The 72,089-nt window shown below is 39.4% G+C and overlaps 1 protein-coding gene across 1 annotated transcript; it reads right to left on the bottom strand.

Moving 5' to 3' along the window:
- Positions 1-25,658: 25,658 nt before the first annotated feature.
- On the bottom strand, positions 25,659-50,541 carry triqk (triple QxxK/R motif containing). The gene is made up of 4 exons (XM_065469471.1): positions 50,387-50,541; positions 45,007-45,081; positions 35,088-35,173; positions 25,659-27,486 (listed from the first exon to the last, which is right to left on the bottom strand). Exons 2-4 carry the CDS (start codon positions 45,065-45,067, stop codon positions 27,379-27,381), a joined length of 255 nt encoding a protein of 84 aa, XP_065325543.1. The 5' UTR covers positions 45,068-45,081; positions 50,387-50,541; the 3' UTR covers positions 25,659-27,378.
- Positions 50,542-72,089: the final 21,548 nt, after the last annotated feature.

The following is a 72,089-nucleotide window of genomic DNA, read 5'->3' as shown; positions in this document are numbered from 1 at the left end:
GGATTGCATGTGTGTGTGTGTGTGTGTGTGTGTGTGTGTGTGTGTGTGTGTGTGTGTGTGTGTGTGTGTGTGTGTGTGTGTGTGTGTGTGGACGGGTATTAACATCTTCATGGGGACCAAAAATTGGTAGTTTACTATACTTGTGGGGACAAACAGCCCTTGTGGGGACCAAAATCCCGGTCCCCACGAGTTTGAAGGCATTTTTGAGCCTCAAAATGTGGTTTTAGTGTCAGGGTTACAATTAGGTTATGGTTAGGTTTAGGGTAAGGGTCAGGGTTAGGCATTCATTTTTGATGGTTAAGGTTAGGGTAAGGGGCTAGGGAAAGCATTGTGTCAATGAGATGTCCCCACAAGGATATAAATACACACATGTGTGTGTGTGTGTGTGTGTGTGTGTGTATTTGCACGAAGAAAAATAGCCCTTCTGAGAAAGAAATTCAGGCATTTGCTTTAAACTGGCCACAGACTGAGGACTGATGCTGCAAATAACAAAATGACAACAGTAAAATGTGTGCCTTTAAATAAAGAACACTATATGGACAAAGGTATTAGGACACACCATTTAATCTTTGAATTCAGGTGTTTTCAGTCTCATTGCCACAGAAGTATAAAATCATACAACTAGGCATGCAGTCCACCCTTCAGAGACATTATCTCTGAAGGGTGGATTGTTCTAATAATTCTAATAATAGATTGTTCTAATAAGCTCACTGTATTCAAGCATCTTACTGTAACAGGATGGCACAGTTGTAAGAAGTCAGCTTGTGAAATTTCTTCCCTCTACGATAGTCCACAATCAGCTGTTTATGGGATTATTGCAAAGTGGAAGCATTTAGGAACCACAGCAACTCAACCATGAATTTTCAGGCCACGTAAAGTTACAGTCTCCAAGTGCTGAAGAGATGTCATTGCTCTGCTGGCTCAATAACTGCAGAGCTCCAAAGCTCCTCTGGCATTAACATCAACACAAAAACTGTGTGGCGGGAGCTTCACAGCCTGGGTTTCAATGGTCCTGTAGGCAGAATGTGTTTTGTCCATATAGCCTATATTGTTGAATTTTCCCACATCTTTTTGTTCTCCTTTATGTTGTCACTCTACTTGAATTCTGCAGTAGTGATGAACAAACCTCAAAAAGCCACTGACAGCATAATACACTCAAAACACTTTCCAAAACCCAGCTTCTCTTTAAAATCAATCATCTGCCTCAAATCACCCTCCAATGTTTTTCCCATCAACTTCGTGGCCAACTATTTGTCATTCTCTCATGGAAAACCCTACACCTTATAACACGACAGACAGAACTGAGTAGAAGACGGGGGGACATACACAGGAGAGTTGTGTGAGTATTTAAACAGAGCTGATGGAACAATAGCGTGGCGTGGCGCACCGCTCTCTACCCTCTACACCTTTACTTGGCAAACGCAAAATAGAGAAGGAGACAGTAAGTGGTTTAAGATGTGCCTGGTAAATTGTAAAAAGAGTACCGGTATATATCTTTGTGTGTGTGTGTGTGTGTGTGTGTGTGTGTGTGTGTGTGTGTGTGTGTGTGTGTGTGTGGGTGGGAGAGAAAGCTAGTGGATTTTGGGTTGAGAAAAATTCATGTTTAAATGTTGTTTCTTTCAATCTGTGAGTGCATTTTTGTGTGTTTGAAAGTGTGTTTGTGTCTATCTGAATATACCAACATATGTGTTTGTTTCTGCCCACGCGCATGCTTGTGTGTATGTGGGAAAGCAAGGGAGCAGCCTACATTGTGTAGGCTCTGCACCAGCTGTGTGGGCCATGTGGAGGAGGATGTATCAGGGGGTCAGGAGCTGGCAGCTGGCAGGGAGGAAGGGAGTCCGGTGCTGTGCCTAGAGGCCCAGACATTAGGAGCTGCACTACGCACTGCTCAGAGTTGTGTGTGTGTGTGTACATGTGTGTCAGAAAAAAGTTTTAGCATGAAAATGAGCGGGGCTGTGGCAGTGCAAGTGTTTATTAAATCAGATAAGCGCGTTAACACATTAACACCGAGGAAAACACACACACACACACACTGCCACCTCATAAGAAACGCTCTCTGTTGAGGGTTGTCCTCCAGAGTCAGTGCAGACACCCAGCATGCACACACTGTGCTGAGTTTGTGGCTAAGGGAGTCATTAACACCTTTGCTGGGTGTCTGGTTTTCCTCTGACACCACTGATGGTTTTGACCTCTGGAGTGGAGAGGTCACACAAAAGTCACGTGCGTTGCTTCCAGGGACCAAAAAACATCACCGCAACTCACAGAGGAATATCAGACTAAGCGATTCTGATGTGATGCTCACCGATTTAGATTATTTAAGGGATAATATAGGTTTATTGTGTGCTGTGATTACATTCATGTAGCTTTTGGCTATGGTAAAATGAACAGTCACAGAAGCACCAAAAATAAAGAATTTATTGTTATAACTGAAAGAACATGCACCAAAATAGAGTCATATCTGACATTTCTGAAAATCTTTGCCATGTTCAGCAAATCAGTGATGCAGTGATGATCAACCAGTCATAAGCTTCCATGTTAGCAGACGTGCACACACAAGACGAGTGTCTGAGCAATTCAATTCAACTGCGTAGCCAGAAATGCTAGGCCCTGTTTTGCAACTTTTTTGCTTCTAGTGAAAAGGCACGCAGGAACCAGGAAAACTGTTAAAAGTATTTCCAAGTTTGGTTAGAAATGTGGGTAAACTTTGGTAGTTTCTTTTTCTTATCTGCCTTTAAAAAAAAAAAAGGTTTCAAATACAGACTCATTTTCTCACCGCTTGTGTTTTTCTTGTTCAAGTCTGTTCGTACAGATGTTTCCAGGTCTCTGCAAAGATTTTGATTAGTAAAATATTATCATTACAGATAAGAGTAATGGCTAACACTGTGAATACAAGTTGTGAATACAAGCTGGAACAACTTGGAATTTAACTATCCCATTAAGGACCCGACGCTTAGTAAGAAACAGTTTGTCAAAGCTGTGAAAGCAAACCACAGCTCCAACCGGTCGTGGCAAACAGCCACCCTCTCAGAGCCTGATTTGGCTTGAGGTTTCTTCCTGTTAAAAGGGAGACTGTGTTTTTTCTCTCCTTACTATTGCCAAGTGCTTAGTCTCAGGGGATTGTTGGATCACAGAGTTTCTAGCTATAATATCATGGTTTCTTTACCATACAGTATAGGGTGGCTCTGTCGCTGAAATGAGTATTGTTGTAAATACTTTAAAAAAGGGATAAAACTGTATTGCACAACTATTTTCATTGTAAACCAATTTGCAGAGAACAGCTGGTCCAATTAACACTGACTTTATTAAAAAAGAAAAAAGAAAAACTAAGGAGAATGTTCTGTAACCTCAAAAATTAAAGCCTATTCCAATCAAACTACCTCTAATCATCATTGTCAGAGACTCCCTGAGGTGAATGTAATGTGTCTCACTGGCTGATAAAGCTTCTGTACGCTGGCACGTCTAGAAATACGCCGCAACATCTGTGAAGCTACTCGAGGTCCTAGTGTTTCACTCCGCTCCCAGCTAAAGCAAACAAGGGGAAACATATTGGGAAGGAATTAGGGACAGATTTGAGACAGGCTGTATTGTTAAGCCTTCAACAGTGACATGTCTGTTTCGGTCAACGTCTACAGACTGCCTGACCTGGCAACGGCTTTATGAACTTATGTCTCAGCCAAAATTTGTGAAGCATGGATTTGCAAGGTTATGCACATTTAAAATGGAAACTTTTGTCCAGAAAACTAATACAGGAAGTTTTTTTTAAAAAAATGAGAAATTATTGAAATTTTCAATAAAACTACATAGCGACATTTTGAGTCTTAACTTTTACTTTGCCTACAGCAAGTGTGGCTCACACCAACCACCACATTCAGTGATATAAATACAAGGCATCACCACTACCCAGTCCTCTCGCTTCGAAATAGCACACAAATGCACACGGGCAAAGCCGCGCAGTCCACCAGACAGACGAACACCCGCTCATTTGTTTCATTTGAGAGCAGAAAAACTGAACAGACGCCGGCTTCTCCTTTCGGCACGGTGCCGGCCGTGGTGGCAGTAGCAGGGGTTGGCGGCAGCACGCTCATCATTCCACAAAACCCCAGCCAGATGTCCCAGAGCCTGGAAGGCAGGTGGGCTGGGGCCCCCCCTCTGCCGCACCGCGATGATGCTGGCAGCTCTTCAGACCTGCTGGGTATAACCTTTAATTCACATGCTTTTCCTGGCACGGTGGGCTGAGGGGCTGCCATCTGCCTGGCCTGTTGTGGTGTGGAGAGAGAGAGAGAGAGCGCGAAAGAGAGAGAGTGAGAGGAAATGAGAGGAGGAGGGAGATGGAAGTGTATCTGTTTGTATGAGAGTTGCGGTGGCACACTGGATGACTGAGCTGCCCAGGAGCCACCTCACAGGATACTGTTCTGGTGGTCCATCAGCAGACCCACACACACATATATACACATATATATAAAATCACAGAGTTAGAGTGCGTTCATAAAATCCTCCTTACTCAGTGCTTACTAATGCTTATGTTTAATCAAGATCGCACATGCTGACACACAAAGCAGTTTCCTGACTAAATGTGAACAGTTTAAACTACGTCCTAATAAAGACTTAGCGGGGTGTTCTATCAAACGTCAACACCTTGCACAGATGCTCACCAGATGCAGCAATTTCTACTTGATCCAAAGGCAACTCTGATTATTTACAGTATCCTCTTTCATCTGTTTGCTAACAGACATATTGCTTTTCAGTGCTTTCTGTCATGAAGGAAGGGCAGAGCTGTGTGACTTAGAACAGATGTCATTGATAATCCTGAGCATAATGAAACCCAGCTGACCCGTAAGCCATGATACAGTCAACAAACATGGTGAAAGTCACTGAGGAGGTGAGCAGAAGAACCACGTCCCTCGGATCATACATGCCAGGAACAGTCATATTACAATGTTGGGAATTATTGCCAGACTGAGTGAACTGATAAGATCTTTGAAAGTTTGGAGAAGCAGTTTGAACGTGTCTTTATCTTAAGTTGTGGGGTAAGTCTCACTTGCTGTTTTATGTTTTCACATGACATGATAGGGGGTTGCTTTTCCTGTGGTTGAAAGAGAATGTGTATTAAGGGCAGCACACTGGTTAGTGCCATTGCCTCACAGCAAGAAGGTCCTGAGTTCCCTCCCGGTACTCCAGCTTCCTCCCACAGTCCAAAGACATGCAGTTAGTGGGGTTAGTTTAATTGGTGATTCTAAATCACCCATAGATGTGGATGTGATTGTGAGTTTTCTGTCATCCCACGCCCTGAAACTCTGAACTGGATTCTCAGAAAAAAATGGATGGATGGAGCAAGTATTTATAAAACCAACAGTAATCACTACAAAAATACACAACTGATAATTAGTGCATACCTAATGTGCATAAGTCATTATACTACATACAAATGTGTATCTATATATTTTAGAGACAATTTACCTAGTTGAACCATTAGCAGCTCCTAAATAATGATGTAATACTTTATTCAGAAATGGTTAAAGTCTCATTTATTAAGTATGAAAACTTATTAATTGAGAACAAAGCATTTACAACTCTGTTTATAAGTCAAATACTAATGTATACTAATGTAGGCACAGTGCTTTATAAATGATGTATGACGTATTCCCTAATACCTCAGTAATGCCTGAAAGCATATAGTTATTATAAAGTATAACCAAAATGAATATCTAAAATATTACTGGGTAAAATAAAATGACATAAAATGTAACTTAGAGATTAGATTTTACAAATTCTCGACATTAACATTACTTACACATGCCTCTTCATAATACTACTCTCTTTATTATGTGCAGCACATATTGTTAGGCAATATTATATGGTGACTGATGCTTGTTTTAATCTGAAACCATTTGAATTCAGTTGTGTGCCATTCCCACTTTTCACAACTAAAGAGGGAACGGGAGATAAAAAAAATTTTAAAAAGTGATTGTGCCAGAGTAGCAGAGAGTGGAAAAGAGAGAAAAACAGAGTGAATGTCTTCATTTAATTCCTTTGAGTTAAATGAAGTGAAAGAATGATAAAGGCAAAGTGAGAGAGGGGGAGTCAGAGTCGGACGGAGGGAGCAGAAGATGGATGATAAGCAGCGTGCGGCGCATGTGAAAGATAATGAATAGAAAGAAAATTTCCAGAAATAGAAGAAGAGGAAGAAGTAGAGAAAATGGAACGAAGAGTGAGAAAGAGAGAGAGGGGTGCTGCAGAGAGGCAGCCACAGGCCTGCTGTGTGGTGCATGGCGGAGACTCATCATTCAGCTAATTATGATCAGGCTTTTCCCTGCAGGCACAGCAGTGCTGGAAATGGAAAGTCTTTGTTCTCGCACACCCCAATGGAAGCGATGGGGCATGGCGCCATGCAGATGAGATGTGTGTACACACACGTATACACGTATACAGACACACACATACAAACACAAGCAAGCATGCAGCCTCATTAACACTACATGCACGCACTGTGCTTACTCCCACACACACATTCTTGTGTACACACACACACACACACACACACACAATCACTATTCACACCACGCTTCTCTCTTAATGCATGTTGCCAGCCATTTATACATTCCCCCCTCACACAAACACACACCTCATGATCATGCAGTGCCCCACAAAAAAGCACACACACAAACACACACAGCGTACACGTAAACAAACAGTATCCGAATCACAGAGAACGCATTGGAACATTATGATGATACCATCAATTAAGTTTGCACCTACTGAGCCAAGTTATCCATCTCTATTATAGAATACGAGCCTCCTTTAGAAAGACCAGTGGGGTATTCAATTAGAAAAGTGAAGAAAACAATGGAGTTACATCCAACAAGGATTAAAGAGACCCTAAAAAAGTAAATTTGAGCTTTTCATTAATTACTGGGGCTTTTGTGCCAAGTTAGAGCAATTAGGACAAACGCAAGCACACAATATTGCCGAGCAGATTTGTGGGGTCAGATATCAAACCAAATTATCCATGATGACAACAACTACCTGTCAGAACCACGCTGTGATGTTCATGGCTACTGAGCAGCACTTTTTAATTAAAATTTATGGGTATTTCAAACACTTCATTACAAGAAGGGAAATGATTGCTTTATTAATAAAGAAAGCAAAATTGAAACCCTGCCAAGAAATTGGCATTGGACCTAATGCATAAGCACCCTGCTTAATCCAAATATTTTATGATGATTTCAAAGGCCCAATCAAATCTGCAGCAACTTCCATTCATAGAATTTTCTTCAGAGCATGGATATTATTTTAAATGTGATGCAAATCTAAACACAGGTATGAAATGTGATCAAATATTTGTCATTTGAGGAAGGTATATATCTCACACTGGCAGTTAAACGCATGCTCAGGTGTTCATAGTGAACACGACTGCACACCCTCTTAGAACAAGCAGATGAAAACCGTGCTGACTGTTGCACAAAACAATTATCTGACTTGACACATGTAGAAAATATAAAGACTGTGCACAGAAGATTTAAGTTTCAGTCTAGACAGAGAAACAGGTGTGTGTGTGTGTGTGTGTGTGTGTGTGTGTGTGTGTGTGTGTGTGTGTGTGTGTGTGTGTGTGTGTGTGTGTGTGTGTGTGTGTGCGTGCATGTGTGTGTGTGTGTCTGTACCACGTTTACATATCTTTGTGGGGACCAAAAATTGGAAGTTTACTAAACTTGTGGGGACCAACAGCCCTTGTGGAGACAAAATCCCCTTCCCCACGAGTTTGAGACTCAAAATTTGCTATTAGTGTCAGGGGTACAAGGGTTAGACTAAGGGTTCGAGTTAGGCATTCATTTTTGATGGTTAGGGTTAGGGAAAGCATTAGGTCCCCACAAAGATATGAAAACACGACTGTGTGTGTGTAGGTGTGTGTGTATAAATACACACATATACATATACACATACATATATATTCTAAAAAGGTTTTGGCACTCATGTATTTCAAATTAAATCCCTTGGTTTTGTCATGACAACAACCAGATAATTTACTATAGATACACTTGAGCTTCTTTGATTGTTTTAGCTTCATGATTGGTATTTAAAAGTACTATTTGAGGTTCACTTTTAATCTGACAATTACAGTAAAACTACAACATCTGACTCCTTCCTTCCTACTTCGCTAAATTGACTTCCAAACTTAAGTTCACTTGGAAATTCTTTGGTTCTGGTAAATTTTTTTTCTAAGAATGAGCCTGAAGATCTCATGAAGCACAGCTGCTTTCTTGCTCCTGAATAATTGGTCCATTGAGTCCACTCCTTATCTGAAATATTTCGGAGACTGACTTTTCTCTCTATGAGTGTGTCAAACAAAGAGCAGGCAATAATTATGGTTCATGTTCCTTGTGGAGTTACTCTCAGGTGATTCGCCCACTTTGTAAGCAGCACTTTGTCTCCTCTTTGCAGCCATCAGGTGCTTCAGCGCTGTCCAGCAAAAACACTACAGAGCCTACGCTCATACTGAAATCCTTTCAAATAGCAACTACAGAAGTAACTGCGGGGATATTCTGCATTAAAGAAAATTATTGGGTAGTGTAGCTGATACTCATTTCTAAAGAAAAAGATGTCAGGAAAAAAAAAAGGGATAGACTCACTCACCAGATGCATGCTGAAGAAGCAAAGTGCTTAACGAATTATCCAAAAGGAAAATGATGGATCTGGAAATACTTGGAATAATATAGGCCAAGCCAGAGGGAAATAGCTACAGAAGCATAGCGATTAACTACATTTTGAAGTGTGGAAAGCAATAACTAGGTCTACACTATTTAGAGAGTCTGATAAACAGCATATCACCAAAATAACCATACAATGAGAAAGAGGACAAAGGTCATATGTCAGAAATATCTCTGCAGTGATCTCACAGGAACATGGATCCTTTAAAATGATTTATGATTAAAATAATTTGTTTTGTGTGCAAGGGTGTGAAAACTTTGCGTGGATGTTGAGTTCCTTCAGAAAACTGAATGACATTTATCCAACATTAAATAAATAAAAAATAAATAAAAACATCTGTTTGCCTCTTTCAAATCATTTGTGACTAGAAAAAGTATAGAACATACTCAGGTAATGATTTCATGCTTTTTCCAAGAGGAAACGTGCTGATGTCTTACAGTTTCAGTGTCTCTAACTGCAAACTCCCCTGCGCTGCTGGAAAATACTGGCCAAAACCCCCCAAAAATGCATGTATTGTTGTGATTTCATGCCGGGTATTGTTACTGGACATATTTTTTCATGAAGTCTAGCATTACAGCCCCCTGGCAGCCAGGGAAGATCTCTTGGCATGGCTCTTCAGCACTCTCCGACTCCACTCTCTTGTTTACAGCACAAACACATCTGCCTTTCACGCATAAGTGGCTCCTCAGAGCTGTGCAGCGGTAAATGATATCCCCCTGCTCCCAGATAGAGGTGTGTATCTCAGAATAATGTCCCCAAAGCTGAGAAGACTTGGAAAAAAAAACAATAAAACGAAATAAAAAACCCAGGTTGTTTTAATGAGCTGCTTATTATTGTTTGGGTGCCTTGTGTGTGCGTGTTTGTGCCTAATAAAGTAAACAGGCACATGCATGTACAGTATATAGCTCTTTTTTTAAGTATATTTGAGGAATTAGTACTTTTCATTAATTGGTTGTTTTTGGTAGTGCTGGTGAGTGTCAGCAGTGAATAGAAATGGATAAATGGATTGAGTTCATTCCAAACAAGCCCGGTACTTGCTCTTTGTGTAGATTTTAGATTGGGAAAAAATGGTCTCACCTTCTGTTGTATGGAATGTAAATTAAAAAAAATATCTCCAAACTAACAAATCAAAACAAAACAACACAAAACAAAACAAACAAGAACTAAAATAATGTTAAGATGAATATTATCGAGAATGGTTAATAGGACTGTAAGCAACCAGGTTTATCTTCTCTTTGACAAACTAGGAGAGCTTCACATTTTCATTTTAGTAATTGTGCTAATGTGTTTTATTTTCTGTGTATGAGATTTTATAAGCACTTTTTGATGTTTGATGTGGGCTGATGTTGTAGGGTTTATGTTTTTCTTTTACTGCTTAAGTGCTATTGTTTCTTGCCTAAGTGTAGATGTCTCTGCATCTTTGGTTTCCCATTATTGTCTATAAATGCCATCAACCTGTGAGGGACCACAGATGAAAAGTGCTCATGTTGATTAATGTGCTTTGGCCCTTTTAAAGGAAATAAACATTCAGTTTGGTCTCCATCTAACTTTTGCTGTTGACAGCAGCTGGACTCTGTAAAACTGTCACTGGATAAGGTTTCTTTTACAAAATCATTATTAAATCAAAATATGGAAATATGCCAATTCTTATGTCTTCACAGTCAAAGCCTTATTTTTAAAAAGGTTTTTGCAAAATACAGTAAATGCAGCAGTATGTACTTGGCCAAAATGGCCATTACCAGAGACAAGAACTTAAATTAAATTATGTAATTTCTTTTTTCTTCTTCTTCTTTTTTTTAATCTTATGGAAAATAATTGATACGTCTTGCAGCTATCCTTTTCCTTTGACTGAGTATCTCATTCAGCTCTCCTTTCATATTTGTAATCATCATATATGCCCATGGTAAAGTCTTAGTACCAAGCTTTTACACACTTTGCACTTCCTATTTGACAGACTTGCTGAGTTTCCACTCAGATGAGTGGAAAAAAAAAAAAAAGATGAGTCTCCTTGATTGATGACTTACTTGCTTACAGTATGCATTAACATATCTTCCATGTCTAAGTGTCAAATACAGTTTCATAAGTACTTCTTTAGCTCATTGTTTCTTTAACAATGTCTTACACTCATCAACAAACAATAACAACTCCTTAAGGACTAATCACAGGAGTAAACTTGTGTATACTGCATAAACTATTCAAACAAATGCTGCAAACAGTGTTGTGCAGCAACTTTATAAGTCTGTGAAGAACAAAAACAACTAGAAATGAGCCTCGCTCTGAGATTATCAGTCACTTCAGTATGTCAGAGCACTGGCATGCTGGGAAAAGCTGTCACTGCGGTGAACTGGTGGGTTTGAGGTTACGATGGCCTGATCAGACTGCACTCTTATTCCTGGTGGAGACAGCCAGAAACAAGCAGAGAGTTGTGGAGTGCCAAAATGTAAGTCAACAACCTTACTAACCAGATAGTCAGTTAAGTAACCGACCTCAGCCAGTCAGCCAGCCAGTGCAGCCGAGCGTCTCCTTCATGCTGCCAGCTGTCTGTTTTTTTCCCAGTAGCTACAATGTGGGATTGTTTACAGCTCTTTTTATAGTCCAGTGAATAAGCCCTTATTTTCTCCCAATCTACCCCTGCTGGGAGAGCCAGCCCAGACAGTGGGAAGTAGCCCTGGGAAGTCATAATTATATTTGGCAATGTGTGCAGAACCACACGCGCTCACACACATACACACACACTAAGAAGACAGAAAAGTGTTTAAACGTCATCGCCCACGCTTATATAAAGATCCCTGTAAAAAAACACACAAAAAAAACAAGGTGGTGTGTGCTTGTCTACAGATACACATCAACACATATGGGACACAGCAAACGCAGCGCCATTCCTGCCCTCACAGAAAAGCCAGCATGCGCATCCATAAAAGACCTGAGACACCTCCACAGAGTTAGAGCGGCGCTTGAACTCACCTCCCTCTCTGCCTGAAACATATGTTTAACAAGTACTCTGGCTCATTTGGCTGACTCTCTCAGACATGAGGGGACAGTGAACGATCATTTAGTGTATGATGACTGCATATGTATTGCCTGATTTGGCTTGTTTCCTTTGTATAAACCAATATGCTTCACATAGCATAGCAGAGTTAGTTTGTCAATGTTAAATTTAAGTGAAATACATATTTGATTACATTTGTTACATGTGAAACAGTGATTATGAATTACATACCAAAGTACAATGAATTTGGCTTTCGTTCAGTTAAAGTCATCTTACCCACGGAACAACCCTAAGTTTTTTGTCCCAGCTGCTATTGAAACCCACACTCACCAGCCACTTTTAGTCATTTGCTGAAGTTCAACCTGAGCATCAGAATGGATGAAGATTGGTGATTTAAGTGATTCTGAACATGCAGTAGGTTTCTGAGTATTTCAGAAAATGCTGACCTATTGGGATTTTCCTAGACAATCATCCCTGGGGTTTACAGAGAATGGTCCAAAAACAGAGAAAATATCCAGTGAGAGACAGTTTGCTGGGTGAAAATGCCTTGCTGATGCCAAGGGTCAAAGGTGGCCCTACCACAAGCTGATAGGATGGCAACAGAAACCATTCATTGCAATCAAGGTATGCAGAAGGGCATTTCTGTGCATGCAACATATCAATCTTTAAAGCAAATGGGCTACAGCAGCAGAAGACCACACGCACTGTCACTTCTATCAGCTAAGAATAAGAAACTGTGGCTACAGTTCTCATTAGTCTTAATTTCTGCTGAGACATTTGGATGGCAGGGTCAGGATTTGGTGTAAACAACATGAAAGAATGGACCCATCTTGCCTTGTATCAATGGTTCAAGCTCCTGGTGGAGCTTGACATTATGATGTCAGCTGACTCCGGAGCATCCTCAGTCATGGTTTTGTTGGACTTGACATCTGCCTTTGACACCATTGACCATACCATCCTGATTAACAGGCTCCGGGACATAGTCGGTGTGTCCGGTCTGGCTCTGGAGTGGTTTCGGTTGTACCTCTCCAACAGATCTTTTAGTGTTTTTGCGAATCGGTTTATGTCACATTCTAAGGATCTGACATGTGGGGTACCGCAGGGTTCAGTTCTGGGTCCTATTCTTTTTCTTTTGTACATGTTACCTCTAGGACTTATAATTAGGCAGTTCCCTGAGGTGTCTTATCACTTCTATGCTGATGATATTCAGCTCTATTGCTCTTTTAAGCCGATGGAAGTCCATAAACTGTCCTCTTTAATTAATTGTTTAGCTTCCATTGAACAGTGGCTTGGTGACAACTACTTACAGTTGAACTCTGAGAAGTCAGAAACATTAATTATTGCCCCCGACAACCAGATATCTCTAATCAAACAGCATCTTGGTTCTCTTGGCTCATCTGTTCACCTGAGCCTCAGATACCTTGGTGTGATCTTTGATTCTGCCATGTCCCTAGAACAACACTCTCGCCAGTTGATTAGGAATTGCCTTTTTCAGCTAAGAAACATCTCCAAACTGCGAACTTTGCTGTCTAAATCTGAGTTAGAAATGGTTATTCATGCTTTTATTTCATCTCGCTTAGATTATTGTAACAGTCTTTTTCTTTGTTTGAGCAAAAGGAATCTTGACCGTCTCCAGTTAGTCCAGAATGCTGCTGCAAGGCTTTTAACTAAGACACGAAAAAGAGAGCACATTACACCAGTGTTACGTTCATTACACTGGCTTCCAGTACATTTTAGAATTCATTTTAAAATCTTGGTACTGACTTTTAAAGCTTTGAATTGTGATGCCCCTGCCTCTGATCTTTTAGAATCCCACACTCCCTCTCGCAGCCTGAGATCATCTAATCAAAGTCTGTTGGTAGTCCCACGAACTCGTTTTAAGACTAGAGGTGATAGATCTTTTAGAGAAGTGGCCCCCAGGTTGTGGAATGCTCTCCCTCCATCTTTACGTTGCCTTGATTGTATTTATTCTTTTAAAAAGCAGCTTAAGACGCATTTATTTAGATTGGCTTTTAATTAGATTTGTGATGTATGTTTGATTATTAATGTATTTTATGTATTTCTGTTTTATATTACTGTGAAGCACTTTGTGGTTTTTATCCTGTGAAAAGTGCTATATAAATAAATTGATTTGATTTGATTTGATTTGATTTGATTTGATTTGGTGGTCTAATGATGTGAGGGATATTTTCTTCAGACACTCTGGGTCACTTAGTACCAGCAAAGCACTGTGTTAACATCAGTCTGCCAGAATATTGTTGCTCACCCTGTCCATCCCTTTTTGACAACAGTGTAACACTTTCTAATGGCTGCTTCAAGCAGGATAGCAAGCCATGCCACACAGTTAAAATCACAAACTGGTTTCTTGAACTTAACAATGAGTTCTCTGTACACTATAAACTTCACAGTCACCAGATAGATCTTCTTTTGGCAGTGGTGGAGCATGATTGGAGGAATATGTCCGTGACCTTGTTGAATCTGTGGCATGAAGAATTAAAAAAGCTCTGAAAGTAAAATGGCTCCAACCCACCATCAGCAAGGTGTACCTAATAAAGCTGCTGATTACATTTTAAAATAGGCAACATTTAGTGTCTGCATGAAAAACTGCATTTAAACTATAGATTGGATTTGTTCCTTTTTCATGGAAGGGAAATTGGTAACTGGCATCCAGGAAAACAGAGCGTCATGTTTTAATTTATAAAAAATGATTATTCCAGCCCACACTATGATTTTGCCTTAGTTAACCCAAACAAGTGCAACTCTAAATAAATAGCATGTTAAGACTTGCACTCGTGCCTCCTGGTCCACAGTCAGCTGTAAATTCCTGTCCACTTCTATCGTATCTCTAGCCCACATGTTGCAGCTGTTGTGCAGTGTAACACTACTTCAGCACAGGAAAGAAAATTTTACTCTGAGTAATTTGAAGATGCTCTTTCCATACTACGCATAAGAGTTGATCATTTTTGGGTGGCAACAATGTATAAGTAAGTACAGTTATTACAACCAATAATGTGGCTATTGACGGCTGGGCCTGTGTGTTCCCACTGAATCCATGTTACGGCTGCAGATTAAACTGATTTGTAAGAAGAAGTACTTTGGGTGTCAGATTCTTAAATGAGGGTCACGGCAAAATGGGAACAGTGGGTGAAATCATTTTGCCTGTTCCTCCAGCAGCAGTTCCAGGGGTCCTTTTAAGTGCTTTTTGTGTCTGTGCAACATGTGTGAATATGCCATAATCCATTACTTTCACAACTGCAATTCAGCCTTTCAGAGTAACAACGTTAAATGAGATGAATAGGCCATCACTTGCGCCTCAGAACATTTGCAACAGAGTGCAGTACACAGCCCCAGCTGAAAATTGTACTCAACTGCACATGGGAATAACTACTTTATATTCTCCCTTTATATCTTTCTTTCCTTCATTTGCACTTGTATTTTTTAACAAAGGCGCTATGGTTAATGTTAAACCATGGTAGGTAAAATAGTAGAGGCAACAAATGCAGAGAATCCTTTCATATTCAGCTGATGTTTTCACGACACAATACCTATGGGTGGAGGATGAATTGGATCATAGCTCTGCAAAGAAACTATTGGAGCACCGCAGGAAACCCATTTATCTGTGAGTGATTCTCAGATTTTGTTATCATAGCAACATCTTCCTCTAAAGTCTGAGTTAATATGAACAAGCCAGCGTAATTTATTTGTTTCTTGCACTTTCTACATTTCTGTAACAGGTCATGGCACAGGGAACAAAAAGCAAGTATAAGTGGCCATCATTACCACAGTGTGCTTTATGGATTAAAATGGAAACTATTATGAATTGTATAACCAGTACTGTCTTATATAGAGAGTATTAGACTGAGATATGAATAACAATGAAAATGTTCAGATTTCAGTAATGATTGGTTGAATTCACTGAGCCAGCCAGCCAACTATTTGCTTGCTTTTCCTTTATCACTTGCCAAGTTTGTCAGTTTCCATTATTCAGCCAAAAAAGGGTAAAGCTAATTGATATCCAGTGTTGATCAGATTTGTATTTCCTGGGTACATGAAAAAGTATTTTTCTGATTTATTTATTTTTGCACATTTGTCTCATTTTCATGTTTGAGATCATCAAATGAATTTTAATATTAGAGAATACAGAATGCATTTTTTCAATTGATTATTTCATATTCAAATCTACCTGACTCAGTGGGAAAAGTAATTGTCCTCCTTAATATCATGAAACTCTGAATTTTTGGAAAGCTGGCTTTAGTTTCACGAGCCACACCCAGGCCTGATTACTATCTAATAGAACCCCTCTGACAAAGTAAAGTGAAGACACCAACAGCTGTGAAACAAAGTCACTGACATGTGTCAGTCTGGAAAGGGTTACAAAGCCATTTCTAAGACTTTTGGACTCCAGTGAACCACAGTATGAGCCATTATCCACAAATGGAGACTACTTGGAGCAGTGGTGAATCTTCCCATGAGTGGCCAGCCTACCAAAATTACTAGAAGAGTGACGACTGATCCAGGGCCAAGATTTCTTCACAGCCATGTGAAAGACTAATTACCGGTCATCACAAACACTAGATTGCAGTTCTTGCTGCCAAGGGTGGCACAACCAGTTATTAGGTTCAGGGATTTACTTTTTCACTCAGTACGTTTAGATAACTTTTTCCTTTAATAAATGTGTTTAGTCGGGTTATCTTTGTCCAATACTAGAATTTGTTTGATGATCTGAAACATGAAGTGTGACAAATATGCAAAGAAATAAGAAATATGTTTTAACAGCATTGTGTCTGTAAGGGAAAAGCAAAAATTGCTTTTTTATGTGCAGCTTGTCTTTTTTAAAATTATTTTAAATGCACTCGTGCCTTTAATTATTTAAAAATCACTGTTCAGAATAACTGTAAATATCTTACATTGTGTTTAAGTAAGCCTGCAAAACCTGCAAATCAGCAGTGCATGCTCAGTACACAATTCCTCAGTTTTTTCAGGTATTTGTAGGTGTTTGGAGCTTCCTGTGTCATTATCATGACACTGCAACAACAAAATATGTTTAATAGACAACATTTTAAAAAAGAAGAGATTTTATTGCCACTAAAACAAATAAAAGTTGTATCAAATCTGCTTATTAAAACTGTTAAACAAAGAGATTGTAGTTCTAAACTGACAAACTGCCAAAAAGAGTCAAAATGAAAGCCAAATAAAATTTGAGGTTTTCAAAGGTGAGGCGGATGAGTGAGTGAGGAGGGACATGGTGCGTGGGAGATGGGAGAGCTGTATGCACTCACCCCAGGCTTGTGGATGAGTCAGGGGGCAAGTATGCCGAGGATGCTCCCTGATTCACCCTGGTACTGTCTTGTGTCGAGGTCTGGGATCCGTCTGGCTCACCCCTCATGTTACACTATCTGCTGTTGAAGGAGGAGAGGTTGGGTCAGGGTTAGGTGTGTGTGGTTGGAGGTATGGCGTATCTTTGTGTATGTTAGGGCAGTTTTAGTATCAGACATAAAAAGTGTGGGGGTAGGTTAAAGTGAATTTTTTTTTTAAAGGCAGTAAACTCTAGTTTATTCTTTCTGTGCACATTAGAGTTAGAGGGACAGGAAAGGGAGAGCAACAGACATCCAGAAAGAAAAGCACCACAAGAGTCTTGATTATTAAGTCACATTAGGCAGAAACATATATGTGCACACACAGAGGAGTAGCTACATGTACTACAACTATTTGAAAACTGTAAATGATTTGCAGCAACCTCTTCCCTCGTTTTTCTTTCTTGGGTCAAGGTGGTAAAATGATGAAGTGAAGGGAAGAAAGATGAGTCACAGAAAATAGCTAGTACAAGTTTAGTTTGGGCTGCATTTCACATTAAAGATTAAGAAAACACTGGTCGGTGTTACCTTGAGCACAGTTATTTATCAAAGTCCGAGCAGCTTGGTTTATTTTTAAAAGGAAAGCGGAAAGTTGAAAATGAAACTAACCTTTGGGTGGTTGAAGGGAAACATGAATTCTCAGCTCCAGCCTGCAAACCCACAATGAAAACTTTTATCACATTAATTTGAAAAAGACTGCCAATCCACGGTTATTTCGCTGAAGTCTGTGGATAAGTAATTTACTTTGTACTTTTAAGTGAAAACAAGAGATTAGTGGAAAAAATGCATATATATTCATGACTGCAAAATGCTCTTTGATTTAAAGAAGCATGTCATGAGAAGGTTAAGCACTATCAGGTTCTCTTTTGAAATAAACCGCCTGCACACAAGAGACAAGAAACTGTGTACATCTTTTCATTTCTTTAAAATTTGAAGAGTTATTCCCTTTTGTGATTGCCCTTCTTCTTGATCTTGTTCAGTATCACCTAATGCAATAATAAGAATAACCAACAATAATAGTCAAACAGAAATCTCTTTTTCTATTAGGGAGCTGTCAAAACCACATTTTTCTCTTATTGAAATTCGGTGTTTATCGTTTGCCATCTGGAATTGATTTTCTTGTTTAGGGATTTGGCATGAACAAAAAAAAGACTTTTTATATTTTTTATTTTGTTCAAGGTAGTTTAGTGTCTTCTCCCAGAGGATTTTTATATACGAGAAATCGAAATCACTAGCTGTCACAAAACTGTGGGTTATGTCTGCCAAATATAATTTGCAGTGAACTGTATAGACTTTCCTCTGAGGCTTTAAGAAACAAGTAATTATTGGAAAGAACCAATATTTACAGCACATTATGTTTTTTTTGCCTCTTACTGGCAACATTCTTCTTTTGTCAGCTTGTTACGGAATCCAGTTGCCTTATTCTTGATACAAATATGACACAAAGTTTCGGGGAGCAGACTAAACTGAGTAAGAAGGCATGCAGTTTGTGAAATTGTACTTGATGAAAGGGAAACACCTAAACATAGAGCATATGATATTACATGTGTAATTTTGATCAACAAATCTATGGAGAGAGAAAAACTGAAGCGATACACTACTGTGCAAAAGACTCAACTCACCCTTCACTCAGTCCAGTCCCTCTACCTGACCATTTTCAGATTCATTATTTGGTTCATTAAATAATTTAAACAAAAAGGGGCCTAATTAAAGGGATGAACCTGCGTTGTGTCGACACATAACAGAGAACTTATAGAAGAACCAGTTTTGATTTGGATCTTGAGGTGCCTTATTAATAACAACCTGCTATAAAACATATCATTTTCCCCTTTTATTTAGTTTAATGTACTAAAAATGCTAAAGATAACACAGTTTGACAGGAACAAGTTTGGTGATTCCCAAGCAACTGTTAGCTGGCATATCTCAGCATGATGCACAGTGTTTCCCTTTGAGGAAACTGGAAAAGTGGTGGACAAGTGTGAGGCCTTAAATACCAAATCAACAGCAGATGAACCGAATCTGAAAGTTGTGTCCTTAAGGAGTAGGAAAAAAATCCAGCAAAGACCTGACAAGCCCCAAGAGATCCTAAAAGATTAACTAAAGGGCCAGAGATGCACAGCAGCCAGTGGTGTTGGGGATCTTGTAAAAATTCATGAAATTATGAACACAGAAAAGTGTCATCAAATTTCATACAATGCAATATTTTCTAGAAAGCATTAGAATGCCAACAGCTTCACTTTTCATCATGGCAAACAAAAGTTACACTCTCTGTCTTGGATTAGCCTCCTCAGAGCCAGTGAAGCAATGAGGGATGATCTTGAGAGAGATGGGCAGCCAACAACATCCGAAAAACAATCTTTGAATTTCCTTCAACAAGTCTCGTGAACTATTGCTGAAGACTACTGAAAGAAATGATAATAAAGGTGGCCTAAGAGAGTTCAGCCATTGTTGAAGAATAAACATGGTGAATTTTCAAGCTCATTTGTATTTTTGTCATGTTTGCACATATTTCAATAAAATGCTGTACCTATTTCCCGTTTTGCTAGTAAAATATAAAGAAATGAGGGGTTGCTCAAGGCTTTGGCCAGTACTGTACAGGGTGCAGGCTTGAAACAAGAAGACTGACAGAGTGGAGACAAACACAGAATCAACTCAACAGCCTGCCATAGTGTTGTGTTAAAATGAGAGGGCCACAGGTGTGCACTCTCTAATCTCATCATTAAAAACAGGTCCGGTACAGATAGGTGTCATCCACATAGACCCTCACAGGTCCCTCTGATGTGTATTAAACTTATGACAGAATGCCTCTGTGGTGTAAAAATTGTCCTTCAGCAAAGTATTGATATTAGGAGTGTCTGTGTAAATGCCACTTTAGCCCCAAGGCCTGTTAGTTCTCAGCCTCTCCTTCCCTCTCATTCACCCACAGTGTGTGTGTTTTACAAGAGGATATTTAGAAGTCAAATGCAAATATCAGATAAAGTTTTTCCCACTTTGTAGCATGGACGCCTGTGTAAACTGCCATGTCACTCAACCTGCCACTAAGTGTGCAGACAGCCCAGACAGCTACCTGTCAGGTGATGCTGATTCTGTGATAACTTTAAGCTTTTTATACACAAGGACTTCAAGACAAATCTTCATGATAAAAGCAGTTTTGTATGATGTAACCAAACTATGGGCCTGAGTTTATCATGTCATATCAATAGGCCTTTCCTCTGCAGGGCATGTCATTTTTTAAAAAGTCAATTTAAAACGTGTCCATGGAACCTTTTTTGTTTTCATTGTAGATTGAATCCTTTTGCATGTTTTGTCTGACCCCATGTAAGTTTTGGAAATCTTTAAAGAGGGTGAAGATGATCAGCAAACACTCGCTGGTTAGCAAGCTGTATCTTGGGGAACATATTTTGCAATCTGAACATCATACTTTATTGAATAACACATGAAACTAGTAATTGAGACCATGAATTAGTCCAATGTTTACTGATTTCATAAATCAAGAGTTCTAGGCATTTTCTCATCAATCACTATAACTCAGGTCCTGCTGGCCATTGTACAGTTCTGCATTGGTAACATCCACTGTCATTTCTATCATGTCTATACCTGCTTAGTGTGGTGTGCTAACATGATCTAATCAGCATTACACATGAAATACATGACGATAAAGCACAAAGTTTTACCTGATGACGGCTTAAAGAGGTAAAGTAAAGAAAATCATTTTTAATGTTTCTATTAAATTGCCAGGGAAGCCATCAATTTTAGTAGGTATTGAGTCATTTTAGTTAAATCCACAAATGTTCAGGTCAGTGGGAGAAGGTGAAGACCACTAAAGTCATTAGAAGATATTCCAAAAGGAAAGGAAATTTCTTTGGAAATCTTGTGATCCTCCAGTAGTGCATATGTTTTAATTAGGATTAACTAACTGCTTTAATCCCCAAAGCCACGATCTACTATGATAAAAACATGATGTAACTCCAACATCTACATAATCAGTCTAACTTATTTAAAAGAAAATAGAAGTGAATAAATATTCAGCTCATGGAGAGAACAAAGACCCCAGTTCTTTTTTATACACTGTTTTATACACAGCATTTGGTTTTCATGACATATTTAACCCTGGCCTTTGCGCAGCTACTCTTAGTGAAAGAATTTTCTAGTATAAAACATCTAGCTGAGCTGAGATGCAGCGATAAAAAAAAAATGAAACAACATAAAAGTTTTTGCTGAATGGTGGTCTTTGTTCCTCTAAGTTTTCTATGACTGAATGATATCTCCCCTAACCTCCTACGACCCCCTGGCTAAAGGGGACAAGAAATAGAGAGACTGGTCACTGGTGGGCAAATAGAGAAACCAGTGTATGCATTTGTGGGACAAAGTGAGAAAAGAGGGGAAAACCGGGAAAGAAGGAATACGAGTGTGAGTGCCTTCTTGCCTTTTGCCCCAGGGTTAGGAGACCTGTGACTCTGTGTCTTCTAAATCAAAGACAAGGCACAGCCATAACCTTCTTAAGAGAATGAGGATCCTTTCACTACCTTGCAACCGCTCTATCTTTTCAGTGATCACTGCTTAAAAGTGTAAATATTCCCTAAGTAACTCACAAAACTACAGATGTAACATGAAAAGGATGTTTTGAGCAGGTGGACTTTCCAAAGCACTGAGAAAACAGAAAAGACCATTACATAAAGACAGCAAGACAATTGGTACACACAGCTAATGGGCATATGGTCCCTGATCCTGTGATCTGACCTTTTACCCTTGTGTAATATGATATCTGTTTAGATTTGCTTGGGAGGCTAACAGAAAGATTGATAGCCACTTTTTATTGGTGCATCGATCATGTTCACTTGTTTCAACTGCCAAAACATAGTGATGATGCTTCTGCCTATTAAAATACTAATCATGCTGGTTATGCTGCTAAAGTGTGCTCGTCTTAGTTCTGTGAATTTTTCTAGTGCATTTAGGTGATCTAGACTTCATCTTTGTCTATCAGTCTATCAGTAAAACAAATAAATTGCTGAATGTTTTGTAAACTAGGAAGTGACTGGAGAGCCTCGTAGTGCAGAAACAATCACGTTAGCCACTTTACTCCTTAAACGCGCCCATCACTGCTGTCTACTTTCTGGAACAGTGATTCACAGAGAGCGAAGGAGGGAGCTGCGATCGCCTTACTTATTCCAGTAAACAACAGCGATCTAAAAGACAACATGTAGATATTATTCCCTCGGGTAATTCAGCGCTCACTAGTCCATAGCCAACAGCACAAATGTGAGAAACATAGTAACTTTGCTCTGGCTAAAAGATAAAAAATAAAAATAAAAATGAAAACAACAGATTTTAAGAAACAGGTTGCTCATGTTCTTTGCTCATTTAAAATATACATATGCATGTGATCTGAACAGACAAATCACAGCAAAAAGTGCCACTTGACTGTGAATTTTTATTCACTGAAAGCTCAGGCAGCTGTGATGCATACTGCAGCTTTTGTTGGAAAGATAAACGACACTTGAAATGCAAAACAAATAGATGCCCAAAGCAATCAGCTGTAGAGAATTCAGTAGAAGTACCCACTAGTTATTAGCTTAATGTGCTAACAGAGTCCTCAGTGTGCTCCTTTCCCATTTAACTGGTGTGTACAAGAGGCCTGATTCTCAGGTAAATCAGTCTCAAGTGGGTCCGAGTTGGATGGTTTACTCAGGGTGTTGAGTCTCTTAGGAACTGAAGGATAGGATGTCAGCTGCTGCTTCCTGCTTAAGCCAGTAACAGGAACTGGCTGTGTTCCAGTGTGTGTGTGTGTGTGTGTGTGTGCTGTCAGACAGAGGACTGGGCAACAAGCCCAGGTGCAGCACAGCCCAGGTGTTCCTCTACGAACAAAACAATGAGTGCGTGCAAACATGGAGGGACCGACAAGCAAATGGAGAGGGATTGGTATCAGAGAGCACACCTGTTGAGCACCTGTCCTATCTGCTTATGACACACTGATTATAGATGGAGCAGTTGTAAACACATGCGCTCCAAAAGCCAAAACTTGTACACACACATATCAGTCAGTAAGAATCAACCACAGCGCTCTGTGCACAGCCTCACTCAGACATCAAACTACTTTTGAGTCTTTGCAACTTTTCACTTTCTCCCTGCCCTCCCTGCCTTTCTCTGATCTCCCGCTGAGTTCTTCAGTCTCTGTGTCATTAGGCAGCGAATCAGGGATTAAGAGGACGATGGGAGGATGTGATTTGCAGCAGAATCCACTAAGTCTGGCATTACCACACACCTCACAAAGCGCGGGGGAGGTTCTAATCCACCGCACAGCACAATCCTGCTAATGCATTCATATCAGACACGCAGACAATTGAGGTCGACTGAGAATTAAACACCAAAAATATTACTGTCAAGTTCAGCATGGGCATGTTTGTTTTTACATTAAAGTCTGAGCTGAGGCAGACACCTGCATTTCGGCTGGGTGTTAGCGATGTAGGATGATGATTTATAGAACAAATACTTGCATGAAGAACAATGTATATCTCTGAATAACAAACTTACATATAATATGTATTGCATCATACCATTTCTCAAGGACTAATGCAGAAAAGCTACTAAATAGTCAAAAATGAAAAGATTCACTGTATACACTTTTATATATTCTGTCACAGTGACCTTGGATGCACACAGTAAAGTTTCTGTCATTGTATGACCTACAAATATTTGTCTTTTTAGCAGAAGTGCAGAAGCAGAGGGACATGTGAAGTATTAAAGCAAAACAATGCCGGGGGGAGGGAAGGGGGAAAAGTGGGAAGAGAGAAAGAAGGGAAAGATTAGCAGTAGTACTTTGTGACATGCATCATCAGTCCTGTCTTCTCACTACATCTCCCTAATGGGAGCGCAGCAGTGTGTGTGTGTGTGTGTGTGTTTGCGCTCAAACGCATGTGTGAGAGAGAGAGTGAGAGTGATGAGCCTCTCTGTCAGAGTGACTTGTAGAGAGACCGTGTGTCTGTGTGTGAAAGAGATAGGGACTAAATGAGCTTCTGGTGGGACTGACCCTTCTCACTTCTCACTGGTCCGTCAGAGAAACTGAGCGCTCCACTGGAGCATGGCCACAGGCAGGGTGCTGAATACTGAAAATGTTACACACACACATACACAAACTCTGGGGAAAGGCAGCTGCAGAAGCTCTCTGTATGACCATATCCACACACACACAAAACGCATTAAAACAGAGCTATCTTAGAGACTAAACAGAAAATACATGGAGGTCAAGGTGCATTTATGTTCACATGACATCAGAAAATGTGACAAAATGCACGTGTTTGTTTATGTCAAAAGCAAATACCGTGCACGCCAAATCTAGCGTGCTGCGAATGCGGGGTGTCTGGTTCACCAGTAGTCATAATTATGATTCATGTCTCAGTACACAGCCATGCATGTATGATAAGGTTTGTATTGCCTCAAGTGTGGGAAAGCACAGCAAATTACATGTGCAAGTACGCATGTGTGTGTGTGTGTGACTGTGTGTTGGTGCAAATGTGAGTTTCAGGCTAAGTATAATTACTCTTGGTGACATACCGTACATGACTAATGAGCAGAGTTTGGGCACGAAGCGTCGAGCTCATTTGTCACAGGATGGTAGGTAAAAATTTCAGTGGTTTCAACTCCCGTGGAAAGCTGGAAAGGTCATGTTAAATGCTCATAAAGCGCTAATGCCTGATTAATTTCCTGTGCAAGCACAACTCAGTGAACACCCTCGATTAGGAGTGGCACGTCACATGACACGGATGTCACAGTCATGTCCTTTTGCCGCTGTTCTCTCGCCATTATACTGTAGCATCTCTCACTGCCTCCGCGGTTCAATCCAGTGGCATGCAAATAGCCTTGACATGACAAGAAGAGCACTCCACACATAGTCAATACAATTTAATAACCCATTACTGAGAGAACACTGTTGTTTATAGCTGGGAATTAAACCAATCTAAAAAGAAATAATGGCAGCTTTTACCCCATAAAAGTAAATCGACGCTAGGATTTTTTTATTCATTAACTTTTAAGACTCAAAGTAATGACTACACATACATTTAACAGCTGAATATAAACCTCTGGAGATAAGAAATATAAAACATCACTGGTTCTAATGCATATGATTCATCTAAAGTACACACTGTCTGATCAGCTGTTATTTTGATTGTGTTTAAATGGAAACCTTTCTCTTATTTAAATTAATAAATGCAATTACAGTCACCGTCTTACAGCAATAAAAGCCTCTGGGGTGGACTGTACTTAACCTTATGTACCACCGCTTTTTGTTGTGTAGGTAGGAGGTGATATTGATGGTAGGTAGAAATGTGAAATTTTATTTATGAAATAGTCTGTAACCTTAAATGTACAAATGCATACAATAAGATAACAAAGGATAGTGATCATTCATGCTATAGTATTATTCTTCTCTTGTATTTCCACATGATATCATCATTTGTTTTTTAAAGATTGTGGTTAATATATCACGGATATCGTTGATAAACATATATTACACCCTAAAATTGCATACGAGAAACTCAAACAAAAGCAGAAAGATAATTTATGTCACATAGAATCAGACGATTGATTCATTTAAAAAAAAAAAAAAAAAAAAGCACACTGTAAGATGTTTATTTAACAGACGTACTCGACAACAGAACAAACCACCATACTGTTATGAAAAAAGATCTTTCCAAACACAGGTCTGAATACACAGGTTGGGCAGCGAGATCCTTTCTATTGTGCTGATGTCAAGGCTCTTGTAGTTGGTAATGGTGACCTTTCAGATAACAGGTGTCATGTATGAAGGTCTATTAGACCAGGCTATCTATTGTTACACATGTGAGCGGCTCATGGTGTTGGGGGAGGGAGCTCGGACGTATCAAGGCGAGATAAAAGCCTCCGAGTGAGGGCGCGGGTGCATGCTCATCATAATGGTTTCTTTGACATGTGGTCTTTTACTAGAGGTCAGAAGGTCATGGGAGAAAAGGGGAGAAAAGGCAAAAACTGAAAGCTCAAAATCTATCTCACATTTCAGGAATCATATCAGCAGCAGACATGACTCGTCCCTCCCCAGAGGGTTTCTGAAATAATAACATGCTGGAATAAACTTAAAGCACTGATATGTATTTGGTATTGGTCTTTTACGCATTACGCAAAACCTCATTTTTTATAAAAACCTTATAGATGACAGTATTGCTCTTTTTTTTTTTTTTTTTTTTTTGCACAGAAAAAGTAAAATCAGAAAAATACAATTTTAAACCAAAAAAAAAAAAAAATTCCATAAAACTTATATGAAGATAATAAAAAGCTACTGACTCTGTGCTTTTGGTAACAAATGATCTCTCAAACAGTGGAAGCACTTGAACTGAAATGATTGCAGCGTGCAGGCCTCAGGCACAAAGAGTGAAACAGTAGAAAAAAAGAAGCATTGACAGTCCTTCATATTCCTTTCTATACAGACATATCACATTTTACAGAATACAATGCACACAAGATGGAATGAAAATAGTGTTGTTTTTTTATAAGGAAAAAAGAAGCAGGCTTGTGTCACGTCAGCCATCAATTATCTCCACAATTTACATTCAATCTGACGAACCCAATCATATTTGTGTGCTTACCCTGAGGATGTCTGCCTCCACGCCGCATGTAAGTCGGGCAACGTGTTATTCTGTATTCTGCACACATGTTCAATCAGGACAAGGGCTTTGTGGATTCTAATCTCACACTTTGTGATCTTCAGATATCCAGGAGGAGAGGTTTGTGCACTGGAATGTGAGGCGAGTGTTTGTCTCGATGTGACGAGAGCTTCAGCGGGAGATTTACATTTTTCTATTAGCGGTGAAAACAGTGGGACGTGACTCTGCTGAATATGACTAACAAAGCTTAGTCTCCACTGTGGCTCGGATCAGTTGCGTAAAAGGATGCTAACTTTCTTTACAGAAGGTAGATGTCAAGCAGGAGGTCACCGTCGTTTAAATACTTTACTTTAGTTGGCTTAAATTCACCACATAAAAAAAAAAAAGTTTTACATTGGGGAGTCATTAGATTGAAAAATTTCATTGCAGAAAGAAAGATCAAGAAAAATATTTCTGTGTTTGATCAATTCCAAAACCTTTATCTTAAAAAAACCCTGAAACTTGATTGTGTGATATGCAGTAATGTGTCTTTTCATAGTGTGTTCACAGTCTGCACGTCACAAACGAAATGTGGGGAAAAACCCCCGAACAAAAGCCCCAAAAAACTACAAAACTAAATGGTAGTTTGCGTTAACCAATTTGCCCATGTGCATAAAGCAGAGAAACCATTAGTATTTGGTCCACTGTCCACCTCCTATTAATCCACGTCCACGTCCAGGTTAATCTCGGTGCTCAGGTTAAGGTAGAAGAAGGCGTACACGCAGAGCACGAAGAACAGGATTGCTGCGATGACCAGGAACGCATCCTGAGGAGAAAGCAAAGGTTTAAAAATATATTCAAAATGTTCTTGTGAGCTGTTTTTTATTTTTCGGCCCAAATCCCGAGTCTGTCTTTACACTCCTGAGTGTCTGCTTTGTTTGAATGTCATTGCAGTGTTTCATAATTGTTGTGCTTATTTATTTGTGTTACGTCTGTATTTGCCAAGTCTCTAATGCCTTTCTTTTCATCTAAATTCACCGCATGTGAATAAAGATTTGTTGTTTTCTTTGCTTGTTTTGAAAACCACAAAATAAATATTTAAACTCTCACTCGCAGTTCTACTGATGTGCATAAAAGGGCAAATCTAACTATAGCAATTACACTTTAATTTCAGATATTAAACTGGGGGGGGGGAATCGCTACAGAGGAGCAAACAAAGCTATTATCATCATCTGTGGATGTCATAATATATGAATTTGTATCTGTTTTCATATTTAAACCAGAAACGTAAACTGGAAGCAGTTGAAAATCCTCCACAGCTTCACATTGGCAGTGTCAAACAGCTTCTTCTTTTATTTTTTAATTTGAATTTTGTGTGTTTTTAGTGTTGTTATACACGGCGTGTACACGCTAGCCCTTCAGAAAATATGCTAAAAAAATATTTCTATAAAAACATTTGAAATCGTAAAAGAACTGTACCAATAGAAATCACTTCTCTTAATTAGGTAATAACACTAATGTGAAACACTACTTACTTTACAAAAACATTACAAAAAAAAAAAAAAATTACAATCCACTATGTATTTTTATTACAATGTACATTTTACTCCAGTATTTAAGTAATCGAGCTAGATAAACTTAAGAAAACATAATAACTTGTAAAATAATAAGTAACTATTTTATATATGATCACAACTTAAAACTTGGTTTAGGGGACTGATGATTGGACAATATGGAAAAAACTATTTTTTCTTTTTTAGGACAAACTCTGGCTGCCGTTCATCTGTAGTGAGCGCAGACTGTCAGGCCACCGTTTACCTCAGCTAATCAAACTATTAGCTTGTAATCAGTTGTTGTTGTCGTTGACAGCTCGTCAGCTGTCCGGTGACGGGAGGGTCTCATGTCTAATCTGCTGACAGTAACTGTCACTGTCAATATCAGGACTAAATACGCATGTTTATTCACTTTTGCATGGGTTAAAGACCTGACTTCAATTCAGGAGAGGAGTTGGAAATGAGGGAGGAGAGAAAGGACTGATGGAGGAGGAGAAAAAGATAATGAGAAAGAGTTGAATGGTCATATACAGTTTTAACAAAAAAAAAAAAAAAAAAAAGCTTATATGTGATTTTTAAAGTACCATATAAAGTGTACTATGCTTGTGGCCAGTTTCTAGCCACATACATAAAACACGATTAGGCAGAACTGCGGTGTCCATTCATCTCAGCCACTGTATTCAAGATAACTGGGCAACACGGTGCCACCCACCCACTCCTATGAATTTTCAATGGATTAACTGTAAGTTTATGAGACTGCATCAATTGATGAAAGACCCAATAACATACCAATGGGATATATACTCATAAGTACAACATTTTTTTCCTGTTAAACAAACTCAAACGAAATTACTTATTGGCCTACTGGGGCGATCGTGGCTCAAGAGTTGGCAGTTCGTCTTGTAATCGGAAGGTTGCCGGTTCGAGCCCCGGCTCCGACAGTCTCGGTTGTTGTGTCCCTGGGCAAGACATTTCACCCGTTGCCTACTGGTGGTGGTCAGAGCCAGTGTCCGGCAGCCTCACCTCTGTCAGTGCGCCCCAGGGCAGCTGTAGCTACAATGTAGCTTGCCATCACCAGTGTGTGAATGGGTGGATGACTGAATGTGTAAAGCACTTTGGGGTCCTTAGGGACTAGTAAAGTGCTATACAAATACAGACCATTTACCATTTCTTCCACCAAGGATCACATTTTGCCATGCTCTCTGTCACTCACTCACTCACTCACTCACTCACACACACACACACACACACACACACACACACACACACACACTTATGGAGGTGCAAAGAGTACCCAGCACAATATGTAATAATTAGGTGCTGGTAGGTAAAACTGAAGCAACATCTATGAAAAAAAAACCCCCACATTGCAGCATCACATTTCAGAAGCCGGGTACCAAGTGGCTGCAGTATTTAAAAAAAAAAAAAAAAAACACAAAAAAACCCAAATTTGCAGTCAGGCTCCACTTTCACTTTTTTTTCCTCCCTCCATTTTTACTGATAAGTTAAACTTTCTTCTACAAAATGGCCTATTTTTTTTTTTTTTTTTAGATTTTCTATTGGTTAATTGTCAAACAAATTGAGGCTTTCCAAAGGAGTGGTATTCAACTTGAAAATGGGAATTAGGAGCGCTTGTTCATTATGTGGTGCTCACACGATTACAATCTTCATCAGCTGGAGTTTCATTAGGGGCACTCAGAGTATTGAACAATGCCAGTTATTCTTTATCAAGAGAACTCATTAGCAGCAAACTTTCTAATCAACACTGGAGAGCTTGGAGAGCTTTAAAAGAGCACAGAGTACAGTCTGATTGGAGGTTATTCAAAAAGAAATATTTGATTTGAGCGTGGAAATGAGTTTTAAATTGCAAACTGGGCCACAACAACAAAGGTGACGTGGCAAATGTTACAAAAAAAAAAATCTTAAATTTTTGCAAATAAATTCAGTTTTCCATTTATAGATTTATAAAAAGACTTCAGGGAAAAACTAAATTTAACAAAATCCGCCTGTTCATGAAAGAGGCTGACACAAGGTTAGAGACTTGCACAAAGCACTAAAAAAGAAAATAAGATAAGCCTAGTCATCCTAAAAGACACTTTAAAAAAATTGAAACAACAAAACTATATGACAACCTATAACCAATAAAACATCAGTTCAGCGATTCCCTTATACTGCACGTACACACATGGCAGACTACAAAATCAGTCAATGAGCCAAACTGCAGAGAAAATGATGGAAAAATAAATAAATTTAAAAAAAAAAAAAAAAAAAAGGGAGTGAGAATGAAATAGAAAACAAGTGAGAGATAAAGCTCGGCACAAATGAGGGGTGGTGGGGGGCTAATAATAATTCCTCTCTGACGAAGGCGATGGGGGTGACAATTAAAAGGCGTCACAGCATCCACAGCTATCTGTGTACATGTTGTAGTGCCTAGTCATCAGCAGCATTGGTCTTCATTAGCCTCAGCCCACATTTATCTACATCCCAGCAGCCTCCAAACAGCTTAAAGTCCTAGCTTAATTGGAAAACTTTTAAATTTCATGCACTTTAGTTTCATATATTAACCGCCAGGCTTCCACCGCTTGATTTACTTTTCTATTTTGCTTAGGCCTCGGAGAAAAGAGAACTGTTATCAAATCACCGAGGCTTGATTGTTTTCTGCTTTTTCGTGTGTTCTGTGGCAGCTTTGAAAAAAAGAAAAAGAAGCACAACAAAGAGAAGCGTTTGTAATTCTGTTGAGAATATCACAAAGAAAACATTGTGTTTCTGACATAGGTAAGCATTTTATTGAATTGCTAGAGACACAAAAAAAATTACAATTCAGGTTTCTCCCCCTTCTTTGCATCAGGTTTCAGAGATAAAGAGAACAGCTGGTTACAGTGACTTGTCTATAAAAACAAGCTGGAGGGGTTTCAGTGAAAACACTCGAGTTGGAGAAAGCACCTGCATTTGATTGAGATCATTGTTTTCGAGAAGAGTAGCCCACTGCGTTGACTCTTGCCTTGTCTCACAAATACATTTATGTGCTCCCCTCCACACACACACACACACACACACACACACTCAGACACACAGCCTCTCTGCCCACATTTTGATGGAGACCTCTGGATGGGGCCCAAACACATCATCATCTTCATCGTGTGGTTCTCTCAGCACTGGCGGCAGCTGCAGCACACTCGGCATGCTGGGAGCCTAGTCCCCGTCACCCTGGCGACAAGCCATAGCTCAGCAGACATCCCCTCATCTGGTCCGACTTTTATTCTCCTCCTGGGTTTGTTTGTGCGCGTATACGTGTGTGTACGTCTGTTTGTATGTTCCTATGTGCTAAGCAGGTTAGAGTCGGTGTGTCTGGGGCTGTATGTGGGTGGCAGCTTGTGAGAGCCACACAACCGTCGCTGCATTTGGAGCACAGTTAGTAAGCAGGTCTTATCCATACCAGCCACAGCAACAAACAATCAACCGTTAAAGTATTACATTTTCTGACCGATTAAATTGAAATTTCTAGTTAATTTTTGTATATATATATTTGTTTCCTTTGTTGAGCAATCGATTCTCCATCACCGACAGAATAGATTCTCCTGCCTTCAGACCACATTCACTCTTTTGCAAAGCTTCAAATCTATTGATAATTTTGCTGAATTTAATCACGTCATTTATTGGAGGAAAAACAAAACAAAACAAAAAAACTGCTTACCACAGCGTCCAAGGGTCCAGAGGGGTGGAAAGCTACAGAGTTAAGGTTAGTGAAGGATGCTGAGCCTAAAGCCAGTTTTAAAGGTCACAAAGGTAGCTCTCTCTTCCAGATTGCCATGGTAACTCACGGTGTTGCACACGTAAGCTGCTCTGGATGTAGTTCAGAGCTGTGGTTTAAAAAAGGGCTGCAAGCGTCACACTTTCACCCATCCTTTTTCTGACAATGTGCTCCGAGTGTGATGCAGATGTTCAGCAGAGGGAATATGTTTTATTTATGTAAAATGGTGAGCCACAAGTTGCTAACATGACTGAACAAAGCCGTGCAGTGACGTTGCAGCAGACTACATCACATGCATTCAATTCAGCAATGCAGAAAAATAATGACTTTTTATACTTGGTGCTTATTTGCTTTAAAAAAAAAAAAAAAGGCAGATATGGCAACTATGATTAATTTTCACTTTAATTTGAACAAAGAGTAAATTGATTACAACATCTCTGCTATCACATCCCCATGCTGAAATGGGAACAAGTTTAAAGTTTAAAAGCTTGAATGTGCCACTGTCATGTTAGAAATAAACAGCAGCACCATTAAATAGAACAAAAGGCCACAAAGCTCCCAACACAACCTTGAGCTTTTCTCTAACAGCACTGATTCGGGCATTTCACTAATTACTGCTTCAGTTACTCGAATCTGCCCCTTTAAAACAAAAGTTGGAGCTTCTTGACGTGAGTTACAGTTGTATGAACATAAGAAATTTGTTGCCAAATACTGTATAGAAAAATAGGATGTGATTTCAAAAACATTCTAAAACTCCTCTAGATATGAAGCTGTATCCATGGTTCAAATCCTCACCTGCGTCCTGACCCACCTGCTCCTGTCACAAAGAGGCAAAAATGTCCAAAAAACTAATACTTGTGGATCTATAGGATCTCGCTCGCCACACAGCACACATTCACAAATGACAGATGGAAGATACCCATCATTATCTGTCGTCTCCATCCTCTGCCAATTCCATAAGAAACCCCACCCCACCCACTCTACCCCAACTTCCTAGGCTCAGCGGCTAAATAAGACTGAGGGAAAACAGTGCAGAACTGAACAGAAGGCTAGTGTGCCAATTAGACAAGGCAGCAGGCTCGTTTCCTCTGCTGCAAGATAATGTGCTGGAGCTACTTTGAAGGCGCTGCTTCTTCTCTAGGCAACCTGAGGAGAGGCTGCAGACCGCACTTCCTGCCAGTTTCTCCCTCTCTGCTGTCATTACCACATACCATCCACTCTTTGGAAGAGCCAACGACTTGTGTTCTGGCAACAAGTCGTTACTTCCGTAAACACACTGTGACTCAACCTGTGTATAAGGACCTGCATGGATACAGCAGGTGGCTGGTTTTTGGGTTGTTTTTCTTTCTTTTTTTAAAGCAACCCAGACAACTGAGCACTATGGTGGGAACAGAAGTTCTCCTTCTCTCACTTTCTCCTCCACAGTGTCTCCATCCTTTCTCTCTGCCAACTCATCCAGACTGCCCCGTTACCAGGACAGCCCCGAGACAGCCTGCCCTGGCAGCTGTCAGATTCTCTGTGCCCGCATGTCTGTTGGCCCTTCTGAGGTGCCAGCTGCATCTGAGAGCAGCATCTCAACCAGGAATATGGAGAAGAGAAGAGAAGAGAAGAGAAGAGAAGAGAAGAGAAGAGAAGAGAAGCAGACAACATGCCCCAACATCCAAACCAGCCCTAAAAATTCCAGCCAAATCTTTGCTGTCAACCAAAGGTTCAGAGAGAGAGAGAGAGTGAGGGAGGCTTTCTACTGTCATCAGAGAGCTGTGTAAAAATCACTTCTTCAACCTCATATCACGCTAAAAGGACTTGATGGGAAAGCAAGCGTGACCAAATATCCATTACATTTGGGCTGAATTTCAATCGAACTCGGGGCCAAGAGGTCTAAGACAGTTTAATATCCTCGTCCCAGAGGTATTTTTAATCCAACCTCTGAAAATTCCACTCATCTTGGGCATGAAAAACATGAATTATTCATGACCAATATCAATATTTCAAGATATGGACTAATCTAATTGGATTAAAGACGTGTTTAATGAGGCCCTGCATGTCTAAGAGATGCATATTTTAAAACCTGACCATTTCACCCAGTGTTTAATCCTCATTGTGATTTGTTCATCTCTGCTCACTTCGTAGCAACTGAGGCTTAATCAGGAAGTGAAACATTTTGGCTTTTAATGTCCTGTAAGCAGAACTTGTCAGTGTAACAAAGGACAGTAAGTGTTCAAGAACTAATACTGAATGTTACTGTAATGACGTCTTTCAATTGAGTTTCACTAAAAAATAAAGTTATAAAGTTCCTCTCATGGAATCTGTGATTTCAATCGTCTTCTTATTTTGGCTGCTCCCTTTAGGGGGCGCCACAGCAGATCATCTGCCTCCATCTCGCCCTGATGCTAGCATCCTCTTCTGTCACACCAACCCTCTGCAGGGCCACTCATATCCCAAAATGTTCTTTTTGGTCTTCCTCTTTTCTTCCTGTTCCATTTTCAGCATCCTTTGGCCAATAGATCCATGTTCCCTCCTCTCTACATGTCTCAGCCTTGCCCGTCATTGGCTCCAAATCTCTTGACCTCCTTTTACTTTAGCATTACCTGCTCTATCCATTTCATCTTCTTTCATCTGCATACTGTATTTTCCACTTTTCACCCACCTTCCCATTGCCCCTCCTTTGCCATTGAAAGGATAAGACCACCTTTGAATTTTACATCTCCAAGGGTTGAAAAGCTGCAGTTATGTCCTCTTTTTGGTAAAGAAAAGCACTATTTTACACACAATCTATGAAGGACACTAGCATACCTTCTTTAGCACGTGTAGGGATCTTAAAAGAATAGACTGTGGCTCACGACACATAATTATGTGAAGATCTACTATGGATTATTATATTCCCTGAAGACCTAGAGTAACGTCTCTCAACAAGAAAGTGTGAAGTGTCTGGAATGTAAATTATAACTATAAAAACTTAAGACAAAAAGGAGCATGGGAAAAGTTGGCTAGCAGATCTTGTACATAGATAAGCAGAACCACAATTGTACCAGGACAGACATTTAAGTGTGGATATACATATACAAATCGTAGAATACATATAGATAAAGGCTGCAGTAGTCCTAAACAGAAACCAAGTCTCACCCTGAATCCAGAGGAATTCTTCTTCGCTTCAGCTTTCAGCCGTGTTGCTTTCAAAACTGACTTTGTCTTTTTGTAGTCTTGCTTACCTAAAACACATGAAATAGATACAAAGAAATTAAATGAAGTACACAAATAAACGACCAAGATTGACTGATATTGAGTGATAGGTTTCATTTAACGTTGCCAAACAACCAAAGAGACCAGAAAGTTTTTGTGTAGAAGTATAGTACACTGGGAACATTGTGAGGAATCGGGCTTAAGGTGACTGCACTCACCATCTTGTATTTGTAGTGACCAAATGGTTGCCCAGAGCTTCAGGTTTTTATATAATTTATAAATGCTGGTTGTACTCTGGTCTTTATTCTACAGAATAGGGAGGTTGCTGAATGGAAATATAACAGTTAAATGTGAGTTTCTGCCTATGTATTCGTGTGCTCAAAAATGGGTGGTGACATAGTGAGAAATAAATTGTGCACCACTGAAATTTCTTAAATAAACCTATACACACACCTCACACAGTCTACAAAACACAATAAATCTTTTGACCTGAGCTCCGCACGGTTCACCTGTGCTTACTTGACTTCCTCTAGGCTAAATTCTCAAGGGTGAATCCTGTGGGTAAACTGGCCACCCGGCAAAAAGTGTGTGTGTGTGTGTGTGTGTGTGTGACAGCTGGTTGTCTTGGTCTAATTAGAAACAACACACTGCAGGAAAAGGAACTTTGCTAACAATAGGGTGGAAAGGCAACAGCTTGCTGAACAGTGTGTGTGTGTGTGTGTGTGTGTGTGTGTGTTCAAGTTGTGCAATTTCCATTTTTTTGAGAACTATTCTGTCTTCAAACTTATGGTTAAATCTAGATTTGATTAATGGTAAGATTGTGGTGCTTGAAGTTAACTATGAAGTTTTCATGATTTAAACTTGATTGTACTTCATTAGGAAAACAGGCATGTTACATCGTATAGACTGAGACCAGGTCAGCCTGGTGGTTTTTCCTCTTCCAATTAATCCTTGTTTACAATGGCAAATAGGGAAAGAGACTGGAAGATGAATTTTGGAGAGGGTTTGAGAGGGAAAAGCAGAAATGAGCTAGTGGGAAAACAGGTGTAGGTGTACGTGTGTGTGTAAAGCTGATTTCCACTCAATAAGGTTTCACTCTTACGGCCCAGTCACAGAGGAAATGACCATTAGCCTTATGTTAAGCAGTTCACCTGCTTTTCAATAATCTTGCTCCTTTTTTCCAAGATCTGATATTCACTTCCCATCTCTCCGCGCTCTCTTTTATCCCCCCCCTCCATTCCTCCTGGTCCTGAACCCTTCGTTCACCTCCCACTAACTCTGTGGAGGGCTAATAGAAATGGGGAGCGTGTTGCCAGGAGCAAACAGCGAGCTAGTGGGAATTCATTACGGGGGGCACTGAATGTCTCCTCCACTTGTCAGAAAGTGGAGAGGGGAAAATTTGATTGGAGGGCACCTCAGGTTGCTCACTATTCACATAACCGTTGCAAAGATTTTCACACTGTAAATGGTGTGATGTGAGCAAGGATGGGGTTTAAATTTCAATGCTAGATGTATACATTGGTTGAAGACATAACCATCTGGTAACAATTAGTACTTAACTGAGGCCAAATCAGAATACTTACACCAAGCAAGGTAATATGTAGAGTAGTGTATATGCTAGAGAATTGCCTCAGTGTGTGTGTGTGTGTGTGTGTGTGTGTGTGTGTGTGTGTGTGTGTGTATATGGTATTCTAATGCTGCTGTGTTACACTGGTGTACCTCCTGTAGCTACACAGCAGCTTTCTCTTGTGGTTTGTTTGTGTGGGTTTGGAGCCTGCACAATCTACACACGCGTGCCTGATGATATTGCACTGGGCTTATGAGTACTCCTATTTGTCATCACCGTTTCCACTGCTTCACCAGCGCCGGAGACATTTTCTGTCACCAATTATCTACCTGCATTGAGCTACAAGCAATCCTCCCATCCCTCCCTGCCACCCTGAAAAGTCATCACTGTTCTCCTGTACAGCAACAACAATGACACGTCTCAGAGGAACATTAACCCCTGTAAAACGGCCTAGCGCACCTGCTGGGATGGCTTCCCTGATCGTGCCTTTCACTGAAGTCATCGCTGAAGAGAGAGAGGAAAAGTAAAAGTGGCCTTCTCCCCCCACCGCTTAAAGGAAAGTTCAGATTCTTCTTGCTTGTTTGTCATCGGGTTACATATAAATGGAGTCTGATGAAGACGGCTGTGAAATTAGTTTTTATCTTGAGCCATTATTCTGTTTAGCATAATGAGACAGGTAGGGGGTATTAGCTAAAATTAGTCACATGTGATTGTGCACTCAAGGGAAAGAGAGGGGAGGTATGTGATTTGTGTCATACAAATTGGCCATTAAAATGAAGATAGAAGAGTGGTGAGTGATGATAAGAAACTTTACTATTTTTTTTTATGTTTCTAATGCATACAATGGAATCCAACAGCCTGAGCCTCCTAAATGCTTCTAATTTGCATTCATTTTAGAAAACAAATACAGATCCAATTCTAACATCCTGTATTACAGCTGGCAAAATGAGCTTAACAATTTTGGTGAAATTTTTAGTTGTGATAAAAATGTAAATTAATTTCATGAATATCTTATTCAGCAATCCCCGTTTGCATGAATGACATCAGCACTCAAGCTGGACTCCACAAGTTTGCATAAAGATGAGACATGTTATCAAAAATGGAGACAATGCCCCAAATAGTTTACTGCGATATTCAGCACTCCTTGGTCTTCAAGCATCATCACAAGGATGTAGCTCAAAGGACGTTACGTGTCTCTGAACAGTGGGTTGCTACTTGTTTTGGTGCAGGTGTTTAGTTTAAGCTATCCACCATTACACTGTGTTGACACGCTGCACTGACATTCTCTAGGCTGATTATCTTCTTACACCTTTCTGTTACTGCTGTGAATCTTAAAGTTTAAGTCATCGTTAAATTCTTCAGTTGTCCACACAAACATTTTGATGTCTTAAGCCATGCCAAGTGTTTGCACTTGTTTCCCCCTTTGTGTGAAGCGGTTTGGAGACACTACCTATCCTCTGACGAGATAGTCTTCCTGCTACAGACTGAAATAGCGTGTTCTTTATTTAGAAAATGCAGCTGTTTCTAACAAAGCTTGATGCCCTGATCCTTGTGATCATATGGTTTTTCTTTCAGTCTCCCTGGTAATGTTCGGAATAGGGTTGACTGAGTTTTCGCAAAGCATTTGAGAGCCATTTGAAACCTTCACTCCAGTCATGATGTGATGCTAATAATACCCCTCTTTGCTTAGAATAGCAATTTGATTGCTGACACTTTCTCTTTGCAAGGAGATCATTTTTCCCCACTATCACAATGAAAGTAGTAACCAAATCGAAACTGCACAGCCACATTTGTAACAGGTGTGCAACAGCAGGATGTTCATTTACGTCAAACCTCTAATGAGTAGAGTAAATTCATCTCCTTTTATGTGCAACAAACCCTTAGACAACCATGTCTACTTTTAGATTTCTGGTTGCAAGTTCAAGAGCGAATTGTTCACAACTGGTGAGACCGCCTTAAGCCTTTCATATAATTAACTAAGTACATACTCCATTTATTTAAGTATTGTATATGGGTGTTGGGGGGATGGGGAACATTCTAAGCCTATTTAAGCAAACCTTAAGCCACTATTGGAGCACACTGCAATAGGTGGTCCCCAACTATCTATGTAACCTTTATAAAAAAGTCTCTTGCTCTGTTCAACTTCCCCTTTCCTCCTTCTTTGTTATTTAAAAATGGAATAGAATGAGAAACATGGGGATCATTTTGTGAATAAATTATTTCCTACTTTTGAGCAACTGAGAAATGAAAGCCTATCATGAACTAGTATAGTCCGGCTGCTTTTATTCGAGTCATGCATCCTCCTATATATAAAAACAAAAACAAATTATATATTATTCTCAGTCATATCTTGGTAAATTTATTCCAGTGTCAGAAAGTATTAAAAATCAAGTACCATTGGAACAAGCTGCATTATCAACCCAGTATACCCCACTCTGCAAAACTCCCACAGTTCATCTAATGCCATGTCTTCATATAAACCATGAGCGAGAAGCACATTAGCAAAGCTCCAAACTTCTGCCTGTGTCAGACAGAGCACAGCAAAAAAGCCAATGCAAAGGAAAAAATAGACTTCAAGTATAAAAATATGGTTCAGAGCACACATATGGACTTATAGTACCACTGTACTCATTTAGTCGACAGGCATGAGGATGGCTACTGAAAAACTTGAACCTGCAGTAATATTCAGTTTAATTGCAAGCACGACTAGGTACACTATTCAACCGCTTGTTAACACAAATTACTCATCATTTAATAACATGGCAACAAGTTTAGACATGTAGACATGGTCAAGATAACCTGCTGAAGTTCAAACTGAGCATCAGAATGGGGAAGAAAGGTGATGTAAGTGACTTTGGCATGGTCATTAGTGCCAGATGGGCGGGTCAGAGTGTTTCAGAAACTGCTGATCTACTGGGATTTTCCTACTCAACCATCCCTAAGTATTACAAAGAATGGTCCGAAAAAGAGAAAATATCCACTAAGCAGCAGCTCTCTGGGTGAAAATGCCCTGTAGATGCCAGAGGTGAGAGGAGAATGGAAAGAGTGCTTTAAGCTGATAGGAGGGCAACATTAATTTAAATTGCCACTCACTAAAACAATGATTTGCAGAAGAGAATCTCTGACCGGACAACATGCCAAACCTTGAAGCAGATGGGCTATAGCAGCAGACTGCAAAAGTCACTCTTGTCAGCTGAGAACAGGAAACTGAGCACAGTGGTACAGTGGTTAATGTTGCTGCTTCACAACAAGAAGGTCCTGAGTTTGAATGCACTGGCTGGGTTCTTTTTCTGAGGATTTTGCGTGTTCTCCCTGTGCTTGTGTGGGTGTTCAGGTCTCAGCATATCCCAGCTTCATCTCACAGCCCAAACTTCAATTCTGAAACTGCCCATTGGTGTGAATGTGAGCATGAATTTAATGGATGTAGCTATATGACCCAAAACAAGGGTAGCTCTGAAGTAACCACCAATTCATTATTTAAACTGACAGATGATATAACCAGGTTGCTTTAAAGCCAATATATGTAAAATCATTTACTGCCTACAGCACACAGCTGTCGCTAAGCCAAAATGATCACAAACAGGGACATAAATATGTTCAGAGGAAAAAATAAATAAACTAAAATACCTGAAGATTTCTGTGGGTGACTGTTTGTGTTTATGGGGACTAACCGTCCTACATACTGCATCCAACACAGGCAGAGTAATATGGACAGACAGCCCTGTCTAGTAGTTTCTGAGTGCCCTGGGACAAGTCGGGAAACACACCGACAGCGTGTTTGACAGTTTTCATGCTTTGCTTCCGCGTCTATCTGGCATTGCAGCCATATAGTCAGTGACCACATGGTGCGGATCGCTGACATCTGCCAGGATGAGTGGTAGAACCTGAGAAGTGATGCCAGACACTTGGGATACACTGAGCCCTTTTTCGGTTACTGGAAGAGAAAGGAAGCGAAATAATAAATAATAAAGGGAGATTATCCATGATATAACGCCAAGAGATAACTGGTACACCTTGCCAATCTACTGCGCTGTCCTATCTACAGATAGGAGTGAAGCATTTCTCCTGTAAGCAGCAATATATCATGGGTGTTATCTTTTATTTGCATGTAAAATGGTAACTTGTAAAGCTATTGGCTTCCAGCTTGACATTTTGTATTTAAAATTGTGGGTGTCTTTATCTATGTGGACAATTTTCCCTAGTTTTCAACAAGCAGTAGGGATCATTGTGACTGAACACTTGTACTTAGATGTAAGAATGCTACAGCTTTATCTATCCTAAGGGCATTCAATTACAACAGGTTTAATAATGTTATTAAAAAAGAGAGTGTCAACAGTAGCCATTTGATGGCCATCTGCCATGACAAAAGCACTCCAGCAGAGATGATGGTACAGCTCAACAACCAGCCTGGACTACCGCCGATGTGCCATGAATAAGCTACCTATTACGATTTCAAATTACCATGTGTGGCCCATTCCAGCTCTGAGGAGAACAAGCCCCATGCTACATTTGAAGACTTCATTTTTCTCCATCTTTTCCCCCCACTCTCTGTTTTTCACCTTTGCTGTTAAACAGTGGTTCAGTGAAATTGCCTGATGGCCGTCCTTTTCAAACAGAAGGAAAATGGTAGAAATTGAGGGGTTGGAGGAAGGCGGCGGGAGAGATGGGACCAAAGTGTGTTACATATTTCTGAAGTGATAAGATGTGCTCAGAAAGAAAACACTAAATGGGGGAAAGGAAAAAAAAAGAAAAAAAAAGAAAAAAAAAACTGGACTCGTGGGAGAGGATGTGACAGTGGGAGATGAGCTTGTTATGTTATGTCTGTCTCTCATTTGTTGAACCTATCAGGTTTTGCATAATGGCAGACAGTTAAGGGATATCTTCAGGCTAAATAATTCTATTCTTCTGTCCCAGTATGAAAACATATATAACAGCAATCCCTCTCCTTTATAAGCTGGTGGTGTAAAAAGCTTTCACATGCCTGAGGAAAATAAAATAAAATAAAAAACACAATTGGACTTACAGTGCCATCCTTTTTTCTTTAACAATAATAACAAAAAGAAAGAAGGATGAACGTGACATAACTTTAGAAATGGAAATATGAACCGACCAAACATTTTGCTTTAAAACTCATGAGAGCACCACGAGTCCTGTTAACACAAAATTAACGCCAGAAAATACAAAACCTGGAAAAAATGTGAGGATGTGAATCACCACAGGCAAAAAAAAATAACATGTACTTAAAGCTGGAATGAAGGTGTTTAGAACAACGCCATTACTGTCACAGTAGTTTACAGCTTTTTAAATAAATATATAGCATCTCCGTGTACTCCGACTTCCTCCCACAGTCCAAAGACATGCAGTTAGTGGGGATAGGTTCACTGGAAACTCTAAATTACCCATAAGTGTGAATGCGGGTATGAATGTGAGTGCAAATGGTTGTCTGTGTCTATGCGTTAGCCCTGCGACAGACTGACGATCTGTCCAGGGTGTAACCTGCGTCTCGCCTTAAGACAGCTGGGATGGGATCCAGCATCCTCCCAGCTTAGAACAGGAAAGTGAGGGTATTATTCACACAGGCTCACAAACATTGGACAACAACAAAAACTGTAAAAACATTGCCTGGTCTGATGAGTCTGCTGCCACTTTGAATGGTAGGATCAAAATTTGGTATAAACAACATAAAGAGATTTATCCTGGCTTCTATTAATGGTCTAGGCTGAGGGTGGTGGTTTAAATGGTGTGGGAATACTTCTGGCTCATTCTGGTCACTTTAGCACCAATTTGGCAGAATCTAAACACCACAGCCTACCTACTGTTGGTTACCACATTTATCCCTTTGTGACCACAGTGCCCCTATCTTCTGGTGGCTACATCCAGCAGTATAACACTCAATGTGACAAAGCTCAGAACATAACAAAATGGTACTCAAACAGCCTCCGTAGTCACCAGATCTCAAACCAACAGAGCACCTTTGAGTTTTGGGGGAACCCCAGATTTCCATCTTGGATGTGCAGCTCTACAGCAACTGTGTAACAGATCCGCAGTAATTGTGTGATACAATCATGCCAAAATCTGAAGACAAAAGGGGTCCAACCTGGTACTATCAATGTGTATCTATTGAAGTAATCGTATTTAACTACTAACTAAACAAAAGAACGCAAGAAAAGGACATGCACATTTGTGTAGCCAGATGTTGTTGCCACATCTCTTGGACTGGGATTCAAGTCACCAAGTTAAATATGGTTTCCTTGAATGTACTGTAGCATCAGATTTTTAGATTCCCACAGTCATGGAGATCCAAATAAATCTCAGACATCATATTAGTTTAGTAACTGCACTGTGCCATCACTCTACTACCTTGTAAAAGGACGAATCATCAGTCATTAGTTATCAATTAATCAAGGCCAAAACCAGATCTTTCATGAAAAGTTCATTTGCTGATAAAATTTCTTTCCCTAAGGATTTGCATGACTTTTGTGTCTTATAAGACTACTGTGTCACATTTCATGTTAACAAAATGGGAGTCCCGGGATTTAAAGTAAAACCTTTAAGCCTGCAAAGCCAACAGAGCTTCCCTTTGTATCAGAGTCTGTCAGCTGCCCACAATTATCCAGCTTTGCCACTGGCGACCTTTTGGCTTTGCTCTACACGAGAAAAACAAAAACAAAAAGATATGATAGGTGCACTGATCTTTAAGAAACCACAGCTGGCACGCTAAAGTTGGCTGAGCCTTTGATTGATTCCAATCATATTGCTTTAGTTGGCCCTTTGTGAAGAAAGGGGAATGAAGGGGAAGTAAATACTACATGATTAGAAAGCCAATAAACCTGACAAAACAGCTTCTGACAAGATGGTACAGAAGGAGGTCTTTAAGCAACGTATTCACTGTCACCTGAGATGCTGCTTTTTCATGACCAAGTGTAATTATTTGCACAGTTTGCATAATGGCTGTGAATTTGGTTGAATTTTCTTTTTACTCTAGTGCAAACCAGAAACACTTCCAACGCTGTGCAAAGAGATGATGCATAATCCTACACTGGCAAATGTGAGAACGGCCACCAAATACTTCCCAGTAACATATTATTATTATATGCGATTTCTTAAATGTGGAATGTCAGCTTGATTTTTTATAATGCGGCATTAATTATGTGTGCATTCCTACACTGGCACAATCAACCAATCAGTGAGGATTATGTCTCAAATGGAATTCGACCACAAGTAGATAAATACAAACTACCAAAAAAGCATCACAAAATAATTACCAGTAGCCTTGTTGTTTTAATTATTAGTAAATATATTGGTAGAATTTTGCTGAAACTATCAGCCATATGTTATATACGCTGCTATAGAGAATTTATGACAATGGAGAAAAACAGTTTGTTGGATGAGTTTTCACCATAGACAGTATGAAGATAGATACAGCGATCATAACATCACCCATCGGTTAATGAAGTCTTATTATGAAGCTTAGGGCTGAGCTTTTTAGCTGCTATAGTCTTGGCATTTTAAAAACAAATGTGATGACCAAGGGGTGGATTGGTCTACAAAGCACTCTTGTACTCGTTAACAACTTGCCAATCACAACTGCATAAAATCACCTGTAAAATGTTTATGAGATCAGGTCTGAGAGCAGTTTTCCAATAGATTTCTATTGGAAAAGAAGTCTTTTTGGCCCCGATTAGAAAGAGTGCATGTATAAAGAGCTGTTGCATTGGCTTCTCTTTTTAGACCTAGATGCTAGATCTATATTTTGCACTGTGTATGATTTCCACACAGTTCAAACATGTCAGGTCAACTAGCAATAACTAAAAGTTCTCTGAACAGGTCCACAAAATTCAAAAACCACTCAAGTTCCTCTTCTTGTACAACTATGGATAGTTTTCAGTGATCAGTGGAATGTTGAATGCATTTCTCAAACGGACTAGATTTTAATTGTCAGGAAGCAGACAAAGTTGCAGGTTGTGTTGATGCCCGTGGGTTCAAGCCTAAAACTTGTGGGCTTTAAGCTGTTTAAGATTGGTTCCTCTAAAATTTCTTTGTTACTATATAAGTCTGCTTTGACTATCTCACTAGGGGACCAATTCACAGCATGCAATCAGATGAATGTTGAAAAAACAAAAAATGAATGCCTGAGAACACTACCTTGAAATAAGAGATGAGACGAACTTCGAACATAAAGCTTTTTATGGACCAGTTTTTTTGATTTTTTTTTCCAAATACACCTTGTGCGTTATTTCATTTAATTACATTTGATTGATTGGCTGTTGCCGAGCAGCAGTACAGATGACTCACCAATCTGCTTTCTGTATTGATCAACCGGTAATTTGGTTGCACTGGCATCTTTCTTCCCCATCCTTCTTCCTCAACCTGACAGAAAATGAGAATAAAAACATTGAGACAATTTCACAGTTAAGTCTCCACATTACTCACGATTGTTTGCAACTATACTGCAGCTCCACTCCTTCTTCTGTAGCTGGGGATAATTTATGAAATCTGCAGGAAGTATTCAAGTTAATACACAATCACATATAGCGCACAAAATAGTCAGTTTTGATCAGGCAGATGGTTTATCTTTCACATACATCTGCTACACGTAATTAAATTAATTCTCACCACCTACCATGTGTGTTACGCTCTCGGTATGTGCACTTCCTACCCATCTCATTTAGCCTAGCACCATTTTCCTTCACACCATGAGTTCTCTTTGATTACACTGACAGCTCAGAGGTAAGATATAAAGACAAAGAGCTATGAATAATATAAATAGTATCCTTAGGATGTAAGTGTACAAGTGAGTGACTACACTTGGGGTATGGAATAAATATGAACATAAAAGCACTGCACAGCAGGGGTAGCATAGAAGTACTGGTCAAAGGAAGAAGACTTATGAATAAGAAAAAAAAAGTGCTGCACGGTTTGATTTGATATGGTTCTCTCTTCTATTTGGCTTGTTTTTCAATAAATGAACCTTCTTCAAGTTTAAGAAATATAATAGAACAAGGGCACCGGAAACAGTAACATGTCAGATAATGATTAGACAGTTGGCTGTTGTAGTCAGTAAATTGCACTTGCAGATTACACAGTAAAAGACATCCCTATTAACATATCAAGTCATAATAAGTAAGTCATTTTCCGTTTCACCAGTGTAAAGAGGCGTCCATACAGGAAGTGGCGTGCTGAACAAAAGGCTAAATATCACTCCCATCACTAGAGAATTCCTGAACTATCATGCAACTCTTTTGGTTCAGCACATTGCCTCAATGGACTAAAATAAAGCAAACAAGATGTGAGTGAAGCATAGCTGCCAATCAAGAAGTTTAATGAAAAAAAATCCCCATTAACCATTTAGGTATAATCAGCCATTTTTAACATAGTCCTTTTATTTTGCAGTGAAATGAAAAAAATCTAATCAATAAGCAGTTTCATGGTCAGGTGTGTTATGTTATTTCATGACAAATGAAAGTGTTGAATTGGCATTCTGTAGCTGTAGGTCTCAATATGACGTCCAAAACTATTGATCAGAAAACCAGATGTGTCAGCGGTACTAGAAACTTTAGGACAAGGCAAATCAACACAACAACAAAGCAACACTAAAGGGCCAGACATGATGATGTGAGATTCCCTTCTTTGGTGGAAAAAGAACCACTTCACAACATCTAACCAAGTCAAGAGCACTCTCATAGAGGTAAGTGTATCATTGTCAGCGTCTGCAATCAAGGGACTCATTCATGAATGTAAATGAACTCAAGACCACTGGAAGAAAGTCCAGATAAACTTGAAAACAGAAAGAAAAATGACTGTGGATGAGGAAACGTTGACGGAAGTGATGATATCTGAGATCCACAGGCCAGACATGCAAAGGAAAACACTCAAAGTCGATGATATGAGATTTCTTGCCTTCTGCAATGCTCCAAACCTGGTGGGATAGCATTTTACAGTCCAGCTGGAGAATGACTTCAAACGCGTCACAAAAGAAACAGAGCTTTAAACGGCAGAGTAAGTTACCTGACTTGAATTTTGTCGGCTTAGTCTGTGAAGCAGATTAAGGTACTTAATAAAGACAAAACTAAGGCAGAAAGACCCACAAAGAAGCAGAAACTAATGGTGGCTGGGGTAAAGGCTTGCCTCGCAAAGCTTCTCAAGACAGGTGATTCTCTTTATAATTATGTTTGCTTGTCCCATAATGTTTAAGCCTGAAAAAAACTGAGACGTGATTTTGATTAATTAATTTTAAACCCAATTTAGTTGATTTTAGAAGCTAGTTTAAGTATATCAAGTATTTTAAGTCCTCCATTCACTGGTTATGGTATTTGGAGATGGCAAGGTTGTTTTTCTGTGTACCTATAATAAAAACAATAAAACAATACTTGAAGGATTTTATGATGTTTAACACAAATAACTAATAAATAAATAATCAAATGAATACAAATGTGTGTCAAAACGTACACCACTGGCATATAACTTTAAATGGTATACATTCAAGTGACAAGAACTACACTACAATCAAATTAAATTAATTTAAATTGGCTATATAAAGTTGGAATATTACAGATGCCATTAGATGTGTTACTGGGGTTTTATCCTATATAAAAATACCATTATAGTGTCTTTGATCTACTATAACTGTTGATTTTTAAAAAATGCCTTATGGCCAAAAGATAATCTAAATAAGAGAAATGAATATGAAGCCAGCATCTAAGACCACGTAATGCTTTTCTTTACAAAACTTAGGACGGCCTGTTTGTTGCATCAATCCAAAACACTTGTTTCGCCTGCTCTAAATTCCAGACAGACTCTCTCACAACACACTGCATCAATCAATATTGTAGCCCTTTGTTTAAAATAGTGGGAAAAGTAAGAGTGAATCTAGGGACACGTACGTGTGGTTGCTGATGATACAGAAATGTCCGTCCTGTTCTCTGGGCAAAAGATTTGAGGTGAAAAGATTTACAACTACCCACATTAGACACATAATACCAGCTACCAAATCCTGCTACTCTAACAATAAATGATTATAATAAAAAAAAGGAAAGAAAGAAAGAAAATGTTCAAGTGTGGTAAAAGAAAAATTTGTATGCAGGTGTGCACATAAGGGGAAGAGTTAGGTGAATAGGAAAAAGTATCTATGTGTATCCAAGAGGAACAAGAGTGGTGGAGAATCTAGAGCTGCAGCTGGGGAATAGAGGAGAGAGACTGAATTAGCATGTTCAAGGAGCGTGGCTGGCTGCCTGTGCTGACTGATACCTTCTCAGGGGAGACTGCAGCTGCCTTGGGAAACCAGAATTTTACCTTACATTAAAAACACTGTTTTCAGCTACATTTCAAACACTCTTAGTGGCAGCATAGAACAAGGATGTATGCACAGCTATTGTTCTCCAGCAGCTGGAAACCAGAGTCAGCAAATAAAAGCAAGTCAGAGAAAGACAAAAGGAGGAGAGGAACCTGTCCAAATGAAAATAAAATGTTAACAGTTGGAGGCTCTCAGAGCTATTGCTATGCAGTATTATTCATTAGCATCACAATAATATACCTAAATTGGAGTCATCAACGTTTGAACAGATACATTTGAGTATATTTTGCATCTGCATCAGCGGAACATAGCAAAGCAGCATGCTGCAGCTAGTGACAGGTGCGTTGTTGGAGTTGATACTATAATACATCCCTGTCCATTTTTTCACCTTATAGTCATAGATGACAAGGCGAATAATACATTCCTGTCATTAACAGTGTTAACTGTAATCTCACTTTACTAGAAACCTGAAGTAAATCTGGATTTTTAAAAATTTATTTATTTTTTAAAACTAAAGCATTTTACAACAGCCATCTCCCTGAAAGACACAGTCTTCATCCCCAGTAGAATAAAACCTACAAGTCAAGGTTTTACTTGCCATGCACAGGTTAGACGAGTGTCATTCAAGAAAATACTGAAAGTACTTACAAATGAGTACATATGAAATGAACCAAAAGAAACAAACGGTTGTATTAAGTATCTGTACAAAAGATTTGTCTTTATCTTGCTCACATTGCCCTCATAATGTTTAAATAAGTATACCAGCCTGTCTGTAAATTTAGCATTTAAGAATAGATGCAAAGATGATTCACAACCGTAGGCTTTAGCAGGTGAAGGAATTTGTGAAAGAGCCAGATAATCATTAATGTCAATGTGCTGTAGGATTCATTGAGTAATTATATGGTGATGTCAATCTGGAGAAATTGTTTCCAAGTGCAAACGTACAGCAAATGTGAAGAAAAAGGGTTTCTTTAGGGTTTACAGATAAAGGTCTGAAAAAGGAAATATCCAGCTCTCTGGTGACAGGAGAATGGCTAGACTCCAGTGAGCTGACAAGAAGGCAACGTAATTCAAATAGCCACTTAATGCAAGCAATAGATGCAGAAGAGCGTCTCCAGACACACAACATGTAGTGAAAGCAGAAGGGCAACAGCAGCAGAAGACCACACCAGGTGCCCCTCCTGTCAGCTAAGAAAGTGAGGCTACAATTTGCTCAGCCTTTGATAGTGGTGGTGAAATGATGTGGAGGATATTTTCTTGGCACACTTTGGGTGCCTTAATACCAACTGAGCCTCAATTAAACACCACAAACTTTCCTAAGTTGTTGCTGCTGTCCATTCCTTTATGACTACAGTGCACCAGTCTTCTGATGGCTGCTTCCAGCAGAATAACACACCATGTCACAAAGCTCACATCATCTCAAACTGGTTCCTTGAATATGATAATGAGTTCACTGTGCTCAAATTATCTCAATTTAAAAAAGTGCCTTTGCAATGTGGTGCAACAGGAAGATAACAAAACCTCTGAGGAATGTTTTCAGTACCTTGTTGAATCTATGCTTCAGATGATTTAGGCAACTCTGAAGGCAAAAGAAAAACCTCATACTAGCAAGGCATACCTGAATATAGCATTGCATATTAAGCTCAAGTTGCTCCAAGTGACCCAGATTAGTCTGAAAAATTATGTATTCTCGGTAAACCTCAAAATAACATCTTTTCTTTGTACCATTCATGCTGGTGCCACAGTCTGACTCCCAAGCACATGAACGAAGCAAAGTCAGAAGAACAACTTCCCAATCTGGAAAATGTGACCATCCTAAATGCACGTGAATGCACAAGTAGTGTTAGCAAAGGGTCATGCTAAATAGGGCCCCAGTGCCTCACAAAAACAAATAAATGTTGATAAAATTCAGCACTTCAAAGTTAAATATTTTCACAGATTAGCAGCGATTTTCTAAGCTGTATGTGTTTGGAAAGAAATCATTGAAAGTCTTTACCACCAGTATCCATTCAGACAAAGCAAAACCATGGTTATTTAGTCTGAATGTTTTTATGTTTGCTGGAACTGATAGGTCAACTTTGTTTTTTCAGTTTATTCTCCCCTCACTGACATCAACAGCGTAAACAAAAATAAGGTCAAATGTAAAAAGGCAGATTTATGATATGCAGCTTGCGCAACAATGCTTGATGCTTGTTGACATTTGTTATATCCTTCTATTTCTCAACAACGTCAAAATCACCTGTAAGTCTTGACTATTAACAGAACACCCATTTAATGTTTCTGCAAGCCCTTTAATGTCTGTGTAAAGACTCCAAAACACCGCAGTTAAGTAGAGACGTGCAAGAAGCAGTGTTCATTCATTGCACTGACGGCGATACTTACACTGTGTGAACGCGTCGACGAGAAGAAGTTTACGATATGCACGGCTGCTTTACGTGAACCCGCAGGACGACCGATTTCACCCCTTTTATTTATTGGACTTTGATCTAAATTTCTCCGAAATGCCAACACATCACTTCTTCCGCGGACAGTTCCTGTTTTGCTCGGCAACGTCGATGACAGGCAGCCTTTTCATCCAATGAAACAAGAGTATCTTTCGTTTTGACCAATAGCGGGGCGCCGGGTGGGACGCTAAGACAAAAACACTGGAGTGGCATGTGACGGGTTGATAGTCGGACACTCCCAAGCGGATCCTTTTTTCCTCAAAACTTTTTAACCAGGGTCAACAAAATGGTATTTATTTCTTCAGTGTTTCAGAAAAAAGCAGTTTTAGATGTTACTGCTATGCATAAAACACAAAAATAGCCCATCAGGCATTTGCCAGTGGTTTACATACCAAGCATATAACAGTGCTACATCATTATGGACTAAATTGTCAATAATATCAGGTAGCAAAAACTACGAGAACTATTTGCTAATTAAAACATGAGTAATAATGTACAAATATAACCGCAAACGATTTTTAATGTTTTACATTAAATGAAGAAGGAGCAGATTTTTATGATACTCCCAAAGAGATTTATCTCTCCTTCTGGGACAGAACTGGGGAGCTTTTGCCTGTTAGACAAGTGTGTAAACCACTACACTATGGAGCCACTAAGCGTAAAATACTCAGATTATTACATACAAGAAATGCGGACAACTTCACAATATTGTTTCTTTGACTTTAAAACCAAAAAGGTCACTGATAGCTCTCTAATCAGTTTTGATAGGACGTACACTGAGAAATCGGAGCCAGGGTTCAGAATCTTCCATCACTGCAAAATAAGATGATCACACAGACCTGTCTGCACATCACATGCAAGGATGCGTTCACCCTTGGTTCTCCCAAACAGTTAAATGTTGTTTAAAGTAACAAAGACATGTGCTGTGTTAATTAAATAGTCATGTTCATTTAATTTGTTGTCCTTAAGTTATTCTTGCCTTGGCAGAATATTGCTAATGCCATTGTGATCATTGTGGAAAACAATAGCTCTGTGCTGTCACAATTAAAGGAAGCAACAGCCAACCTCATCAAAGATGAGGCAATCTTACTCCACCATGTTCATTTCTCTTTCATCAGTCTTTGTTTTTAACAGTTTTTCCTTGTTTACTGTGTAGAATTTTATTTCCCCCTAATTGCATTCAGCCTCATTGCTGCCTGGGGCTTAGTGCAGATTATGGGTAGACTTGCCACCGCTTGTAACTTATTGAAGTTTAAAATGATTTTCTGCTCTCCCATGGGCATGCCATTTGCATGCAGCACAGCAGTAACTAATAGATGTAATCTGTCTATAATGTGTCTGTATTACGCTTTACTTCACATGAAGCTGCCATTCATAGGGAGCACTTAAACACTGCCCCTTGATGGAGAAACAATCGTTTGAGTGGCATTTGTCAGTGATGGTATTTTTTTTTATAAGGAGAAATATTGCTGAGGAAACAGGATATTTCCCATGTATGTTCATGGAAAATGCTTTTCTAAAAATAAAACTGAAGTTATGTGAACAATCTAAGGCGAGTACTTTGATTTCAGACCATATGCTGTAAATATATAAAGTCATGCATATTTGCCAAAAATGTTAGACCTGTTAACAAATAGCCTCAATAAGAAGCCTGAAACTATTGTCTTAATATGGCCATCAAAAGCAGCATGGGTGCAGTTAATGCAGAGCTCAAATGTTCTCTTGTTATTCTAAATGTGTGTGATTAATTTCTCCCGTTGAGTGAAACAAACCAACGTGCTGTGCCTGTCACTCTGATAGATATGGAAAGCATTAGCATCTACTGCTACTGAGAATGAAAACTAGGTAGGATGGATTTGCCTGATGAACAGCTTCAGTGTGTGGCCTGTACACGGAAATGTATGGATAACTCTTGAAAGGAGATGAGAGGATTTCCCTCAGGATCTGTTACAGAGAGGTGAAATATTTCACCAGTGATTGAAGACTTGTTAAATGAAATTGAGTTTCAGCTGTACAAATGGCTGCAAAGTGACCGCGCTGCAGAGGCGGCATGAAATAGAGTTAAGCCTCGGCCGTTTTCCTAATATGATCATCTGCTTTGTAGTTTGTTTGTTTGCACTTAGATCTATTTATGTGCACCTGCCTCTGTTTCTCTTTTCTCTTTTTTGCCTCTCGCTGCCTGTCTCTCTTTGAACCTCACTCTTCTACACCCCTCCCTCGATTCCTCCCTCTTCATCTCTCCTCCTCTCCGGCAGTTATACGGCCTTTAATTGCCAGACATTAAAAAGAATGCAAGAGAAGAAGAATCCCCTGGGGCTACTGGCAGGCTAAATGGCAGATCTGCTGCCATCGCCTCCTTTACATGCAGCAATGAAGACGTGTCAACATAATCTTAGGCAATTTGCAGTCATCATCAGGGGGACTGATTAATTTCTGACTGTCAGTCGTAAACAGTAGAGTGGTCTGTCTATATTTTAAGGTCTTACTTTAAATGTTTTAAAGCAAATTTAATGGTTAGCAGTCAACAAAAAGGCATTCGTATTGGCATGGACAATAATCCACCTGTAAAATGCTGTTAATTGGAGATATTAGACCTCTTATCAAAAAGGGCTTAGGGCCCCTACACACTGTATTATAATAAAAATGTCACACCGTGTGAGGCAGAGTCTTTGAATATTAGCCACAATCTCTTTCAGAATGTACACTATCAATTCTGAGGCATGTGAGATTAAGAAATTAATTCCTTGTGAATCTGCAGACACACCAACAATTCCTGTTATTTATCAGTGTCTCTCAGATGTTTAAAAAATGCATTTGGCAACATTTAATGCTGTAATGAGCTTTCCTAGTTTATAGATGTGGGTGGTGGCAGCAGCTACAGTCGTGCTGTCAGAATTTGGTCATATTTTCACTGCAACTTGAGACCAATGTAGTGCTCAGGGTTTTGTTTTATCAGATTAACTCAAGAAGATGCAAAATTGAACTGAAAGAGATTTCCACAAAACAGTGTTTTAATAATTCAATCCAGAAATATTCAAAAACACACGGTGCCCTCTAAAATATGTCACATGAATTCTTATAGATTGAAGTTTAGTGTTCGCCTTTCATTTCCATCTTCAGTCATGTTATTGGTTCGGAGAAGACACAATTCTTTCCCCTGTTTAATATTCTTATCTCAGTTTTCCCGCAATGTCTGCAGTGTGCGGTGAATTCTCTCCCCTCTCTATCTCTCAGCCACAGAGTTCCCTCTCATTGACGGGAAAACTGTATCAGCACGGATACAGAGCAAAATGAATTTTGGGTTTATGAAATGCAAGGCCTGGTATAAGAAAAAAAAACCTAACAGACCTAGAAAGATAAGTTATCATGCGGTGGATTTAGCTCCATTTTGCTCCAGTCATTATCCGGTATCGGAGTCTGATGACTGGGAGTTATCCACTTGTGTGAGGAGGGTCTGGGTATGTCGCGACTGGGCACACATGCATGCAAATGAATTCTCATTTTAAACTGTGTCAGTGACAATCAATATAAAATTAACATTTATGACACATAGCTCATAGCTAGCTCCTTTAGGTAGCGTTTATTATGCTAACTAGATAACCCAGCCACGTTGCTCTACAAGCCATTGTTTTCCTTATGCAACCAGGAAGGGCATTCAGCAAAATATCTTTGCCAAATTAAACTCATGGACCATCAGTAAGATTTCCATAAGGAACTGGATGAGGTACAGAAGAAGTTACGCTAACTATATATGCTAAGAACGCTCTCCTTCCAGTTATCAGACGTTTTAGTACAGTCTAAAGTCAATGTTAATCCAATTACCAGTTCATTTTCTTCCAGAACCTGACCCTATCCTGTCACTGGGCCAGAGGCTGAATGAAACGTGGAGGGGCTGCAAGTTCATCATAGGCCATTGTTTAAAAATTTCTTAACAAATAAATGAATCAGACAGCATGGCTAAATCCACTATGTACCATGCAAAGCGAGATAGTTGTGAAATTTTGATTGCTCATTAGTAGAAGGGAGATTAGCTTTTCATCATACAAAGCAAAAATGTGACCTCCTTTTTCATGAAAGGAGTTTCTTCTTTGGCTTAGAAAGAGGGAAGGTAGTTCTGCATGGATCTCATGGTTGGTCTGGCAGGTGCTCTTTGGTGGGCTCTCCATGGTTTCTATGTACCAGTGTAATATCTGGATTTCAGTAAATCACCTTGACATTGATGTTAACAATTAGCTTTATTCATTAATTCAACAATTTGAATTTAAATTTTTATTTTTAATTCAAGTGGTTGTCAAGGGTGACACACGTGATGTAGTGAATGTTATGGTAAACAAATGCTCTTTAGGGTACAGATGAGGCATCAAATATTCACAACAAATGCAGATTGGAGAGCGTTGTGTAATATACAATGCTTGTGTGTGGTAACTGCCTGCACTGAGTTTTAGCTCTGGTGTTTGTACAGGTGCTGCAGTTGGATCTCTGCGAGGTCTCCCAGTGGTCACACTGCAGACTGGCTGACTCGGCTTGTTTCTTTTCACTGTTTACTCTGGCAAGTCAAGTCAAGGTCCTGCTGAGAGCTATTCTTGAGGTACATAATTTTTGTCACTTTGGCTCCACCACCAGCGAAGATGCATAAATACTCTGTTTTTTTCTTTCGTTTTTTGTTTTGTTTTGTTTTTTTGAACAATTCGGTCCAAGAACACACACATCCAGAAACACAGAGTAAATGATTCGCTTAAGAAAATAACCGCAAAAAAAGGAAAAGAAAAACACTAACTCAGCCATCCTCACAATCCTACACTGCTCTCTCAATAAAATGTGGTAGACTCTAATACTACCTTGCCTAGTTGTCATAAGACAGCTGCAGAGTTCTGACATGTTAATTTCAGCCGTGAGTTGACCTCCAGCTAATTATCCTTCAACTCTATAAACACTAGTAGCACCAGTTAACACCAATTAATGGTCACTAATCATTGCCAGATGCTGCACCTTGAGTAATTTGCCTACACTTGCACTTACAATTTCACACATTCATATGATTCTGAATGTCCCCCGCACTGACAATTAACCACATTTTGTGCGCCACTATTTCTTGTATGCTTACTATTATATATATACAAATCTACACAGGGATAAAATCCCATTATGATAAAGCTTAAATGTCTTCAGTAACATCACAATAGTCATATTATATATATTATGGAGTGTTTCTTCAGAATGGAAGCACATAAACCTAAGCCAGGTCCAACTTGCAATGTGCAACATCTATACAAATAATGTTGAAATGCATGCATTGTTAAAATCCTACATGCAGAGAGGGACAAGGTTGATGCCAGAGCATGTGAACTGGGCGGTCACTTTTAGCAAAATAGTGGATTTTGCTATTTCATGAAAAAGAAGACAGGGTACATTCCTGTTGTCACAGATGTGCTTGTGGCTTTGAGTGCTCAAAATGGAGTAGAAAGGCTCTATATAGGTACCAGTCAATCTACCATTTACAACGAAGGCATATATACAATGACATGCATAGACAGATGCTCAGCAGTTACGTAAGTATACAAACAAAGCAGGAGAGAACAGTTATAGGACAGCTGGAGTCTTGGAGCTCAAAATAGCTTTTCATTTCCTTTTGTTTTGCAAATTTCAAGTTAGATTGGGCTAAAGAATTGCGGGGGTGGAGCCTGTGTGCTTCAAAAATTAGTGCCCTCCGCCTTCACTGACATCATAGTTGCCAGGATTGCAGCTTACCGGTGTGTCGGTGTTGAGCTTGTATTATCAACAAACTGTATGACTTAATTTTAGTAGTAGTTGTGTATCAGTAGGATTCAGCTGAGAGCGGCACAGTGAACATTTTGGACTGGCCCCCAGGGCCTATCTGTAATGGCGATACTGAAGGGAGAATAACACAAAAGCACTACCCATTAGGAAAATAAATCTTAACGGATCCCAACACAAAATAATTTCTGAGCCTCAAATAATTAAAAGCTATATTCGCTCCCTCAGTTCTGTCTGCTCCAACATTATTCTTGATTTGCTGCTTCATTGTTTGTATTGATTAGTCAAGTGCGCACTGTTTGCTCTCTTGCCTGCCAACTGTATTGTTGCCAAGGGAAAGCGTGAACAAACCTCTGCCAGCATCAGCCTCCTCCAGCAGCAGCTGTGCCACATATGCTGCCGATCAATATAAACAAACATGGCCTCCCTGCACCAGGGATAAGGATTGACAGGTATGATTCATCTTCTGTGCCACTGGTGGGAGGTGCGAGTAATAATAAGGAGAGATAGATCTTTTCCCATTGCAGTACAGCCACTGGGGTTAGTAGGGGTAGGTCAGAGAGATCATTCGCCCCCCAAGGTAACTGGCAGGGTTCCCCTCATAACCCCTCGCAGTTTTGCTGAGGATTAGAGCAGCGTGAATCCACCAGGGCTGTAATTTGCGGCGTTCTGTACACAGAGTGAGCAGCAAAGATGAATGTGGAACAGGCATGGATCATTGGTGCCGTGCCAGTCGCACTGCAACTGAGCATATTTAACAAAGACAGTGGGGAAGATCACAGTATCCGAGTGATTCATAACGCTCTGCTATTTAATAAATACTTTGTAAGCTGCACCATTTCAGCATATGATCGTCTCATCAAGCGATTTGTGTTTGATGCATCTCACTCTCAAAAATAATGATGAAATTTCTATGCAAGCGCTATTTAAGGATTTTGATCATTGCACTGTGGTCCTTTGTGACTACATGACAGGAGTTCAGCGGCTTGTACATCACGTATGCCATTGTCTCAGGGGCACAGCTGAAAACACGGGCCATGGAGGACAATAGCTCCATAGAGTGGGTATGACGTCCCCTTGATGAAGAGTAATGGCTTGAAACAATATTTCCCCAAGGAGTAGAATTGAAATCTGAACACTGTGATATGGTTTCATCGCCATGCAATTTGGAGATGTCAGATCAGTTTTGCTGGGGCCAGTGTTGTATGATGGAGCAAAGCACAATCACAGGAGGAATGGGTAATATACAGACAGCAATGCTTTTATATGGGCTGCACAAAGCCTGCAATATCTCACGGTGAAGGGTAAATAAATATGGTATCTGAGAAAGGCATCCAGTTGCAAGTCAGTCATTTTAATGTAAGTGTTCTCTAGTTGATGTTGTTTGAAAGAACTCATTGACACGTTTGGTCAAAATAGTGATAGCGTCCTGGAGAACAACAGGTTGGGGTTAAGTTTAACGTCATAAATTTTTCAATATATACATTTCTGTTCATAAGTCTTGAGCTGCCCTTTACATCTTTATAGTTTTCTAAGAAAATGGGAAATAGGTGCTGCAACGTAGTAAAATATGCAACCATAAATTGAAATATAACATATAATTTAAATTTCATAATTCAAATGAGCTTGAAAGTCAATATTTGGTATGACCACCTTTATTCTTCAACACACCCTGAACTCTCTTAGGAAAGAGTAATCTTCAGGAGTTCTCCAGGCTTCATAAAGGGCATTCAAAGCTCTTCTTTAGATGTTGCCTTTTGTTCTGTTTTCTATCAATATGATCCCACGCTTCTTCAATAACGTTGAGGTCCAGGCTCTGGGGAGGCAAATCCATGACTGATGTCTGATACTTGCCTGATACTTTTACTGCACCGGCAGTGTGTCCAGAGTTCATGGTCATGTTGAAAAATTACGCTGTTGCGAATCAAACAATTTGCAGATGGTTTTGCATGATGGATCAAAATACATATTTTTATTTTTTGTGTCATAACCCACGGTCAAAGTTAAATGTGTTATCTTTGACGTTTTCTTCGGTTCAGCTAAAATAACGCGAGCAAATAACATGTTTTGTGACAGGCTGGTAGCCACAAAGTGCCTAAAGATGCAATTAAAATATGTTTTTTTTGCTTAGTTTCACTGGTCCTTTAAACCTTTTTATATACTCAACTCATAGGTCACAGTATAGGTCAAAATATATAAACTTAAGAGGTGGCTCAAAAACTTTGCACAGTACTGGAGAAGCATAAAATATTGTAGCTGAAAATGTGACCATATTCCAGCTTTTTTGCTAACTTTTTTCAGTACATCTAAATTGTTTATTTTTAATTCAAGTTCTCACATTTCTCCTAATTTGTCAAAGTAAATATTTTAACAATTATAAAAGAGCCGTCTCCACTGGAGCTCATTCACAGCCACAAAAATAAACCGTTTACATTTAATATCCAACAATGGCAATGAACCAAATTTCCAACGAAGAGGGCAATGAAAAAAGTTGACATTTTGAAACACAGTGTCTCCTTAAGCTAAAGCTACTGGAAAAAATTAATAATAAAATGTCTTCAATCAGGGTTACTGATATGGAGCTACTTAATAATCAGGTTTGATATTTAGATAAGGGTTGATTGGTGCATTTAAATCAGGCCCATTGTGTGGTGTAGTCATTAACAAGACCACGGCTCTGTTGGACGCCTCCATCACGCAGGCTGTCAAAAGTCACTGCTGACAGTTTCCTCTGGCAGCCTCTATACTTCACACATCCACGTCACCGCGAGTTACAGCGGCAGGGGATTAAGCCAGGTCAAGGCGATGCGCAGGGTTAAATTAACCAATGGGCTCAAACACTCATCTTACTGGCAGACTGAAAAAAATTAAGTCAGGCAAAATACCAATTATTGCTTTAATAACTAGAAGTCTCAGAAGAAACATGCTTAAATGGTAAACCACCGACTTCAAAACAAGCATCAAAACTGAATGCTGCAGAGTCAAGACCATGGCAACAGCCTTTTTCTTGCTTTTTCTATGACTAGAGCTGCACAGCTGTGCAGATAGTTTATTTGTTTACTTTATTTACCAGTCAATTACATTTTAATGTGACTTGCCTAATGTCCACATTCTGTCTTCAGATGTGGTATATGTAATGACTCTGATGGATAAAAGACAGTTTAATTATACTAGACCCTAATTGTGTGCATGCAAAGCCTCTATTACAGCAGCCTTGAATCTATACCATCATTGAGTGGGAATGAGCATAATTTGAAGTCTTTGTCTGATTGCAGATATCAGAGCTTCTTAAAAATGCGATGGCAAATGTTGCCTGTGAGGCTGCTAACAGTGACAACATTGGTAGAAATTTAAAATAGCAAAAGTGCCAAAGCTTGACGACTGTTGTCGGACAAAAGGACGGGGCAAAAAATTGATGAAGATGATACAACATACATTTTTACTACAGCAACAGCTGCTCTCCTTTATTTATCTAATGGCATACACAGCATCCGGCCACACAGTTATCTTTCTGTCCTGCACACAGTCAATATAGTAAAAAGTTGTTAAGGGGCAATAGAATATTCTAGTCGCTCCTCTCAGTTGCTGTGGTGTTGTTTTAGTCCCAGTGTGATGCCATTCATTACTGCCCTGTCAGAGCTCTCACGACTCGAGGCTCAACAACTAATTGAGATGACATTTTCAAATACACTCAGTGCTATGAGCCACGAGCAGTAACAGCCACACACGGAGCCCTATATACTCCAACGGTGATATAAAACCTTTATTAGAGGTTATGTCAACAAAAGTCACCTCCTGGTGCAGAGGCAACATTATTTTCCACTATTTTCTCTTCATTATTTTTGGAATTTGGGTGGTGTTGGTGGGGGTTGAGGGCTCTTTATTTTAGGTGCCCTTTTGATCCTGCGCTGAGAAAAAAATCAGACCTTATTTGAAATGAAGGTTAAAAAGTAGAAAATGAGGAAACAGGAGTGAAACACGGAGAAGATTAATTTGTTTTTCCCCAATAATTGCACCATTATTACGAGTTTTCATGAGAAATCCCTGGACTGTGTCAGAACTGTGTTTTCTTTAGTGATGCAACAGCTCGAGCTACACCTTCAAAGTTTAAAACAAGGAATTTGTATCATTTATTTTGGTTTTATTATTTACTCTGTGAGACTGTGAATAATACACCAGAGATGAAAATTTAACAATGGATTTTGTACTTGTAGAAATCTGGATCTATTCGGACTATTGCATTTTATTATTTTTCTGCCTGCTCATAACCTTTACATATGTCTTTAATTTCTCATTTGAATTCTAATATCTGTTGATAGTTAGCATATATTCCTGTTGTGTATATATATATTTGATGCTTAGATGTCTAATTTTATCCTAATTCTATCAATAGCAAATTAAATGCTCATTTATTACTGACCCAAAAAGTAAAGCTTTAGTGTTTTTTTATAAATCAATATTTTTTTAACATAATTATTTTGGACAGAATTTTGTTGGTAAAACATTTTATGTTCCCTGTCCTGCTGCTAACATTTACAATTCGCATTTCTTTTCTAGCAGGATATATACACAAGGTCCACCTCCCTATTTTGCCGTGAGCACTGCTTACAGTAGTGTATCCACTGAGTAGTCTATCCATACGCCTGCTCCACAATGTAACAGTTGCAAGCTGACACAAAACACTCTGTGTTCACGCTGCGGTGTTCTTAGCTGGTGTGGTCAGAAAGAGAAAAGACAACGGGGCACGAAACATGCCTGGTTTTTATTGTAGTATTTTTAAATTAAAAGTAAAAAAGAAAAACCCAAAACATATTACGTCAGTCCTGAAGAATGACTAAAATTGCATCAGTATAATGTGGCTTTACATTTTAGATAATCGTTTTTCTTTCCTTTCTTAGACATTGATTTGTTGATGCAGAATGTCATTAACAACACCACAAACTCTGGTTTCTATTGTCGGTGGAATTTGGATTCACTTATTTTGTGAAGAAAATACATGATTAGAAAATGGATCTGTCTATTTATGCTTTTTATGACTAAGAATATCCAGCCATCCAATTCAGCATCACTGGACTAAGACTATCAATCAATACAATTATTTTAACTCAATTAAATTAACTGAAGCTCATATATTCATTTTACCATTCTGTGCACTTGTGATGGTGACGTTTTTCTGCAGCATTATTTTCAGAACCAGTGTTGCATTTCACTGTTGTGACTTTTTAAATTATCTTTAGAGAATTTTATGACCTTTCCCCTTGTTAGCATGTCTGACTGGACTAGAGAGTGCTCAGTTGGTCCACTTTTCACAGAAGCATCAAATGACACGTCAAAACACAATTTTTAATATGAACATGCTCAGAGTGTGAAGCATAAAATCTGGGTTATCTCTTATTTGACTGGGATTTTAGGTTTTGTAAAGCCAGCTGACATGAAGAAAGCAAGGCTATGTTAAACCTGTTTTGTAGCGCAACCCTCAGATGTCCGAGTCAACATTTCTTAGTATTTAGCTTTCGATAGAAGTTCATTTTCCAGCATAGCTCCAGCTGACATTGTAGAGCAGTGTTTAAGCGTTCCACAGTGAATCGCACCGTCCCTATTAATATGCAGGTTCAACAGTTTGGAAAAAAGTGCGATTAGCCACTAGAGAAAGAGTTTCACTGGTAAACACACTGCTCGAATTAGCAGCACGACAATCTCAAGTTTAAATCAAGTTTAAACGAATATTAGCAACAGAATCACCAGCAGTACCAAACATCTTGGGTGAAATATTGTGCGCATCCTGAACACTCGAACACACACGCCTACACACACACACACACACACACAGATGGTGAATTATTAATATATACACCCTGAATCGCATACGTTATTGGATTCATCAGTGATGTGAAGACCCAGTAGACTTCCATCTGTGCTGCAGCCTTAAGCTTTTACATGTTGCAGGAAAGTCTAAACTCTGGATCTGGTAAAGTCCTCACTCTTTCTTCACTGGGATGCTGATGATCACAGTGCTATGGCAGTCCATGCCCTGGAACACTCACCGAGATACAATTTTGTCCTCATGAGAAAATGTTATCACACATTATCATATACTGTCAATTAACTTTAAATTAGGCTTATCATCAATTAATTTAGCTGCTAACTAACGCAAACAATTCACAACCACAGTCATTTACTTTGTAAAATAAGGTTTCCAGAGCTGCACCAGACTGACTTGTAGCATCCTCCTTCAAGCTTTTGTCCTCTTGATCGTTCTTAATAGGAGTGTCGTTTGTCCTTTGCTTTCAAGTTTTCCCCTAGCAAAATGCCCGCAATTACGTGTATGACTGCTGTGTCGATAAGATTACTGTCTTTATCTAGGAGGAACAAAAATATACCAACAGTTAGTTTTGTGGGGAAATTATTTTATTTATTAGTGGATTGTGCACGGCTCACCGTAAAACTAGAACAAACCAGTTTTCAGATTATTTAATAAGAGCAACCTGGAGTCACATCTTTTACTTTGTTGTTTGCATTTTTTCTCAGCCAGAAACAATGGGAAAACATTAATGACTGAGGGTGCTGAATAATGATTTGATTAAAACAGAGACATGTGCGCACACAGACATAAATGCACCGCCACTGTGTCCTCAAAACCTGAGAGACATCGCACATGAAAGGTGCTCGACATCAGAGGGAGTCAAATTGGCCTTGGCTGGGAGGATTGGTCCAATCAACCTCCAACCGTATAATTAGTAATTAGATTGGGATTAGAGTCAACTCTGAGTGGTGGAGCGTGGCCAATTCAAATCAGCATATGAAATGTGATTAAATTAATAAGAGAAAAATTGAAATATTAATGTCCTCTTTTTCCTCTGGGTCTCAGTTTGATTGGTTTGAACTTTGGTTAATTATGGACTCACGTAGAGTAAAAACATTGTGGACTATTTCTTATTAAAGTTTGTTTTAGTGCTGCAAATTAACATACCCTCAAAATTCAACATCCAAATAGGCCCATGCGCTAATCGTCTTTTAATTAAAAATGACACCACAAAACACAAAACAGTCGATGACAATGCAAAAATATTATTTCGACTTTTATGGATTGTCATTTAGTTGTGTGTATCAATGTGACTCTTCTGTTTTTCTTTTCTGGTCCTTTCTGTGTCTCTTTCTGCTCGTGTGTGTTACATGCAGTGCCAGATTTGTCAGCACTCTTTGAATATCAAGGGGAAATCTTTTGTTAAGAAAGGTTAATAACATAAAAAATTGCAATACACAAATAAATAAATACCAAGCTCACTTATCTGAAAAGAATATGAAGTTGCCCAACCAGTTCAAAAACCCATCTCAAGCACAAAAAAATCTCTCACCAGCTGATTATTTGGAGGAAGCAGCACAGTGAAACTGGAGCCCCTGAGGGTCTGTCCTTCCTTGAGACTGTCTAACTGGCCTTACCTTGAATGTTCGCACTTCAGTTTCCTGAAGTTTTTTTTCTTCCTGAGTGGAGGAGGTCAGGGTAGATTTCATGGTCTAACAGCCGTGGAAATAGGAGTCGGTGGCGCTGCGCAAATAGACGTGGCGATTTGGACTTAAGTAGCTGCAGATAATTTACAATCAGCTCCTTTTCACTCCTCCGGTAACAATTGTGTCAAGAGAGTGACCATTTGTGTCAAAAGTTTCCTGCATGATTAGTGCTTAGGCATTAAAAGGATTAATTCTTAACAATAAGCCTGTCATTATGATCTGAATTTTTTAAAAAGATTTAATAAGCATGGCGATCAAAAGGGTTCTTAGGGAAGGGTGACAACCATTCATTTAGTACGGACCTCCTTACCTATTAAGATCTCATTTAAAATTTGTCCGGATTCCATTATTTAAACTTACACTGTTCACTTTAGTGTGCCAAGGACAAATGCATTTGAGACTGTTTCTTTGGGAACCTCGAAGATGTATCCTCAGTTTTCCAGAGTAAAGAGGTTTACTAATATATCCCATGACTCGCAGATTCATTATATATGGATGTAAACCTGTGTGAAGCGTTGTGGCATGAGTTTTTGAGCATGTATAAAAGATTTCACTCCAACAAGCCATGTAAGAAGGCAAGATGTTAAATATTGAAGGGGCAGCAAAGCTCTGGTGCAGGTGTTTTGTGTTGTTTTATCTTGTGTTGCATTGTAGTAATAGGGAAATGCCAGGTGTGTTTTACAGAAATCTATCATCTTTAATACTTTGATGTTAGGATAGGCAAATAGGAAAAGAAGGAGAGAGAGAGCATAGGTGGCAAACAGATAGAGACTGAGACGATTTCATGTTGTGAAAATGTGTGAGTAATTGTTTTCCCTGTTTGTCTCCTCTGGTTGGCATCTGGACAAGCTTCATCACCCAGGGTACCTACATCACCTGGCTAACCTCCAACTACAAACAACTCAAATCAAATTTAGAAAACAAAGAGGAACTTTTATCATGTTTTAAAATACTGGATTGAATTGAATAAGATTACTTCCTGATACATTCATTACTTTAGTGTCTTTTTTTTAACAATCTCATCAGCGTAATTTGCAAAAAAAAAACCATTTGTACAGAGAAAATGTTGTAACGTGTATTTTTTTTTAGGTACATGTGTTTCACTGCTTGCAAATATATCAGTCACATGGCAGGAACTCAAAGTAGATGCGATCAAGACGAGCATCACAGTGGAGATGAAACATCATTTAAGTGCCTTTGAATGTGTTTTGGTTGTTGGAGCCAGACAGTAGTTTCACAAACTAATCATTTACTTTCAAACACAACCATCTCTAGGGTTTAAAGAGAATGGACCCAAAAAGAGAAAATATCCCATAAGCGACAGTCTGGCCAGAGGAGAATGGCCAGACTGCTTCTAGCTGATGGGAAGTGAAGAGTAACGGGTATAATCAACCAAAGGATGCAGAAGAGTATCTTTGAATACAAAACACACTGAACATTAAATAATCTCACCAATACTGGATAACAGAAGATTGGAAAAGCATTACTTGGTCTGATGAGTCTCGAGTCTTCTGGTGCAACATTCGGATGGTAAGGTCAGAATTTAGTGCGAACAGCATGAAAGCAGGGATCCATCCTGTCTTGTTTCAACAGTTCAAGCTGCTGGTGGTGTAATCGTGAGGGGGACAAGCTCTTGGCACATTTTATTTAAACACGAGGGCATACCTGAGAATTGTTGCTGACCGTGTCCATGCCTTTATGGACATAGCCTAACATCTTCCGATTGCATGCTTTAGGCAGGATAGCACACAAAAGCCAAATCATCTCAAGCTGGTTTCTTGAACATGACAGTCAGTTCACTGTACTCAAATGGCCTCTAAGGTCACCAGCTCTCAGTTCAATAGAGCACCCAACCTTTGGGTTTGGTGAAGTGGGAGCTTCGACTCCTGGATGTGCTGCCAACAAATCTGCAGCAACTGTGTGATGCTATCATGTCACTGTGGACCAAAATCTGTGAAAAACGTTTCCAACTGTTTCTCAGTTTGCAACGTAGAAGTTAATAATATGCAACATGTAATAAACCTATAACGACTAGAGGGGCCTTTTCTTAATTCATCATGTCTAATTTTGATGCTTTAGATATGTCTTGCCAAAAACACTTCTTGATGCATTCTTAGTCCAAGCACATTTTTTATTCATGTTTAAAGATGGCCATTATGTAAAATCATTATCATTTTTTTTCCACAAAATTGTGACTTTCAAATTCAAATGCAATGGGCTTTTCCCCCAAAACACTTATTTCCATCAGGCACTCATCAGTTATTCAAAACAACAACAAAACAAGTACTTTATGATTTTTCTTTTTAAACATATGAAATTTCAGAGCTTTCGGTGGCTTGATCACAATATCAGAAGATGCATGTCATTTTCATTTAAAAAGATAAGAGCATTTTTGCCAGCCCGTTTTACACTACATTTATTGAAAGAGAATGATTCTTGGCAGAGGCATCTATTATGTTTTATTAATAGATGCATGTACTAAAGAAGGAGGGGTAGAAAAACTCGCGCACACCGCTTGTGGGACGTGATCACTCAGTGCATTAAAATGTATGATACAAGGGAGCTAGTGAGACGGTTATCTGCGTGGAGAAAAAGATGAATAAATATTGAAACATCTTTATAAAATATTAACAACAACACAAACAATGTAAGTAACTAAGGGATTTAGGAGTGGCCAAAGAGTCCAGTGGGGATAAATTTTCGAGTGCAGCAAAGAGTACGCAGTCTTTTAGACTTTTTCACTGACGGGGAATAGAAGCAATTTTCTGAAGCATCTCAGATGAACTGCTTCGCAGCATGAGAAAATAAATATTTCTTTGAGATCACAGGTTTCCCCTCAGAGAGGCCCGTGTCTTTAATGCATCACTGGGAGACAGGGGGGGTGGGGGAAAAAAAGCAGTTGTGTATAAAATATGATGACTCCTGGGATGTTTGATTTATGATGGGTGCAGCTTTTTGATGCAATATTTACCTAAAAGAGTGCTTGTAAGAAGAGGGACTTTTTTCCTGATGGACAGCTTTATCACGTAGCATGGTTATCAGTGGTCTCATTGTTGAATCGATAAAGTTTCCATCTGTGTCCTGGATTTGCTTTGTTATCCTATCACTTGCCATTGCAGTTAATATGCAGTGTGTGTGTTTGTGTGTGTGTGTGTGTGTGTGTGTGTGTGTGTGTGTGTGTGTGTGTGTGTGTGTGTGTGTGTGTGTGTATATATGTCTTAAGATGGTGCAGCTCCTCTCAATGCTCCCTGAAAAATAAATACCAAAGATTTTTAAATGTAGCATCTGTCCAAGTTCCTGTTATCAAGTTTGCGCTGTTTGTGGCATCAGTTTGGGCAAATTTCTTCACGGCCATTTGGTTAAACTTTAAATTTCCAGTAATGCATTTTTTCTCCCCTCATGCTGATTTGCAACTAGCTCATGAAAATACACATAATAAGTAAAAGAAACAAAAGACAGTGGTGTAAAAAAAAAAAACCCTCACTGCTGAGCAAATACCTTATCAATAAACAGGCTGTGTTGCTGAAGATTGCCTCAAAAATGTTAAAGTGAAATAAAAAAAACCTTAGCCATACACTCTGCGGCTGACTGCCATGTACTTTCGATGTTTAATCAACCTGTTATTAGTGATGCGTCAGTACTTTCTCCACTCAGAGCATCTGTTTTCATATTTTTTTACTTCTGCAATTTGATGGCAGCGTAGTGCTTCGTGAACACGAGAGAGAGAGTCTATCAAAAAAAAAAAAAAAACAGACTTTTTCTTATATGTATACATTATATATGTATATAGTTGTACAATGGTGGACCCTCATTACACACGGCCAAAGTTTCTGGTAATGAAGTTAGTGAATGTACAAGTAAAAGGAACGAAACTCATGCTTCAGACTTCTCTAAAAGTTCCACTTCAATCATTTTTTGCTGCTCTTGGTTCTGCTGAGAGTCTGGTTATCCTTATTATGGTTATTTCAGTCACACAGTTCTGGCACAGCATCCCACCCATGATGGACAAACAATCATAAGAAAGGCTTACAGAGAGATACCCATAAAGGGAGAGGCAAAAAAGTTGCCTATTTTTACACAGTGTATTAACTCCGGGATTAGGGTTAGGCTGAGTTTATGGTAAACTTTGATAGAGTAAATTGTGGCTCATGAAAAGCTACTCTAGCAGAATAAACAGTGGAGCTTAGGATAAGAGCAATAGTTAACCTTTGAGTTTAGTTTAAATCCATATGTGGATGTGCAGACAAACCCCTGCAGCTCTTTCTGTGCTAATGGAATTTATTTTCATCAACATATATTGACATGGACATACGCTCTGGTTGAAAATGTTGAAAAATATGCTGTTTTTAACTTGGCTTAATGAATTTAAAAAGTAACTGAAAGAAGTGGAGTTCCTAATAAGATCTCCAATTAGTCTGAATGTATGCTGAAGAGACTTTGATCGTAGCATTCCTCAGGCCTCTGGAATGAAAAGTTGAATATTTCACATCATAAGCTCAGTCACAAAAAAAATCTATTCCACTCATAAAGCAATTTGCTCATTGCCCATTTCTTTGTAGCTGGCAGCCGGTCAGTACAGGACATCCAGGGCGTTCACTGAGTAGGTAATCCTGTATGATAAACCACAGCATACTTTTTTCCCCATCACTTGTCATTTCAAAGACCTCATAGTACCTTTTCTCCCCAATAGAGCACTCTGCTCTCAGGTGGTTTACATGCGGTTCCTATGGATATTTAAAAGTAGAATGGGACAGCCTTCAGCTATCAGGCCCCTCTTCAGTGGAACCAGCTCCCAGTTTGGATTCAGGAGACAGACACTATCTCTACTTTTAAGATTAGGCTTAAAACTTTCCTTTTTGATAAAGCGTGTAGTTAGTGCTGTAACCCCAAGCCATCCTTTAGTTATGCTCCAATAGGCCTAGGCTGCTGGGGGCTTCCAATGATGCAGTGGGTGTTTCTAAGTGGTTTAGACACCACTATGGACTTAATCATTTGTAAATAATGGCAAGGCAAAGAATTGTAGCTTTCCTCCTCTCAGTGGAGGTGTGCATTTAATTGGCATTCTTTCGGGATCTATCATTGTAATTGGATAAAGTGCAAGGTAAATAAGATCACACTGTCATATTAAGCAATATTGGTGTCTTCAAAATTCTTTACACAAACATGGACATATGTTAAAAAATGGTGCAGGAAGGCATTATGGAAACACAAAATTCAGAATGAAAACTGTTCCACTCGCATGAAAGACAAGAGCACACAAGACAACACACAACCCCCGCTCGCCCAGGTCACGTGTCCTTGTCCTGTCTCATTCCTTTCTGCCACCACAGTAAGAATTTTTTTTATTCTCTACCAATCAAGCCTCCCTACAACCACCCCTGTGCCATTTAAGTATCAGGCCCTCAGGTGGGAGCCTGAGGGATGGAAAAGAAACGTGTCTGCGCGTCTCACGCGTAGGAGTCCACAGCTGCATGCCACGTCTGCTTCCCCTGCCTGTAGACATGCTGCCATTCATCGCCTCATTACCATGGAGGAGAGGAGTAGAGGATGGGTGAAGGTAGGCTGCACAGACTGCAATCAGCTCCCTGTTGCTGTTTTTCACGCACTGCATATCACATTTGAGATTCTGCATGCTCCATAGCCTCCAGTAATAAAAGTTACCATAAGCTGACAAGTAAAACCAAAAAACCAAAAAAACACTTAGCTTGACATGAGTGTTGTGAATCACAAAGTTTGAATAGGCAGGTAATGGAGATTCTGTCGATCTTATATTAATGTGTTATTACGCTCAACACTAAATATCTGTTACAGTATAACAAAATCATTGACATTCGCTGTGATATGTTATGTAAGCTGTTCATGAAGAGAAAACAATTTTTCTACAGTCTGTACTGGTTATAATTATATTTAACCAGGCAGGCCACTCGGGATAACATTAGTTAACAGGAGGTAGCATAAGAATAATGCAGGCGTCAAAAAAACATCCCTATTTTAATTATGAGTTATCAAAACAAGACACACACAACATTCGAAGCCATTTTGTTTATCAGTGACAGGATTTTGTTTAAATACAGTGTCTTAGATGGGTGTCAAAGCATACCAGCTTAGCAAATAATGTAACAAGATGGATTTTCATATCGTGGCGCCTCCTGTGTTTCAGCTCTATTTAAAGTTTGGCCATAAATTAAACAGTAATGCATTATTCATGGCACCACTTCTACACTCTCCTGAGGGAGGAGACTGGGGTGTTGTGCAAAGTGGGGATCTCTCTTCTCTCTCTTCTCTCTCTCTTCCTCTCGTTCGTTTTCCGTGCCGCTCTCTCTCCTTGACAGCTGTCTACATTATCTCGCTAATGGTCTGAATCAATGAGTTGCTCTTACACTCGCACATGTCAAAGCCACAGAACCGTACAGGTCTTTGACACAAAGTTAGCAGCAAATTAATGGTCTCTATGTAATGTGAAATTCAAACAAGCCGAACATTATTGTGGTCAAAACACATTTGATTTGATTTAAATGCTAGGCATCTCTCAACATTTGTTTTCCTTTTATTGTACTTGCGTTGGTTACGGATGCCAGAGGTAACGTAGCACCCTCCATTCAGGCAGAGTAACAAAGAAGTCATATTTCAAATTCATAGGACACTTCTCCCTAATTTACTTGCAAACTGAAGCAAGCTGCAAAACCAATTTGCTCTCAGACTCCTGGTTTTGCACAGCCACGTCCAACCAAGTGTGAGTGATAAACACAGAAATGAAAGGAGGCACGGTATAGAAAGAAAGATACAATATAAAACGAAAATCGCAACGGTTTTCTCAGTGAGCACTGGAGAGCCGAATGTTGTAAATGCGGAGTTGTGAATGTAGCATGGTGTTCCTCTCAGTGGGTGAGAGGTGGATAGTGGACAGCACCAGGCTGCTTACTTGGGTCTACCATTGCTGAAAGGAGGGGGGGGGGCAAAAGTGTTGACAGCAATTTCACCACAGGGTAGGCGCGCACACAGGGTGCCCCAGGTGCCCTGGCCTATACACAGTGTCTGATTGCAGTAAATTGTGGTGCTGTTTTTAGTACACAAACAAAACTTGCTCTGTGTGTGCATTTGTGGAGAACGAAGGAGGGGCAGAGGAGCCTAATGGCGCACGTTAAAAGCTTAATGTGCAAAATGCTACACATATTAAGTTTCTAGTGCATTTCTGAGTTAGTAAATACCACCGGTAATGTGTGCTATTGTTGCTAATATACTTTGAGATTTGAATGAGGTTGTCCATACTGTGGGTGTGGTTTGAAATCTAAACTAAGAGAACATAATTGGTCCGTACTGCAATATTCAGATATGTGGGAAATTTGAGGAGAAAGACAGAGCCGCGTGCAGCTTCAGTTTCTTCATAAAAAACGAATCAAAATTCACTTCTTTGCTACAATCAAACTCTCTGCCTTTTAATCAGACCACAGCCTTTTACCAAAAACTATGACAACTTTAAAAAGTGATTACAGAAATGCATTGTGGGGGGGAGAAATGATGAAGCATGGCCGGTCTAATAAGCTGCGACATCTCATCTGAGATTCCCACTCTATCTAACAGTGCACTTACTTTCCGGAGAGAGAGTATTCTCGTCCTATCTCATCCATCTCGCTTATGCAAATGACTGTCTTAATTTGGTTAGGGCGTAGAGTCATGTGGGAGATAGAAGAAAGTACAATCTTGTTTACATTAATGGGTGATGTTTTCAGCCCGGTTAACCAATTCAGAGGCTCATTTAGTCATGCTGAAAGCAGGAGTGAGAAGACTAATAGAGCACGTTTGACCACAATAAAGAAAGCAACTTGTTTTTCAAAATTAAAGAGTCAAGCTCTAAACAGACATCTAAACAACCCTACAATGTTTGAATTTTCATTTACCTATGTTGTATATGTTTTCCAACTGTGAAGAAGTAAAGTAGAAATCGTCCATTTTAAGCAATGAGCAAAAAAGATCAATAACAGTCTGTAACGTCGCTGTCTTCGCAGCTCATTAAATGTCTTCTGTCATGTCTCACGTGCTGTATATGTGGCACAATGTGACCCTACTGCACAGATAACCATTGAGGCGTGAAAGATTTCTCCACAGAAAGTAACAATAAATGTCTTTTGAGAACAAAGAGCTGAGGCATAACAATTACAGCTGTCACTGACCCTCCTGTGATAACCACACAGAGTAAGAGAGCACAGGAGAATAATTACAGCCAGCTGTATCCCAGCCAGTTTGCAGAGAATGTCCACTCCCTGTGATACATCAGTCTAATTTCTCTCGTTTTTTCTCATACTTTTATAGAAAAAAAGGGGGGGAAAGTAGATGATTGATTTTGCCTTTTTTCACCG

This window comes from Pelmatolapia mariae, linkage group LG22, assembly GCF_036321145.2.
Source record: "Pelmatolapia mariae isolate MD_Pm_ZW linkage group LG22, Pm_UMD_F_2, whole genome shotgun sequence".
Classification (NCBI taxonomy): Eukaryota; Metazoa; Chordata; class Actinopteri; order Cichliformes; family Cichlidae; genus Pelmatolapia; species Pelmatolapia mariae.
The sequence above is the reverse complement of the archived record's forward strand: the minus strand, read 5'-3'. Positions and strand labels throughout refer to the sequence as shown.

What these genes read in the sequence shown, in the direction of transcription:
- triqk (XM_065469471.1), bottom strand. Translation starts at nt 45,067, where the DNA reads ATGGGGAAGAAAGATGCCAGTGCAACCAAATTACCGGTTGATCAATAC. An exon ending in TCAATACAGAAAGCAGATTG is followed by an intron (nt 35,174 to 45,006) that starts GTGAGTCATCTG and finishes CATGTGTTTTAG; the next exon opens with GTAAGCAAGACTACAAAAAG. An exon ending in AGAATTCCTCTGGATTCAGG is followed by an intron (nt 27,487 to 35,087) that starts GTGAGACTTGGT and finishes CTTTCTCCTCAG; the next exon opens with GATGCGTTCCTGGTCATCGC.